We start from the raw sequence: 51980 nt of genomic DNA, 5'->3' as shown, positions 1-51980 counted from the left end.
CCTCTCTACAACTGTTTCATCAGCGACGGCACTAGAACTACTTTCCTGACAGCCCTGTTTGATCATCGGTTGCAGGTTAAACTTGGCACTGGCGTTTGCTACAAGTGACAACCATTATCATCGTTATTTATAACTCGTATTGAGCACTTACTACGTGCCAGGCGCTGCTAAGGGCTCTTAATTCATTAACTAGTTTGTTTCTTACAACAGCTCTCTGAGGGAGGTTCTATTATTATTCCCATTTTACAGATGAGTAGATGTATAAGCGGCGCGCATCCCCCGGGGGTTTCGTGTGGGGTGCGGTCAGTGTGCCTGGGGGCATCCTGGGACTGGGGTCGGGGTGGGAGCGTGGAGGCTGCAGTTTCAGGGATGCCAGAAACCTGTGACAGCATTTTTAAAAGGTCGGGGATCCCGTCTGAATGCCGCGCGGGGGTGGGGAAAGGAAGTGAGCGCGCTCATGCTGCGCGCTCGCAGCCCCTCAGTTTAACCCTCACCCTCGGCTTGAACTCACCTTAGGACCTCAAACCCAGATAAACTTGCCGCTTCTCAGAGCTGCTTCCTCTGTTCTGGGAGAAGGAGGCGGCAGTGGGCTATCCTCTTGGCCCCCACCAGACCTAGGAAGCTGAGCTGGTTGGTCCTCAGTGCCCTCTGGCACGGGCCTGGGTTGGTGGTCTCACCCGCGGTGGGAAGTGACCTCCATTCCGACCCCAGGAGGGAGGCAGCCCGTTGTCCTCAGGGCACCCTTCCTTGATCCGCCCCCATCCCGCCCCCCACCTCCCAGCCCCCATTGCTTTAGGCCCCCAGTCTCGTTACCCCCTCGGTCTCACCTTCCCGACGGCGGGGATTCCGGGAGGGACTAATTCCCAGATTTAAAAGGAGAAACTAAAATCCGGGGCGGGGCTGCGGATAGAGCAGGCCTAGAAAGGGACCCCCGCAGTCCCTGCTGCCCAAAGGCCGGGGCGAGAGTGGCCACAACAAAGGCATCATCTTGGACAGGAAATCGGGGTTTTCCGAGTCTAGTTCCGAAGTTAAGCCTCTTAGAAACAATCTCCCCTTCACCTCCCGGGCGCTTCACCTCCCCGGCCTGGCTCTGTGCTGGGAGCCTCGGGGCACGTGGAGAGCCCTCAAGAGCCCCGCTCCACCAGCCCCGAAGCCTCGAGGTCAGCGTCCGAAGAAAGGATGGGTTCGGGCGGCCCGGAGAGGGGCTCCTCGCGCCGCCTGAACCTACGAGGCGCTGCCTAGTCCTTTTGGCGGGTGGGGTTGAGTTAACAGGACGCCCGGGGTCGGACGGTGGTGGTGATCGCTGAGAACCGAGGCAAAGCATCCTGGACGAAGCTCTGGATCCCGGCCGGACTGGGCCGCGGGGCGGAACTGTGTTCCCACAGGGCGCCGGTTAGCATTCTTTGTCCTGCCTATGAGGACAGGACCTCGGAGTCCAGGTCACTTGCTGCCGCCTAGGAGTTGGACGCACTGTGGATGTGCGGCCCGGATGGAGGAAAGGCGCACTCTTCCTCGCACTGTGGAGGCCCGTGCCTCTCGCTCAAATCTCTATGGCCAAAAACAGCTCGAAAAATCTGATTAACAGAGTCGACTTTGCTATGCTTGGTCAGTGGACATTGGGCACCCATGTCTCCCGCCACATGGTATGGGGGCCCCGGCCCAGCATTAGGACGACATGAGGCTGCTGGAGAGAAATCGTATGGAGCTTTGGGCGGAAACTTCAGGCGGGATCCCGGCCCTGAGGTCCGGATGCCCAAGGCTTCTCCCAAACGCTCTGTAGCTGAGTCCGCGCGCCCAGGGAGTGACCGGGGGAGGCAGACCGATTTCGGGGTCCCCTGCCCCCGACACAGCTAAATTTGCTTCTTTTCCTGGTAACACCCCTCCCTCCGAATCCCGTGGGCGTGTACGCTTTGTCTTCGAGTTCCCCACCGAGGCGGAGACCGAAGCTCGAAGCCCACGAAGGCGAGGAGTGGGACGGAGCCAGGCGAGTGGAGCCTACGCCGGCTCACTCTCCCACCAACCTCTCGGCGACAGCCTAGCCCCCGCGCGGGCGCAGCACGTCCGTCGGTGGGCAGGGGGCTGCCTCTCACCCTTCCCGCCTGCCGCATCGCGGACCACCCAGGCTCGGCTCGGGGTCCTCCCCTCCTCAGTGCCGGCTGCCCGGGACGCTCCAGCGGTACCCACTGCGCTCCGCACCTCCCGCAGCGCCCCCTAGCGGCCCGCCCAGCTCTGTGCCCGGGAACGGGGCAGCGAGAGGCCGGGGTGCCGGGGGCTGGCGTGTGCCTGGTGCCCAGCGCCCATTTTCCTTCGCAGGGAGAGAAGTGATAGTACACATTCATCCTTCATGGCCTACAGTGCGGGCCTTTCTTTGGCAGGGGTGGGTAAAGGATGGTGCAGATCCAGCTCTAGGAAGAAACAAGAGCTGGCTGCCCTTCCTTGCAGCGCTCGCTACTGGCTATTGCATTCGTAAATGCTTTCATGAACTTTCTCATTTAATCCTCCTAACAACTCCGTGCTATAGGCGCAGTTATGATCTCCATTCGACAGAAAACTGAGGCCCAGAGAGGTTAGGTTAACTCTTTCTGCCCTCCTGACTCCACCAGAGTTTGCAGGTTTTGCAGTCTAACTAGATGAGAACTCTTTAGGCCATTTATAAGGCAGAGAAGGATTGCCGGAACTTGCTAAGCCGGTGTCTCTCCCAGTCATTCATTCTGTTGTCGCATTTATTTAACAAACACATAGCCCCAACTGTGTGTGGGCACCGTTCTCAGTGTTGTACCTGTTTCCACTAATTTAATTTTCATAGCAACCCGAGGAAGTAGGTAGAATTATTATCCCCATTTTATAGATGAGGAAACTGAGGCACTGAGTGTTTCTGTAATCTGTCAAGGTCAAATGGCTACTAAGTCCCAGAGCTAGGCAGTTGATTCCCGATCATTGCTTTTGCCCCTATCCTACAGATCCCCCAAATGTCAATGTCAGTGTACCCACATCTCTCCTTTCCTCCTCACCCATATCCCTGGATTGTGGGGCAACCAGACTTTCTGCCAGGGTCTAACACGACCCTGGTTCCATGGCCCTCCTTCCCCGCCCCCTTGGCGCCTCCTGCCAGCCCCAGCGCCAAAGGAGGCCCGACCAAGGCAGGGATTGATGAGTTTGAGTGGACCTCGGAGGCCGCCTGTTTACTCCACCCCACCGGCCGGCACAGGCACACGCTGTGATTAACGGTGCACAATCGAGTTAGGGCCCGTAGCTCCAGGGCTGAGGCCAGGGTGGGGGAGGGGCCTGCTGGCTGGAGCTGCCTTTCCCTCGGGCACATCGGTGGTTTGCTTGAAGCTGGAGTCCCCTGGGGAGGTGGAGAAGGGTATGTGCCCAGCCAGCAGGGGTAGGGAGCACACAGCCCTCAGCGGTGGGGGACCAAACTTCCCCACCCTTCTTGCCCTTCTTCCCCTTCCCACAGAGGACCAGAGACTCAGAAAGGGAGGGCTTGGGTGCATATCAGAGGAAGGAAGCCCTTGTCTGAAGGGAGACCTCCCAACAGAAAATGGCGGCAGTGCAGGGAGGGAGGTAGGAAGCCGGGCTGGGTCTGGGTTTTCGATGGTGGGAAGCAGCCTTGCTTGGGCCTCAAGCTGCCTCACTTCTGGGGTGAGTATTTATCTCTGTGTTTTTCTCCCAGGGATGTGAACCTCTTCCTTGAGCACACGCTCAGCCTGCTCTAGCTGTCCTGCCGCCAACAGCCAGTGGGCTGACTCTGCAAACCACCTGGGGTGGGGGGAAGACAGGAATAAAAGCCCACTCCAGTTCAGCCCTCCTCCTGGGGATCTTTTGCTCCCTTGCCCTACATTCCAGGGATAGGCCTCCAGAGCTGTCAACCAGTAGTTCCTGTTTAAAAACCACACAGCGCAGCCTATAACATATCCTACTTCCTCCAGATGGATAATGCAGCCCCATCCTGAGGGAACAGTCTGGAATCTATGCCCAGCACTGTGTTCAACACTGGGTAGGGAACAGGAGAAACCAGGACCCAGAAGCCGTGGGGTTGGTGAATGAGCTGAGGAGATAAAATGATCCTGAGAAAGGTACCAGGACAGACCAGAGTCCATGAACTTCCTAAGAATAGGAAAAAAGGTGAAGAAAGGTCGAGGGACGGTCAGGGGGAGCTGGCCGTAGTGGGGCAAGTGTAGGCCTGGCTGGGGAGGATGATCTGGTTCCAGAGTTGTCAGGGCACCAGCCTGAGTCAAGTTGGGGGCCCAGTCTAGACCTTGTGGGAGAGAAATAGTCATGGCCCCTCTCCCAGCCTCAGTCTACCCATCCATAACTGGAACCGAGGGCAAAGGCAAAGAAGGACTAGATGCACTAGATGGTCCCAGAGGACTTTCCTAGCTCTGATGTTCTTTGAAAATGGGACACCTGGGGTTTTACTCAGCTCTGCCTCTCCTGGTCATGAAACCCTGGGCACATTACTCTCCTCCTCTGAGCTTTGGTTTCCTGGAAGTAAAATGGGAGGCTAGTCTACTGTTCCTCAAAGTCTATGTTGCAGGACATTAGTAGGTGTAAGTTATAAGAAAAAAGACTTCCATGATAAAATGGAAAATTCATTAGGCTTTCTTTACTGTAGGAACCTATCAGAACCTTTAAATGGCAAATGTACACTAAAAATCTCTGAGAGGCAGAGAGAACATGCAGTTTTCCAAACTGACTTCACCACAGAACCAGTTTTCTGTAGAGCATATTTTAGGGCTGGCATCTGAGGAACATACTTGACTCACTCTGGACTAGCTTATCTAGAAACCCTCCAGGTCCAGTATGTGATCATTTTAGGCATTCCCTCCATCTTTCAGCCCCCTGGACTCCTGCCCCTTTGAGGACTTGTCTCCTTGCCCCAGGCTTTCCTGGACACTTCCATCTCTGGGCCCTTGCTCTGCTCACCTTAGTGTGTCCTTTGTGCGTGGCCTTCTGTGACTTTCCCTGGCTCAGCCCTGGAGAGCTCAAACTCCATCCAGCTGCCCCTTCTCTCATCTTTTCTGGTCCCCAGAGGCCTGAGGGGTGCTGTCTGGGCCCTCCTGGCAGGGTTCAATGTGATGGCTTCCCATAGCCCCAGGTTGTGTTTCTCTGGTTCCCAATCCCATGCCCCAGCCTCAAGTTTCCCACACCCAGCCTCCAGCCTCTACTCCTCAGTCAAGAGACCTTATTCCCCAGCCCCCTATGAGGCCTCTGGCCCCAAGTCTCCTGGTTCCCAGCCCCAGACCCCTGCACCTTGAACCTCAGCTCCCGGCCCTTGTCCCACTTCCCACCCATGGCTCCCAGCCTTCCCCTCTGAAGCCACGTCTGAGATGTTGGGTTCTAGGCAGTTGAAGTTGAGGCAGTACTGTCTCTCTCCCTAGCTGCATCTCTTGAGTCTTTGGGCCCGAGCCAGGGTCAAAGGAGAGCCAGGGCCCAGAGGAGAGGTAGGATGGGAGGTGAACCCTACAGGTATTTAAAGTAATTACCCTCCTCGCCCCATCATAAGCCTGGTTCAAGATGAGGGAACACCTTGGAGGCAAAAATATAGATTATGAACTAGAACATTCTAGTGAGGCAAGTGGCAAGGGGTGGGGGGATGGTGGGAAGGTCAGTGCAGAGGGATGAGGGTGGTAAGCCTAACTCAGCAGGTGGCCCTGGGATGGGACTGGGCATAAGGACCAGTCAGCGGTGTAAAGATCCGTTTTCCAGATGTGGGAGCTGATGCCCTGTGACCTGTGGTGGGCTATGTAACCACTCAGTGGCTAGTGACTAACCCCAAATTGTCTCCTTGTATTGAGATCTCAATTTGCGCTTTCCAAAGTGCTTTCTCTTTCTTCATCACTTCTTCCTTCTAGAAATATTTTCTGTACAGAGCCTCTAAGGACACCCCCCCCATTTTTTCTCCTGCTACGTCCCTGGCTGTTGTTCCTCAAACTCCTTTGCTGATTTTCCTCATCCTCCCACTGCCTAAACTTTGGAGTATCTGGGCTCAGTCCTTGGACCTTCACACCCACTTCACAGGTGACTTATGCCACCCACACATTGATAGCTTACACATTCATGTCTCCAGCCCAGCCTCTCCTCTGAACACCAGACTCGTATATCCAATATTTCCTCATCTGTAAAATGGGGATCATAATAGCTCAACATCACAGGGTTGTTATGAGGATTAAATGAGTTAAGACATGTAAAGCATTGGAAGAGTGCCTGCCTCCGATTAGTACTACGGCTGGAGCTATGATTATTGTTATCGCTGTCATTATTGCTGCCTGCCAGCTCCACTTGGATATCTAGAATCATCTCAGACATGACTCATCCCTAACCCAAAACTGCTCTATCTTCAGCCTTGCTTATCTCAGTAGATGGCAACCGTCTCCTTCCAGTAGCTCAGGCCTCAAACCTTGCAGTCATTCTTGACTTTACTCTTTCTCTCACATCCTGAATCTAATTCATTAGAAAATCCTGTTGTCTCTTCCTTAAATATATCCAGGGTGCAGCCACTGTGGTCTCGGCCAGGGTCATCTCTCACCTGGATAACTGCCTCCACACTGGTCTTCCTGCTTCTATCCTGACTCATTGTACAGTCTGTCCTCAAGGTAACATTCAGAAGGTTCCCTTTGACATATAAGTCAAATCATATCCCTCCACCACTTGAGATGCTCTATCAACTTATCTTTTTCAGAGTAAAGCTCCAGGCCTTATAAGTACTTGCAAGGCCCCTGTGTGATCAGCTTCTTCTCCCTCCTTGATCTAATTTCCTTCCACTGCTTCCTTGCTACTCTGCTCCAACCACGTGGGCCTTGTTATTCCCAGAACATGCCAAGCACTTTCCTTACTAGATGACTTTGCACTACTGTTACCTTTGCCCGTTAATAGTAAAGAAACCATCAAGTTTCTGCAAGATAAAGATGATAATGAGATCATACAAAGGGCTAGGGCTTGGGGCAGTGGGCACAGAGAGAGGAACCCAGAGACCTTGGCAGGGGCCAGATCGTGAATGTCCCTGAATGCCTCCTGAGCAGTGGGCAGCCAAGGAAGGTGGTGTGTGCAGGGCAGGGCTGGACTCCCCTCAGGTGCAAAATCTCAGGGGTGCCAAAAAATTCAGTCATCAAAATATGTAATATTTTAACGTAATATTTAAAAGAATCAAAATTAATGCAAAAAAATCTATGATGAACAAAATGTCAAACTTGAAAAAAAATTTATTTATTTAGTTTTGGCTGCATCGGGTCTTCGTTGCTGCGCACAGGCTTTCTCTAGTTGCGGTGAGCGGGGGCTGCTCTTTGTTGCGGTGCGCGGGCTTCTCATTACGGTGGCTTCTCTTGTTGCGGAGCCCGGGCGCTAGGCGCGCGGGCTTCAGTAGTTGTGGCACGCAGTCTCAGTAGTTGTGGCTCACGGGCTCTAGAGTGCAGGCTCAGTAGTTGTGGTGCACGGGCTTAGTTGCTCCACAGCATGTGGGATCTTCCCGGACCAGGGCTCGAACCCATGTCCCCTGCATTGGCAGGCAGATTCTTAACCACTGTGCCACCGGGGAAGTCCCAAAATGTCAAACTTTGAAGGGAAGACAGGGGCAGGGTGAGGCAGGAGAGGTGACTCCAAGTGCCTTTCATCCTAGTCCCAGCCCTGGACTCAAAATCCTTCTGGGAGGATGAACTGGACATGGATACCACTGGGAAGGCCCAGGGAGAAAAAGAGGTGCAGAGACCCGGCCCAGGGACTGGACAGGACTTTCCTGGTTTGTAAAATGCGGGCAGCAGGTCTTGTCCCGCAGGAACCCCGGAGGATTAGTGAGATAATGGAGAGAAACCCTGCGTTGGTGGTGGTGCAGGTTGGGTTGGGAGGCAGGTAAAGGCCAGAGAGGGGTGGGGCATGGCACAGGGGCGGGGCTGCGAGGGGGAAGGGGCACTCACCTGGCTCACTCAGGTGAGGACGGTCCCGAACCAGTCATCCGGCCAGGAAGGGAGGAGTGCGGCAGGTGAAGGAGCTGAGAGGTGGGACCAGGTGATGAGGCCTCGAGCTCGAGCTCGAACCTGGGGCCAGGTCTCAGGGGCAGCGCCAAGGCCGAGAGGCGGGGCCAGGGCCGGAGACGCAGCTGAGGCTCTGAAGGCTGGGTTGGTAGGATGAGGGGGTGGGGCCAGAAGCCGGGGTCGGGGCAGGGCCAAGGCTAAGCGTCCGTAGAATCAGAGACCAGGACGAGTGGGATTCCGGCGGGTACCTGCGGTTCCGATGCGCGGTTGCACATTTGCGCCAGCAGCTTCAGAGCCAGGTACAGGTCGCACGGGCCCTCCTCCGCCCCTCCCTGGGGCTGGGGCAATAGGTGCCTGTCTGTGGATGCGGCAGGAGGCAGGCTTCCTGGGCCAGTGTAGAGTCCCATTAGCTCAGGAAGGAGCCAGAGCAGGCCTTGGGTAGGCAGCTGAGCATGGATGAACTGTTGGCTTTCCGGGCTGGGCAGCCACAGCTCGCGTCCACCCGCTCCTGCCTCTCTGCAGCCGCTGCCAGAGCCCCTCATCGCCTCCACCCCCAGCCCAGGATGGGTACAAGGACCAGGAATCCTGGGTTCTCTTCTGGACTGCAGATCATGCCATCCTCCATCCCTCTTTCACGTGGTCTTCCCAGTGCCATCAGTACTGGTTCCTGCCATCCCGGGAGAGGCAGGCAGAGGCTGAGGAGGAAGAAGGGCCTGAGGGATGGAGGGATGAGACCAGATCTCAGTGACTCCTCTTGCTGTCTTTTGCCTTCTTGGGCCTCATCAGTGCCAACCCGAGGCTCACTGGAGGCGAAGAAGAGGAGGAGAAGCACCTGGAGTCCAGCAGGAAAGCTTGGATGAGTTGGGAGGCTGAACTTCCTGGACAAGAGCCCAGGTGTAAGAGGCACACTGCTCCAGCAGCCAGGATCCGGCCTGGAGGGCTGCGACTAGCCTGCTTCAGCATTCTTCTTCCCTTTCTTCTTTTCTCCTTTGTTTTCAGATGTTAGCATCTGCCTCAGGGAGGGGGAAGAGTTTCACAGCCTCCTGATTGGCTGCGTTCATTTTAGTCCCTTCTCTGCTTCCAGGAAAGACTGAATAGGGAGGTGGGGGAAGCAAGATGCGTAAAGGTTTTCAGTGTAACTAAAAGAAAGCCGTGAAGGGAGCAGAGAAAACTGGCGAGAAACGTGGGAGCGCGGGGTGTGTGTGTGTGTGTGTGTGTGTGTGTGTGTACACATGATTTCTGCTGTCAAGTCAACTGAGTCCAAGTGGGGCCTCCGTTGTTTCTTAGCTGTGTCTCACGACCTTCCTCAGCCTAAGGATACTACTACTACTTACCTTGTAGCTTATCAAGCATTTTGGCACATATAGTGACATTATAGTGTCATATAGGATAGTTTTCCTGCCCTAAAAATCCCCCGTGTCCCTCCTATTCATCCTTCTTCCCTCCCTCTGAGCCTTGAGCAACCACTGATGTTTTTACTGTCTTCATAGATTTCACTTTTTTTTTTTTTTTTTTTTTTTTTTTTTGCGGTGCGCGGGCCTCTCACTGTTGCGGCCTCTCCCGTTGCGGAGCACAGGCTCCGGACGCGCAGGCTCAGCGGCCATGGCTCACGTGCCCAGCTGCTCCGCGGCATGTGGGATCTTCCCGGACCGGGGCACGAACCCGTGTCCCCTGCATCGGCAGGCAGACTCTCAACCACTGCGCCACCAGGGAAGCCCCATAGATTTCACATTTTTGATGCTACTGTAAATGGTATTCTTTTTAAAATTTCAAATTCCGGTTGTTTATTGCTAGTATATAGAAATACAATTCTTTTTTAAAAAAATGTATTTATTTATTTATTTATTTATGTTTGGCCGTGTTGGATCTTCGCTGCTGCGTGCAGGCTTTTCTCTAGTTGCGGCGAGCGGGGGCTACTCTGTTTCGGTGCGTGGGCTTCTCATTGCGGTGGTTTCTCTCTCACTGTTTTTTTTTTTTTTAAATAAATTTATTTATTTTATTTATTTATGTTTGGCTGTGTTGGGTCCTTGCTGCGCGCAGGCTTTTCTCTAGTTGCGGTGAGCGGGGGCTACTCTTCGTCGTGGTGCGTGGACTTCTCATTGCAGTGGCTTCTCTTGTTGCGGAGCACAGGCTCTAGGTGCACGGGCTTCAGTAGTTGTGGCACGTGAGCTCAGAAGTTGTGGCTCGTGGGCTCTAGAGCGCAGGCTCAGTAGTTGTGGTGCACGGGCTTAGGTGCTCCACGGCATGTGGGATCTTCCAGGGCCAAGGCTTGAACCCATGTCCCCTGCATTGGCAGGCGGATTCTTAACCATTGCGCCGCCAGGGAAATCCTAGAAATGCAATTCTTTAAAAATATTGATCTGACAACCCACAACCTTGCTAAATTTGTTTTCATTGTGGTAGCATTTGTGTAGAATTCCATTGGATTTTCTACATAGATGATCGCTGCATGAGTTTTTGGTCAGAGAGTTAGCTGAAGTGGAGCGGCCTCTGTGGAAACAGTGGGAGAAGTTGTGCATAGCTACTTTTAATGAAATGGTAGGGTGGATCTGGCTAGGAGTGGGGGGCCCAGGGGAAGTATTCCCTGGAACCACAGGTCCAGTAGAGGTCCCTCCCGTCTTCCCCTGGCTGCCATTTCTCCATTCCTCCACTTGGTGTGGACGTACAGGAGATGCAGGGGCTCTGGCCACTCTCTGCCCCTTCTCACTTCTCAGGAGGACTGGAGTGGGACCATCTGCTGCTCTGCTGCATGTGCCCCGATTTCTCTTTCCACCTACGGGGGAAGGAGAAGCAGGGTGTGGGAGTAGAGATGGGGGATCCTTTTTAGATGTTTGTGCTCAGCTGTCCCATTTTATGCCCAAATCTCCCACTATTTCCAAGAGTCCCAGAAAGGATTCTAGGGGACTCAGCCTATCTGTGAGAACAGGACCAGGAGCCAAAGGAAGCAGGAAGCCTGGATTCTGGCTGTGGCTTCACCAGAGTCCAGCTGAATGACCCCAGGTAAGTCCCTGCTCTCCCCTGGGTCTGGCCTTTTTTTGTTTAATGGGGCTGGATCAAGGATTTGTGAGGGCCTTATAGCTCTGAGTGTAGGGAGGGGAGGGGAGCGGGCAGCGTACCTTCTCTCCACGTCCTGCAGTGTGTTGGGCAGTGGCAGCCCCAGAGTCTCTGGCAGGAGAACAGGGATGGGGCAGGCAGCCACAAGGACCGCTCCATAGATGAAGAGAGGCAGGGAAGGGTAGAGCTCAGAGGTCATGCCCACCAGTGGGCTCAGAATGCTGCGTATGTTGGCCAAGGTGGTTGTCACACCCGGACCTCTCTGCCTGTGGAGAGGAAGAGCACCTTGGTGAGGCCGGTGGGGCTTGGGGGTGCCCTGACTCTGCCTGCCAATGGTGTTTTCTTTTTCACATTCCGTACACGGCCCAATGCTTGCACTTACCTTGGCTAAAAGGAAAGTTGGAAGCCAATGGTTTCGGAACCATGAAGCCTGGGTTCCAGTCCCAGTTTGAACCTGCTGTATAACTGAACATGTCCCCAACCAACCTCTCCCCCAAGCTCCAGATGCTATATCTAGCTTCCTACTCAACACCTTAATTTGGATGTCCAGAGGGCCCCTCAAATTGTAGATGGCCAAGGACTTTTCGTTTCTACCTCCAAGTCGTTGCTCAGATTTCCCCATCCTAGCACAGGGCACTTCTAACCACTCAGTTACTCAAGCTCAAGTATCTGTAATTATCCCCGATACCTCCTGTTCCCTTATTTCCCCACATCCAAAATATGAATTTGGTTGGCTCTTCTTCCAGAACACATTCAGAATCAGTTCCTCTTCTCCATCTCTACAACCACTGCCCTCTAGTTCATGCGAAGCCATTTTCACCTCTATTTATTGTTTTAAAGTTTTTTTTGGATGTGGATCATTTTTTTAAAAAATTTATTTATTTTATTTTTATTTATTTTTGGCTGCGTTGGGTCTTTGTTGCTGGGCGTGGGCTTTCTCTAGTTGCGGTGAGCGGGACCTATTCTTCGTCGCAGTGCGCGGGCTTCTCGTTGCGGTGGCTTCTCGTCGCGGAGCATGGGCTCTAGGCGCGCGGGCTTCAGTAGTCGTGGCTTGTGGGCTCCAGAGCCCAGGCTCAGTAGTTGTAGCGCACGGGCTTAGTTGATCCGCGACATGTACGATCTTCCCAGACCAGGGCTCGAACCCGTGTCCCCTGCGTTGGCAGGCGGATTCTTAACCACTGTGCCACCAGGGACGCCCGGATGTGGACCCTTTTAAAAGTCTTTTATTGAATTTGTTACAATATTGTTTCTGGTTTATGTTTTGTTTTGTTTTTGGCCACGAGGCATGTGGGATCTTAGCTCCCCGATTAGGGATTGAACCCGCACTCCCTGCATTGGAAGGCAAAGTCTTAACCATTGGACTGCCAGGGAAGTCCCCATTTTCACCTCTTGACAGTACTATTGCAGTAGCCTCCTGACTGGTTTTCCCATTTTCACTCTTGGCCCTTCTATCCCCAGCCTATTCTCCATGAGGAAGCCAAAGTGATCTTTAAAACTGTAACTCAGATATTTTCACCCTCTGCTTAAAAACATCCTGTGATATCTCATCATGCTAGAATAAAATCTGACCTCCTTCTAAATCCCTACATGATTGCTCCTTGCCTACCAAGTTCTTATCTTGTGCCCTATCCCTTTGTTTCCTCATTTATTCTTTAGTGTTTGCCTTTGATCTTTACCAAGGAGACCTACCCTGATCATCTTATCTAAAGCTACCCAGTCACTCTCTTTTTCTACTTTTTTTTTGGATCTCAGAGGCAGAGGGTTGAGTTACTCATAACCCTCAGTTCATGACCCTCACCCTCTATTATCATTTGTCCTTGAAAGGCTCCCTTATTCCCCCCCCTTAATTGTTTACTCCTTTTATTATCATTACCCACTCCTAATCCCCTCCTTGCCAAAGTCAACCATTCTATTGCGTTTGGTGTGCATTTTTTTTTTTAAGGTTTATTTATTTATTTATTTAGCTGTATTGGGTCTTTGCTGCTGCATGTGGGCTTTCTCTAGTTGTGGCGAGCGGGGTCTACTCTTGGTTGTGGTGCACGGGCTTCTCATTGCGGTGGCTTCTCTTGTTGCGGAGCACGGGCTCTAAGCACGTGGACTTCAGTAGTTGCGGCACACGGGTTCAGTAGCTGTGGTGCACGGGCTTAGTTGCTCCAAGGCATGTGGGATCTTCCCGGACCAGGGCTCAAACCCGTGTCCCCTGCACTGGCAGGCGGATTCTTAATCATTGCTCCACCAGGGAAATCCCTGCATTTTTTATTTGTATATGTTCTTGTAAAATGTGTATTGTTTTGTGTGCAAATATTTTAACTTACCTAAATGGTAGAGGTAATAGATCATTCTATTTCTCATTTCACTCAGCACTCTGTTTCCTGACCAGGGATTGAATCTGGAACCTGGCAGTGAAAGCGCCGAGTCCTAACCACTGGACCGCCAGGGAATTCCGCTCTGTCTTTTAAATTTGTCCATTGTGTCCTTCACTAAGCAGAAGTCCTTTTTGATATAATGAAATTGATATAGCTACCATGTTTCTCTCTTCCTCTTCCTCCCTCTCCCTTTCTTTCCCCCTCCTTTCCCCGCTCCCTGCTCCCCTCCATCTCCATCATCTCCATCTGCGTCTGCATCTCCATCTCTGTCTGTCTGTCTCCAAGCCCTCTCTTCAATTCTGCTTGTCTCTTCTTGCGCCAAGAAAGCCATGGCTTTGTTGTAGGTCTTAATAGATGCTAGAGTGAGACTCTCTTCTTTGCTTTTCTGTTTCAGAATTGACTAGCAATTGTGGTCTTTTTTCTTCCATATAAATTTTAGAGTAAGTTTTTGGAGTTCCTAAAAAATGATCTAATTGAAATTCTGATTAGATTCTGTTGAATTTCTATAAATTTCTAAGAGTTAACTTCGAGAGGATGGACATCTTTATTATGTCATTCTAAACAAGAGTGTGGAATGTCTCTCCACTTACTAAAATAATCTTTGTGATCTTAAAAATGTTTCAGAAATTTTCTCCATGGAAGTCTTGGCTGTCCTCTGTTAATTTCCTAATAATATCTAGCTTTTGGTGTTATCCTGAATGGTGTCTTCATTTTCAAAGATTTTCTATGTTATTTTCTGGATTATTTCTCTAGATTATTGCTTCTAGGTTATTGCTATTGACATTTTGGTAATTTGATTTTGTATCCAGCATCCTGCTGAACTCTTTTATTAGTTTTAATTGCTTATTGATTTTATTGGTTTATCTAGGTCAATGATCATATACTCTCTAAATAATGATGTTTTAAACGCTTGTCTTTTAAATTGCTTATTTCCTTCCCAGTAGAGCTGTGCTGTCCAGGACCCCCAGTACTGTGTTAAACAGTTGAGTCTAAGATCAAAGCGAATGCACATGACTTTCTTCATTATGTATAGTGTTTGTTCAGGTGCTCTGCTTAACTCTCTGGGCTCCCAATTTCCCTTAGATGGTTGGCCTAGTTTTCCCTGACTTTTATTCCAGCTCTTTGGTGGACATTTAAAAATACTTTAAGGATATTTAAAAATACTTTATACTTTTGGGGGGTTATTGTCAATGTTATTTTTTTATTTTAATGGAAATAGAAGTCCTTTTTTACTAATAGATTTCCAGAAGTTCTTTATAAATGCTGCATACAAATCCCTGTAAATGCCTTCTTTTTCTCTTTTCACCTTGTTTATAGTGAAACAAATGACCAGGATTAAAAAAAAATCCAACATAGAAAACTTTATCAATGTGCCTTTTTTGGTTAGCCTTTTTTTCTTTATGTCTTCAGAAATCCTCCCCTCTTCAGCAGAAATTAACTTTTCTTTAAGGTTGAAATATGATTGCATTTTATTTATTTCCCAAATGGGTTAGTAGATGTCCTGGTACTATTTGTTAAATAGGCCACGTTTTATCCTATCATCTGCAGTGCTTCCTCTGCAAGTTTTCCTACGTGTGTGTCTGTTTTGGAGCTTACTATTCTTTTCCATTGGACAATTTGTTCTTTCCTGCTCCAGCATCCACTATCTTAATTACTACAATTTTATAATAAGAGTTTATAATATGCCTTGATTTCTGGTAGGGCAAGTCCTTCCCCTCTGTCCTTTTTAAAAAAATACCTTGGTTATACTTGGTCCACAGCACTTTTATATACATTTTAGAATTTGCTTGCTAGTTTCTTGAAAATATCTATCGGGATTTTTTTTTTTTTTTTCGGTACGCTGGCCTCTCACTGTTGTGGCCTCTCCCGTTGCGGACCACAGGCTCCGGATGCGCAGGCTCAGCAGCCATGGCTCACGGGCCCAGCCGCTCCGCGGCATGTGGGATCTTCCCGGACCGGGGCACGAACCCGTGTCCCCTGCATCGGCAGGCGGACTCTTAACCACTGCGCCACCAGGGAAGTCCTATCTATTGGGATTTTGATCAAAATTGCATTGAATTTATAAATCAATCTTGGAATCACTAACATTTTAATATCATCTTATGTCAATTATGAGTTGACATATTATGAGATTTCCTCTCCATGCACATAATACATTTATTTACATTTTCTTTAATACCTTTTAATATAATTTAAAAATTTTCTTGAAAAAAGTCTAATTTTTAGAAGAGTAGAGAATGCAGTTGATCTTTTGTTTATTGACCTTGTATCTAGCCACCTTGCCAAACTTTACTATTTCTAATAATTTTAGATTTTTATATAGATTTTTAAAATTAATTTTTATTGGAGTGCAGTTGATTTACAATGTTGTGTTAGTTTCTGCTGTACAGCAAAGCGAATCAGTAAAGTTATACCTATATATAGATCCACTCTTTTTTGGATTCTTTTCCCACATAGGTCATTACAGAGTATTGAGTAGAGCTCCCTGTGCTACACAGTAGGTCCTTATTAGTTATCTATTTTATATACAGACAGTTGTATCCTCTCTAAATAGTGGTAGTTTTGATTTTTCCTCTCCAGTCCTATTTCTGTTATTTGTTATTCTTATCCTAGGCATTGACCACACTCTCCAGGATAATGTTGAATAGAGGAGGAGACAGCAGGCACATTGGTCTTATTCCCAAGTTTAAAGAGAATGTTTCTAGGGCTTCCCTGGTGGTGCAGTGGTTAGGAATCCACCTGCCAATGCAGGGGACACGGGTTCGAGCCTTGGCCCTGGAAGATCCCACATGCCGCGGAGCAACTAAGCCCGTGCACCACAACTACTGAGCCTGCGCTCTAGAGCCTGCGAACCACAACTACTGAGCCCGTGTGCCACAACTACTGAAGCCCACGCACCCTAGAGCCTGTGCTCTGCAACAAGAGAAGCCACTGCAATGAGAGGCCCATGCACCGCAACGAAGAGTAATCCCCGCTCTCCGCAACTAGAGAAAGCCCGCGCGCAGCAACGAAGACCCAACGCAGCCAAAAATAAATAAAATAAATTTAAAAAAATACAAAAAAAAGAGACAGTGCTTCTAATGTTTCACCATCAAGAAATAATATTTGCTGTGGATTTTTGGTAGATGTTCCATATCAACTTAAATTTCCTTCTATTGTTGTTTTACTAAGACTATTCTTAATGGATGCTAATTTTTATTAAATATTTTTTGTTTTTATTGGGATGATAATCTATTAATATAGATTAATAGATCTATATTAATATATTTTAATTTTTGTGATATTAATATATTTTCTAAAGTAAAACTACCTTTGCTTTCCTGAGTCAGCTCTCCTTGGTCATAATGTATTATCATTTTTTATACATCACTGGATTCATTTTTCTAATATTTTGTTTAAGATTTTTGTATCTGTTTATGAGTAATACTGGCTTGTAATTTTATTTCACAACTATCCTCTTTTGGTTTCAGGATCACCTGACCTCACAGAATGTATTTGGCATAATTTCCCTTTTTCTCTTTTTTGGGGAAGCGTTTATATAACATTGGAAGATTTGTTCCTTAAAAGTGTGGTGGAACTCACCTGTATTAATATCTGGGTCTGGTGTTTTCTTTGAGGCAAGATTTTAAAGTTTACTCTTCAGAATTTTTTTTCTTTTTCTTTTTTTTTTTTTTTGCGGTACGCGGGCCTCTCACTGTTGTGGCCTCTCCCGTCGCGGAGCACAGGCTCCGGACACGCAGGCTCAGTGCCCATGGCTCACGGGCCCAGCCGCTCCGTGGCATGTGGGATCTTCCTGGACCGGGGCACGAACCTGTGTCCCCTGCATCAGCAGGTGGACTCTCAACCACTGTGCCACCAGGGAAGCCCCCAGAATTTTTATTTATTCTAGAATCAGTTTTCCTATATTATTTTTTTTAGGAATTTGTCAATTTCATCTAAATTTAAAGTTTATCAGGACTTCCCTGGTGGTCCAGTGGTAAAGAATCTGCTTTCCAATGCAAGGAAAGCGGGTTCCATCCTTGGTTGGGGAACTAGAATCCCACATGCCATGGGGCAACTAAGCCCACAGCCTCAACTACTGAGCTAACGTGCCTCAGTGAGGGAGCCCGCATGCTGCAAACTGCAGAGCCCACATGCTCTGGAGCCTGTGTGGCCCAACCAGAGAGAGAAAACCCACACGCCACAACTAGAGAGAAGCCTGAGCCACAACGAGGACCCCGATGCAGCCAAAAAAAAAAAAAAAATTTATCAGTATAGACTGGTTTATAGTTTTTTGCATCTTTAATTACTTAATTAAATTTTTGCATCTTAATTTCTCTAGATCTATAGTTCAGTTTTTTTAATTCCTAATATTTATTCGTGTCCAGTTTTAATTTTTTTTATTATTATTACTAGGCATTTGTCCATTTCACTGATATTTTCAAAGATTGACTTTTTGTTTTGTTGACCTCTTTTTTATACATTTGTTTTCTATTTAATCTGTTTCTGGTACTATTATTATTGTGTTTTATAGATAAGATGACTGAGCATTTGGACTAGTTACCTTTTATACCAGAGCCATATTCTTTTTTTTTTTTTGGCCATGCCCTGCGGCTTGTGGGATCTTAGTTCCCCAACCAGGGATTGAACCTGGGCCCCAGCAGTGAAAGCGCCGAGTCCTATCCACTGGACTGCTGGGGAATTCTGAGCCATATTCTTAACCATTGTACTTTTTTTGGTCTTAAAGTCTATTTCGGCTTCTATATCTACCTAACTTTCTTCTGGTTAACATTTGTCTAGTATAACATTTTCTATTTCTCCACATTTAAGATTTTCATGGTCTAACATTTTAAATGGGTCTCTTGTAAACTTCATGAACTAGACTTAAATAAAATCAACTTGGACAATCTCTGCCTCTTAACTGGTAGGTTTAATCTATTTATATCTATTGTTGTGACATATATTTTGAGTTATTGATACCACCTTACTTTTGTCTTTAATTTGTTCTAATTTCTGTATGTTTTTGTTCTCCTTTGTTGCCTTAAAAAATAATTGATTGACCTTTGTGTCCTTTCTGGCTGGAAACCTTTTGGCTCTAGGACCTCATTGTTCCATTCCAGGACTCCTCCCCAACACCCCTAGGAGAAAACAGTGTTTTTACCTTGCAATAGGTCCTCTTCCCCTCCTTCCAATTCCCTGCCCTAAGGGACCTGCTTTTGATAGGCGCATACTTTGATTAGTTGTTTGCACTGGGAGAGGGTGTTTTGGAGAGACCCCTCCTCATGGGGAGGCTTAAGTAACAATTGATGAATTATAAGAAAGAAGCATTCATTAATGCCAAGAGTTTTGCTTTGCTGAGTGATGTATCCAGATATACGGCCAGAGATGAATTCCTAGGAGGAGATTTTAGCAGTTATGTGGAGGAAGTATCAGGAGAGAGAAAGAGGAGAAGAATAAGTGACTGTTAGCCAAGAATGGATTTTTTTTTTTTTTTTGCGGTACACGGGCCTCTCACTGTTACGGCCTCTCCCATTGTGGAGCACAGGCTCCAGACGCGCAGGCTCAGCGGCCATGGCTCATGGGCCCAGCCGCTCCGCGGCATGTGGGATCCTCCCGGACTGGGGCACGAACCCATGTCCTCTGCATCGGCAGGCTGACTCTCAAACACTGCGCCACCAGGGAAGCCCCCAAGAATGGATTTGAGGGACAACAGAAACGCCTATTAAGTGCTTTGGCTGTGTGGTATGTGATATAAGCATCTCTTCCATCCCCCAAGGAGTCTTCATAAAATCAACAATGTTTAGTGACACTTTTTAGGGCATTTTTCTCCTTAGAGATGTGCTGAAGTACAGTGTCCTGTCTCAAGGTTGGTAAAGGGCACAGTGAGAAGCTGTCCATAGAAGACAATCTTATATGAGCTACACTGAAATTAATTAAGAATTAAACAATATTATTGGCACCAGAATAGACAGACAAGTCCATGGAACTGAATAGTCCAGAAACAGTATAAGATAAGGGTGCCAGGCAGGAAAGTTTGGGTTACTCCTAGTGGGGGAAGGTAGTGGGTGTTCTAGGTGTTCTAGGAGATGCTATGCCCATCTGTGACTTATTTTGAACCCTCTACCCTACCCTGAGGTCCCACGCACCTGGAGTAGTTGAGGATGACAAAGAGGGGCAGAGAGACCAACAGCTGCAGGTGGCACCAGTGGGGCACAGCATAAGCCATGCCAGCCAGGAAGAGCTGGCCTACAGTGGGGACAAATCCAAATAAGAGGCCCAGACCTGGCCGGGCATGGGTGGGCAGCCACTCCAGATCTGGGGAGAAGAGCAGAGCTTAGGTTGAAGTCAGGGCTGTGTGAGTACGTGTGTATTTGGGGGTGGTTGTCACTTCCAGAAGGAGGACGCTCCTCACATTGGAGTAGAAGGGCTCTTCTCTTGAGCGCAGCCCTACTCTGCACCCCTAGGTCCCTCACAGGGTAAAGCAAGGGTGGTTTGATCTCTGGTTAGGTTCCGTGTGTGTGGAGAAAGGAATGGGCTAGAAGACTCTGAATTCCCAGGCATGCTCCTATTCAGTGTCCCCAACCCCAACATTCATGTTTCCTCACTTCTCCCAAACCTCTTTTGAATGGCCTACAGCCACTCCCTCTGCACCTCCTTCAACTCATTTTAATGCAGCAGTTATTTAGAGGTGACGACTCTGTGCCATGTCCTTTGCTTGACGTGGGAAATAGAGATGGATGAGCCTTACCCTCAGGCCATTCTGCACCACTGTCGTTTCTTCCAATGGGTCACTCTCTGGCCTCTGGGCCTTGTATATTCTTTTTAAAAATAATTAATTAATTTATTTGGCCGCTCTGCTTGGCTTGTGGGATCTTAGTTCCCTGACCAGGGATCAAACCCAGGCCCCCTGCAATGGAAGCTTGGACTCCTAACCACTGGAATGCCAGGGAATTCCCTATTCTTTTTGTCTAGAACTCTGTCCCAGAACCTTACTCCTTTCTTTCTGTCTCACTTTTCGTTCAGTTCTGAGCTTAGCTGTCACCACTTCTGGGGAGAGTTCCTGGTTCCCCAAGTCCTGATCGAACACTCCACTTCTGAACTCCCACATCACCCAGGATGGCCCTGATCCTAGCCTTTAGTAAACCAATTTGTAACTGCTTGGCACTCTCTCCAGTCAACTATTAACTCTTTGAGGTCATGGGTAGTGTCCTCTTGTTCACTTGTGTATTCCCAGTGCAGGATGTTACACAAATTAAATGCCTTTCAAAATTGTATTGAATAAAGAAATGTTGAATTAAAGACTCCCTGTGTGACTGGCTTCTCTAAGCAACCCCACTCCAATCTCTGAGCCTTTATTTAGTTTATCCTTACAATGATCCCTAAATATCTAGGATGAATTCCAGCCCCCAGTAATCAGAGCTACCAAAGAGGTCATGATCTTATCTTTTTTTTCTGCCCGGGGCACTGCCCACTCCAGGAGAGGCCCAGATAGGTCAGGATCGGCTGGAACAGGTAGACTCCACTTTGTACTCAGGGAAGGAACTGAGGTTTGACTTTGTCAGGTCTGCTGGTTCACTGGATCCCTGTGATTGAGGAGTCCCCACGAGCCTGGCCCTCCCGGGTTCCCTCTCACTCAAAGTCATGGAAGTGCTGCTGGCACCCGACAGCCATGCCTGAGAGGAAATGGAACGCGCAGTAGGTTGGGAAGTTGAGTGCGAAGGCAGCACAGGTCCCTGAGACTAACTGCAGGTAGCTCCAGATCAGCACCTTCTGACAGCCCAGCCTGTGAAAGGAGGGGAAACCTGGGTCTGGAGAGCACATTGCTTGCTCCCCTGCCCCATGTCCCTGGCTGTCTCATCCTTGGTGCCCTGGGCAATCTAACAGCTGCTTGTAAGGCTGCCCACCTGTGCCCATCAGGTAGATGCTGAGATGGGAGATAGGGAATAATTGGGTGAGGGCTGGCATCTAGGGGACCTGGTGTTGGGAGGATCCTTGGGTTGCTGCTGTCCAGGGTCCTGACTCATCCCAGCATACCTGTGTGGAGAGAGCCACGCGCCTTCATCAGTATCATAGAGGGTGTGTTGAAAACAATCCACATACCAGAGCCCCACTTAAGGCCTGTTGGATATCTGGAAGGTAAGCTAGAAACCTGATTTTTTTTTTTTTTTTTTTTTTTGCGGTACGCGGGCCTCTCACTGTTGTGGCCTCTCCCGTCGCGGAGCACAGGCTCCGGACGCGCAGGCTCAGCGGCCATGGCTCACGGGCCCAGCTGCTCCGCGGCATGTGGGATCCTCCCGGACCGCGACACGAACCCGTATCCCCTGCATCGGCAGGCGGACTCTCAATCACTGCGCCACCAGGGAAGCCCTAGAAACCTGATTTTTTTTTTTTTTTTTTTTAGCGGTACGCGGGCCTTTCACTGCCGTGGCCTCTCCCGATGCGGAGCACAGGCTCCAGACGCGCAGGCTCACCGGCCATGGCTCACGGGCCCAGCCGCTCCGCAGCATGTGGGATCCTCCCGGACCGGAGCACGAACCCGCGTCCTCTGCATCGGCAGGCGGACTCTCAACCACTGCGCCACCAGGGAAGCCCTAGAAACCTGATTTTTAACAAGCTCCCAAGGTTTGGGAACTACTGCTCTGGGGTGTGGTTGATTGTTTGAATGTTGGTCGATGGTGACTCCGGTTAGGAGACAGCCTTTTGTGAGTTTTTTTAAAAACATTGAGGTATAATCAACATACCACAGTATAATAGTTTTAGGTCTATAACATAACGATTCTATATTTGTATACATTGTGAAATGATCACCACAATAAGTCTACTTAAAATACACCACCACATGTAGTTACAACAATTTGTGTGTGTGTGTGGTGAGAACACTTAAGATCTACTCTCTCAGCGACTTTCAAATACGCATTACAGTAAGAGTCACCATGCTGTACATTATATTCCCACGACTTATTTCGCTTATAACTGGAGTTTGGACTTTTTGACCCCTTTCATTCATTTTGCCCACCCCTGACTCCCTGCCTCTAGCAACTACCTATCTGTTCTCTATATCTATGAGCTTGGTTTATGTGATTTTTATTTCTGGGAAACCTATGCAAGGCTTATAATTTTGCAAAATGCATATGATGGTGGCTTGTATTTTATGAATAATAAAGCCGATTGTGTCTGCTGAAATGTCTGCTGTGACATTTATAATATTTTTAGATATTATTCTTTAGAAAATTGCCTCCTATTATTCATCCCATGATCTTTTTATGGTCTTGGAAGATAGTCAAGGTGCAGCTTGAGTTGCAGCTACTAATTTAACCCTCACCATAACCCCTATTTTATAGATGGAAAAACCAAGTCTAAGAGAGTTTGTATAACTCCTCATGGGCACACAGTTGTGGCTGACCTGAGACTTGTCTCTAGCTGTTATTGGTTCCTAGGTCTTTGTTTCTGTGACACTCACATGTCACATACAAGGCAGAGTGGTGGGAGGTGACTTCTTCAGGATGTTGGAAAATCCGGATTCTTGTCCTGCTTTGGCCACTTATTAGCTGTGTGACTGTACTTTTTAAAAAAGTAAACATTAACTATTTACGTTATGCAATTATAAAGGTAATGAATTATCATTAAAGTTCAAATAATATAGTAATGAAAAGTGAAAAGTTCTCTTCTTTTCAATTCCACTCCTCAGAATGAACAACATCATTTTCTTGGGTTCCTTCTAGGCAGTTTGGGCAAGTTATCCAACATCCCTGAACCTAAGCGTCCTCATTGGTAAAATGCAGTTAATAGTACCATTCATGCTGGCTTCACAAGGGTATTGTGAGGAGGAATTGAAATGAGGCAAGACATGGAAAGTGCTGATGGACGGTTGTGTGATTCCTACAGACTTTCCAGACGTGGTCAGGCTTGGGTGGATCAGTCCTGTGTCCCTCTCTGGATTCTCAGGGATGCCAGTCTCCCCTCTGTGTCCAGCCTAGAGGGCTTATGCCTTTGCTCCTTGAGCCAGCTTTGTTCACCACTGACCTGTCTGCCATGATCCCCAACGTCAAGTTTCCGACCAGTACTCCTGCCATGATGATGGACTGACTCAGCTGTGGCAAGGTCTTGTGTGTGCACAAGAGGTCCCACTGTGAGGAAGGAAGAACTGGGGTCAAGGAGAGATGGGCCAGCCCCACAGCAGCTCATGCCCTCTCTCCTGGTGGGCTGAGGGTCTTGGATTAGGACAGGCACATAAGGAGGGCTTGCCTCCCTAAGTCACACACTCTTTCTCATCATCTTCTCCTAGTGAGAATGATTCAAGTTATTTCAAAACATGTAAGAGGTATCTTTTGGGATGACAGCTCAGACTACTCGCCCTTTTCTGAACACTAACCCCTCACCCTCTTTCAGGGCTCTTTAACCTGTCCCTCCCCGGGTGCAGCTGAAGAAAACTGACCCTGGAGCTGGACAGAGCTAATTAGTGTTTTTTTTTTTTTTTTTTTTTTTTTTTATTTAGCTGTGCCGGGTCTTAGTTGAGGCATGTGGGATCTAGTTCCCTGACCAGGGATTGAACCCGGGGCCCCCAGCATTGGGAGCACTGCGCCTTAGCCACAGGACCACCAGGGAAATCCCCAGGTTCGTTTTCTTACAAATTTGGAAAAGCGACTCAGAGAAGCAAGCTTGGTTAAGGACACCCAAAGTTGGGGTGGGAGGACCAAGTTTGGAATGACGCGGAAGGGGAGCTGAGAAATCATGAGACAGAGAGTGGGAAAGGGAGAGGGAGAGGGAGAGGGAGAAAAAGATGAGGGAGGGGGAGAAGGAGGGAGGGGGGAAGGGGAGGGAAGGAGGGGCAGAGGGGAAAAGAATGCAGTAATTTAGTCAGAGGGAAGTGGAGGTGAGATCTTAGTGCCCAAGAGGTGAAGATAGAGAGTTCAGCTCTCCTGGTTTTCCTCAACCACCTGATCCCAGTCTTTCATAAGGCTGGGCTCAAGTTCTTGACCTTGGGTTCTGTGAAATACCTTTGCATCCTTCCGTTAACTTTCCATAAGCAAATTTGAGAGGGGTGTAGTTATTTGCAATCCTGAATAAGTGGCAATTGGATACCTCAACTAATAGTTTAACTTTTGTTGCTCTTTTTAATGAATATAAGAAAAAAAATTCTCCTTTTAAAAGTACTTCCTTTCTAGGTGGAGTAAAACAGCTCCACAGCCTGCAGGAAAATCATACTAAAATCAAAAGTCACACTGACGGATGTGACTTAAAGGATGTGACTTAAATCAAAATGACAAATAGGTGTGGTATTTCCTTTACATAAAAGCGAATTTTTGTATACTTTTGAGTGGATTTTAAAACTCATTTCTTTTGTTAACAGAAGAAAAAGGAAAGGGGGCAGGGATGACCAGGACGTTTAGGGAATGCTCCCTAAGATGTGTTAATATATATCCAAATGAATTCATCCTTCAAGTGTAATTACTTGATAATCTTGATTTGATTGGAGAGAAATCCTTATTTGTGAATTTAATTATTACAGTGAGACTTTTAATACCCTGTGCACACACCATATGATGTAAAATTTGGGTGGTTGGCATTTGAACACTTTCTCCGAAGAGCAATGGACTTTATTGCTGTTTTATTCAAATAACTGCTATTCTGTAGTTCTCTGTGTTATCTGATATAATTTTTATTTAAAAAAGATTTTGGGGCTGTGTCAGACTGGGAATTCATTTTTTTTTTTTTTTTTTGCGGTACGCGGGCCTCTCACTGTTGTGGCCTCTCCCGTTGCGGAGCACAGGCTCCGGACGCGCAGGCTCAGCGGCCATGGCTCATGGGCCTAGCCGCTCTGCGGCATGTGGGATCTTCCCAGACCGGGACACGAACCCATGTCCCCTGCATCGGCAGGTGGACTCTCAACCACTGCGCCACCCGGGAAGCCCTGGGAATTCATTTTTAACAGTACTTTAATGGAAACTTGTGAATGAAATACTACCGTGGAGATGCATGTGGGACACACTGTAGTGCGGAGTTAGGGATATGATAGACCAGAACTGAGGAATGGAAAGATGAGAAGCAAGAGGTGTAGGAAAGAGGTAAGAGGTCAGAGGAGCACTGGAGGAGGGACGGACTGGGAGTGTGGGATTGGCAGATGCAAACTATTGTATAGAGGACAGATGAACAACAAGGTCCTACTGTGTAGCACAGGGAACGATATTCAATAACCTGTGATAAACCATCATGGAAAAGAATATGAAAAGGAATATACACACGTGTAACTGAATCACTCTGCCGTATGGCAGAGGTTAACACAACATTGTATATCAACTATACATCAATAAAATTAAAAAAAATAGGTGTATCGATTTTAGAGAAAATGGAAAAATAAGGATTTGTTAAAAAAAAAAAAAAAAGAACCAAGGCGTGCAAAGAGAACAAAATCTGAAAAAAAAAAAAAAAAAAAAAAGAGAACAAAATCTGTATGCAGTCTGGTGATGAAATCTGGGTGTAGTCCAGAATAGGAATTGATAAATGAGTATACAATATGTACTCAGAAAGAATTTTTCTGCCTCTGTTCTGCCCTAAGGTGCTTGTCATCTGTAAAAGCAACAATTGGGTGGGGCTTACATCACCTTAGGTTTCGCACTGGCTTTTACTATATATATTCTCTTCACGTGCACCTGAGACTTGAGGATTGTATAGTTGTGTGCTCCTGGGCCTCATGTATATAGAATTACTTTCTCAGTAACAGGAACCAAAGTCTAGGAATAGGCAGTGGTGGATTTGAGGGAGACTCAGAGAACTGCTGCCTAGGAAAGCTCTGCACTGCTAACTTGATAAAGGCTGTGATAAATGACAGATGCTGTGAGACTGGCCTCAGGGGAAAGAAAAAGAGGAAACGAATGACAGTGGCACCAGGAATCAGAGCAGTGAAACGGTAACTGTTGTTCATCTGCAAAACAGAAGTGAACGGGAGACCCAGGCCGGTCATTCAAAACAACTCACGCCCTCCCTGCCCTACAGTCATTGGACCCAGGGCTGGGCACCTGACCCAGGCCAGCAAATAAGTCTTTCCTAGAATTTTTCAAAGTTGAAGCGGAGAGACAGTTATTAGGAGTGAGCCCAGAATGGTCAATGGCCACATTGTGAAGGATCCGTGGCAGAGTCACATGCCCAACATGCAAAGGAAAGTAAAGATGAGAGCCAGCAAGGGTCCTGCTCGCATGGCCCTGGTTCCCACAGCTCCTAGAGCAAGCCCTGCCTCTGCTCATCTCGTGGTTTGGTTATGGGAGCCTTTATACACTCTCTTCATGCTCAGATTAGCTTGAGTTGAATTGCAGCCACTTGCAAACAAGAGTCTTGACTAATATAGTTCAGATAGAAGCTGCTGGTTACTACTTAGGATACCTTAATTCAGAAGAAAAGAAGAAGAGCTCAGACAGAGTTTTTATCGGAACCCAGAGATAGCACCTTTTTCTTATTATATGTATTTATTTTTTGCTTTGCATTTAGAGTGCAGAAGTATCCCTTTGGGATACTGGGCCATTTGGGAGTTCTTTCCAAGAGGCAGGCTGAGACTTATGTTTCTCAGGTGACCTGTGCCATTGTGCCTACCAGATACAGCCCTGTGGTCTGGGTGGAGTATCTTCACTGCGACTAAGCTTCTTGCTTATGCGACCCCTGATAACTTGCGAGCCGTTTCATTTGCTTCACAACTCAGAAGGCCCAGCTTCACATTAGGTTATGCATGTAAGCTGCCTATTATCCTAATGAAATGGTCTCTGGTGCAGCCTTTGGCATTATTGGCCCAAGGAAGAAGTATCCCGGTTGTGTTTATGAAATAGACTTTTAGTGCCCTGTGTCCATGTGTGGTGGTGGAGAATGGCCCCATTCACAGTGCCTGTTGGAAGAGGATTGGGTTATCCTTGGCATCTCCCCACAACTCAGGAAGACTGTGTGCATCTGGCTTTGTCAGTCATTGAAACCAAACATGATGAGGTTACTACCAAGCCTCCATCTAGAAGGAAAGCTAAGGTGCACACTTACCCGGATTCTTTGTTCCACAGGGCAAGAAATTTGAGCTTTGGATCAAACTGCCTGCTGTTTTGAACAGAAGAACAGCAGCCAGGTTGATAGTTCCCGGAGTATTGTCAGACTTGGAAAGCAGAGTGTAGAGTTCTAAGAAGGGAAATGGAAAAGCAGAATTGGAAGCCGTGATAACATACACGTTAAGGTGGGTGGAGGGGAATGTCGCAGGATTTGGGTTGAGGCTGGAGAATAATGAAGAAGGTTCTTCCCCAACTCTGCAGGGATGGGATGGCCTATGATGCCTGCACGCCCAGAGGGAGGACTAGCCATCCTTTGTCACCTTCTCCTTCTGCAGCTTGGGTCTGTCTAGTGGGAAGTGTGGCTTAACTTTTATCACTTTCAGACGGATGCTGCGTCAGGCGAGTTTGGGGGCTCTGCTCGACCACAGCCTCTTCTCAAGGCATCTTTTCCGCAGAGCCCTGACTAAAGGACAAGGGACCACGTAATCCCACTGTATTGTCCGTTGGCATGGTGATTAGATGAAGTGTGGACACCTGAGCCAGCTGCTGGGCTGGGGATGGGCTGCTCCCCAGTGTGTTGAGCTGGGCCAGTTGAAGCCTTTTCTGAATTAAGATTCACAGACATGTTCTGGTTGGTGGTAGGCCCTAAATCTGAGGGGTAATGGATCAGAGCTGGGACCAGTGGTTGTCTTGCAAATGGGCACACAGACGAAATGGGGTGAGGAGAGAGTTACAGAGTAAGTGTATAGGGATGTCTCTGGTGCTCCCATCCCTGGTTCCAGATTCCATGAGGCCTGGACACACTTCGTTTCCTGCCCTTGCGTTCCCTGAAATCCCTTTTCTCGTGAGCTGACTTGAGAGAGCTTCTCTTCCTTGCAACCAAAAGATCATTGACAAGCACAGATGTTAAGAGCACGATCCATGTGACAGCTACGAAGTGCAGAATTCAGCCGGATGAACCACTTAGCAGGCCAGGGAGACGCTACAGTCGACTGTGTGTGTGTTTCGGGGGAGGGGTGTTAAATCACTAGAGATGAAAGGACCCTCCCATAACCCTGTTCTCTTTCCCGTCTTAGTTCCTTGGCTGCTCTCCATCTCCTGGCCCCAGCTGCCGAGAGCTATTTCTAGATGAAGTCAGGAAATTGTTTTTGTCTCTAGGACTCTGAGCCCAGAATCCCCTGCTCAGGAACACCCTCCTTGCCCTCCACTATCTGCATGCCTCCTTTCTAGCTTCCTCTGAACCACCGCCCCACCTCCCTACCCCGTGGAATTGCAACCTCTCAGGGAAACCAAAGTAGAATATCAAACTCCAGTAATAGTATCTCTCTCTCTGGTGGAGGTGGAGGGGCAGGGAGCAGCTTTCTGCAAGGAGTTCCATAACCTCCTCTACCAGGAAGACCTCAACTCCAACCCCTGTTCTCTTACCTGCATTTAGGCAGAGCTCTTCATAGCTCCAGGGTCTTCAGACAAACTCAGGTCAGGTTCACACAGTCTGTGTGTGTGTGTGTGTGTGGGGATGGTAAGATGGGGACACAGGGGTTGGAAGGAGGAGGTCCAGGTCTCCTCACGTCAGTCACGATGGTGGAAGGGAAGGTGCTATTGTCATAGATCCAGCCGTGGGTGCAGGGCTCTGTGGCCCCCGTGCCGTTGGTCTCTGTGCCATTGGGAAAGGATGGTCCCTGCTGAGGGGGAGGTGAAGAGGAGGCAGATCTTGGGCCGCCCCTGCCCATCCCGGGGCAGCCAGGCGTCCAGCTCCCCGTCCTTGCTGCGGTTGGTGTCGGCAGGTGAGCGGCAGTGGTGGGTGGGGATGGCAGTGGTGAAGTTCTGCAGGGTGTTGTGCAAAACCGTTAGGAGCAGGGGCACAATCAAGAGTGGTCTGGATCTGCTGGAAGCGGCCGATGTCCCCCAACCTGCAGGAGGAAGTCATTGAAAGCCATGGGGCAGGATCTCGCAGGGGCACTGGAGCTGAGGCCTCTCCCTCCCACAGCCTGTTTCCTGTCTTTCGGTGCAGGGGGAGGAGACAGACTGCCCTTTGCCTCCTCAGCTCATCAGTTCCTGGGTCTGCTGTGGCCCTAAGTCACCTGAGCTAAAGACTCGTGTTTATAACTTCTTTTGAGGCACCAAGTTAAACTGTGACTTGAAAGTAAGACGTTCAAGTATTAAGACTCATCGGGTCAGTGATTTGTTCAAGGGGATCTAAAGGGCAGGTAAAGTTGGATGGGGTGGAAGAAACCACCTTCTTGTGAAGGAGGGATATGCGTGATGCCCCAAAGTTTGGTGGTTTGACTCTCCCCACCCCAGGCCAGAGCAAGCGACCTCCTTCTTGGAGGAGACAGGAAAGAGCAGAGGGAGGCCCAGGCTGGTTTGAGCGCAAAGCCCCAGCTGAATTCCCTTTTCTCAAGGCCGCTTGGGCCACATGGAGTTGGGTGAAAGCTCTGAAGGGCTCACACAGAAATGCCATTGTGCTGCGGTTGTCAGCACGCCCCAACCTGTGAGCACTGCCTCTGTGTTAATCCCAGAACCTGGGCCTTCAGCTAAGCCACCGCTTAACCTCCACTCAAAGAGTGAAGCCTGGGAATTCTCTGGTGGTCCAGTGGTTAGGACTCGGCACTTTCACTGTCGGGGGCCAGGTTCAATCCCTGGTGTGGGGAACTAAGGTCCAACAAGCATGACATGCGGCCAAACAAAACAAACAAAAAAAAAGTGAACCCTCCTCAGAGGTAAATACCCACAGGGCCTCTTTTCTCATTATAATACAATCCACTCCCAATTTTTCTCTTTCCCTCAATTGTAATAGCTAAAACCAAGGAAATGTCCACCATCGTCTATCCCATTAGCTGCTTAACCATCCTCAAAACTGGGAAAAAAAAATCTTTATTGAGATTTAGTATATACAATAAAATGCTTCAATTTGGGGGCTCATTTCGACAAGTTTTGACAAATTTATACACCCATGTAACCACTATATAGAACATTTTTATCACCTCCAAATTTCCTGGTACCATACTCCAGATAGCTCTACCTAGTCCTAGGCAATAGATTTGTCTTTTCTAGAGTTTCAAATGAATATCATACAGTGTATACTCTTGCGTCTGGCTTCTTTTATTTATTTTTTATTTTTTGCGGTACGTGGGCCTCTCACTGTTGTGGCCTCTCCCGTTGCGGAGCGCAGGCTCAGGACGCGCAGGCTCAGCGGCCATGGCTCACGGGCCCAGCCGCTCCGCGGCATGTGGGATCTTCCCGGACCGGGGCACGAACCCGTGTCCCCTGTATCGGCAGGCGGACTCTCAACCACTGCGCCACCAGGGAAGTCCGCATCTGGCTTCTTTTATTGAGCCCAATGTTTCTGAGATCCGTCCATGTTGCAGTGTACCAACAGTTCATTCTTTTTAGTGCTGAGTAGTGGTTCAGCCTATGGACATACCACCATTTGTTTATTCATTCACCTGTTGACGAACATTTGTGTTGTTTCCAGCTTTGGGCTGCTGCAAATAAAGCTGCTTTGATCATTTGTGTACAATGTGTGGACACACGTTTTAATTTCTCTTGCGTAAATGTCTAGAGGTAGAATTGCTGGGTCATATGGTAAGTGTATATTTAAGTTCATCAGAAACTGTCAAATTGTTTTCCAAAGAGTTTCCACATTATATATTTCCATCTGCAATGTGTGAAAGTTCCAGTTACTTCATGTTCTTTCCAACCCTTTGTATGGTCCATCTTTTGAATTTTAGCCATTTTTAGTAGGATGTGTAGTAATATCTCATGGCCTAGTTTGCATTTGCTGCATGACTAATGATGGTGAACTTCTTTTCATTTGCTTATTGGCCATTCCATTTATTTTCGGTGGTAAAGCGTATGTTCAGGGACTTCCCTGGTGGCACAGTTGTTGAGAATCTGCCTGCCAATGCAGGGGACATGGGTTTGATCCCTGGTCCAGGAAGATCCCACATGCCACAGAGCAACTAAGCCCGTGCACCACAACTCCTGAGCTTACACTCTAGAGCCCGCGAGCCACAACTACTGGGCCCGTAGGCCACAAGTACTGAAGCCTGCACGCCTAGAGCCCATGCTCCACAACAAGAGAAGCCACCACAATGAGAAGCCCTTGCTCGACACAACTAGAGAAAGCCTGTGCACAGCAACGAAGACACAATACAGCCAAAGATGAATAAATAAAATTAAAAAAAAAAAAAGTGCACGTTCAAATTTTTTTTTTGCCCATTTTTGAATTGGAGCACTTGACTACTTGTTATTGAGTTGTGGACTTCTTTATATATGCTACAGATTTGTGGAACTATGTTTGCATAGCTCTCTCCTCTCCAGAAGTTTGTCCTGCAAATTCTAGCTGCCTTGGCCACTCAACTTTTTTGTCCTCCTCAACTCAATGAGATTGCCAGGCTTCTTTGAAGTCCACTTCTCTTCACTGAAGTCTGGAAACTGCTTCCAGGAAGAAAGCCTGGGTGATGATAGGTAGGTCTCACATCATTTGTTTCTATTATCAAAGAAATTACAAATCTCCATAGCCTGTTGTTCAAAGGCTGACTATAGTTTCCCACGTTTCCTTCAGTTTTCTTTTTTCTTTTTTTTTTGCGGTATGCGGGCCTCACTGTTGTGGCCTCTCCCGTTGCGGAGCACAGGCTCCGGATGCGCAGGCTCAGCGGCCATGGCTCACGGGCCCAGCCGCTCCACGGCATGTGGGATCTTCCCGGACCGGGGCACGAACCCGCGTCCCCTGCATCGGCAGGTGGGCTCTCAACCACTGCACCACCAGGGAAGCCCAAAATTTCAGTAGTTTTTCAGGTAAAAATTTACAAGTTGATTTAAAAATTTATATGGAAATGCATACGATCTAGAGTAGCCAAAGCAACTTTGAAAAAGTTAAAATTAAAGGATCTACACTGAGTTCAAGACTAGTTATGAAGTTATAGTTATTAAGACAGTGTGATATTCATGTAAAGACACATAAACAGATCAATGGTATAGAAGAGTCCAGAAATAGAGCCACACACATAGGCAGTTTACCTTTGACCAAGATACCTAGGCAATTCAATGAGGAAAAGAAAAATTCTCAACAAATAGTGCTGGAATAATTGGTTACCATATGCAAAAAACAATGAACCACAACCCTCTTTACAAAACTAACTCAAAATGGATCATAGACCTGAATATGAGTTAAAACTATAAACTTTCAATAAGAAAACATAAGAGAAAATGTTAGTGTCCTTGGGTTTGGCAAAGATTTAAAAAATAAGACACAAATTATAAATAAAAAATTAAAGAATTTTATTTAAAAGAATTATAAAAGAAAAAAAAATTGGCCTTCATTAAAATTTTAAAACTTTTGCTATTCAAAAGACATTCAGAAAAATGAAGAGACAAGCTACAAACTTAGAGAAAATATTTGTAAAACACATAACTGGCAAAAGATTTTAAAATTTATGTGGAAATACAAAGTATCTAAACTAGCCAAAACAACTTTGAAACATTTAAAAAGAAAGGAGTAGGGCTTCCCTGGTGGCGCAGTGGTTGAGAGTCCGCCTGCCGATGCAGGGGACATGGGTTCGTGCCCCGGTCTGGGAGGATCCCACATGCCGCGGAGCGGCTGGGCCCGTGAGCCATGGCCGCTGAGCCTGCGCGTCCAGAGCCTGTGCTCCGCAACGGGAGAGGCCACAACAGTGAGAGGCCCGCATACCACAAAAAAAAAAAAAAAAGAAAGGAGTATATTCTTGTTTCTAGAATACACTAGAAAACAGCTTCCAACTCAATCATAAAAAGTCAACCGAATTAAAAATGTGCAGAAAGTTTTGACCGTATACAAAAGAAGAGATCTAGATGGAAATAAGCACATAAAATTTTCTTAACATCATTAGTCATTAGGGAAATGTAAATTAAGACTACAGTAAGATACCACTACACATTCCCTCCAATGGCTAACATTTAAAATATCTATCATACCAAGAGTTGGCAAAGATGTGGAGCAACTGGAACTCTCACATACTTGGTGGGAATGTGAATTGTTACAACCACTTTGGAAAATTGTCTATTTCTTAAAAACTTAAACGTACATCTTGCATACTACTCAGCCATTCCACTCCTTAATGTTTGCTCAAGAAAAATGGAAGCCATGTCCACACAAAAAGGGGCATGAAGAAACTTTGGTGGCAATGGCTATGTTCATTGTCTTGATTTTGGTGATGGTTTCATGGGTATATGCATCTGTCAAAACTCATCGAATTTAACACTGTAAATATGGGCAACTAATTGTCTATTATATTTCAAAAAAGCTGTAAAAATATATTAGTTAACATGTCTTTGGCTGCAAATCACAGAAAAACCAACTAACAATGGCTTAAAGAATCAAGAGGCTAAGGAGAACTTAAATTTAAATTCTTACCTTCTACCATTAGAGGAGATGTAGGTGGCTCCAGGATTGGTTAAATCAGCGGCTCAGTGACACCATCAACCCCCTAGGTGAGTTCCATCTTTCCACTTGGTTACTCTTAGTTGCTGCCTTCCTCTTTGCTCTTGTTTCCCTCTTGGGTGACAAGAAGGCTGCCACGGTTCCAGACATCCCATCCAGACTCAGCATTGTCTGTCAGCTAAATCTAATCTAGCCCGAACAGGCTATTTGGTTTCTTCTCTGGGTGTGGCTTACATGGAACTTGCTGCTGGGGTGTGGGTTTCTCTTGGGGGAGACATTTAGGAGAAGCAGGAGCAGAACTTACTAGAGCTGGTCAGGGAAACCGAGGCTCAAGGTCATCTAGCTTATTACTCCAGCTTTTTGCAGTGGAGTCAGCTACTGTTCCACGATTACAGCATGAACTACATGGAGACGGTCACATCTCAGAGAATAACATTAAGTGGTTTTCTTGAAAGAGGAGGAACAATGGGGCAATGGGGCCCACCCAGTGTTTTTCTTTGGCTCTCTATACCTATAACAAAAATCTTTCCTTCAACAATTTAAAAAATGTGAAGGTAAGGTAGGGGTTAAACAGAGAGGGGTCTAGGAGTCCTAAACTTAACTGGCTACAAGGGTCAGAGGGCAACATAAATATGTGAATCTGTCAGATAATAGGCAGTGGTGAGGCCTATGGTGATTTGGACAGTACAGCCCTATCCCCACCAAAAACATAATGCATGGGAAAATAAAAGCTCTATGGGCCAGTTTGAGACTCCTGGAGGAGTCTGAGAATAAGGGGTGTGTATTCGTTTCCTACTGCTGTTGTAACACATTGCCACAAACTTAGTGACTTAAAACAGCGCACATTAATTTTCTTAGAGTTCTGGAGGTCAGAAGTCTAAAATCAATGTGTTGGCATGGCTACATTCCTTCTCGAGGCTTCGGAGGAGAATTCATTTCTTTGCCTTTTTCATCTTCTAGAGGCTGCTTGCGTTTCTTGCCTTGTGGTCCCTTCCTGTATCACTAGGACCTCTTGTTTCTGTTGTCACATCTCCCACTACCCACTCTGATCTCCTGCCTCTCTCTTAAAAAGACTATTGTGTTGGGACTTCCCTGGTGGCGCAGTGGTTAAGAATCTGCCTGCCAATGCAGGGGACATGGGTTCGAGCCCTGGTCCGGGAAGATCCCACATGCCGCGGAGCAACTAAGCCTGTGCGCCACAGCTACTGAGCCTGCGCTCTAGAGCCCGCGAGCCACAACTGTTGAGCCCATGTGACACAACTACTGAAGCCTGCACGCCTAGAGCCCGTGCTCCACAAGAAGAGAAGCCTGCGCACTGCAACGAAGAGTAACCCCCGTGTGCCGCAACTAGAGAAAGCCCGTGCACAGCAACAAAGACCCAAAGCAGCCAAAAAATAAAATAAATAAATTTATTAAAAAAAAATCACTATTGTGGTCACACCAGGCCCACCCAGGTAATCCAAGATAATCTCTCCATCTCAAGATCCTTAACTTATTCACATCTGCAAAGTCCCTTTTACCATGTAAGGTAACATATTCACAGGTTCCAGGATCAGCATGTGGACATCTTTGGGGGGCATTATTCAGCCTACCACACGAAATGAAAGCTTAACTGGCTGGGCATCTGCTCTCCAAGGGGCCAAGTAACTCCTGGGAAGTGGGGAGAAGAGCCTGATGGAGGAGCTTGGTGTGGGTGTGGACTGAAGCTTGAGTTGTTGAGGTGGGATCTGGGATGCAAGGGTGGGGCCCTGGGAAGGTGGCTTCCCGTGAGCCCTCTACCAGTGTCATGCAGGTGAAGAACCTCTTGAATGTGCCTTCCTGTCCAGGAAGTGCTCAAGGCTGTAGGCAGAGAAATTGAGGGTGGCCTCAAAGGCTCTACCTACCCTGGCTGAAGATGGGACCTTGTGTTCAAAACTGGGGACAGCATCTGTGGCCACTGGGGTGGTGCATGACTGTATTAGAACTTGGCCCTCCAAGGCAAGAGGATGAGATGTGAGCCAGTGTTTGGGGGCTGACTCCTTGGGGAGACCCGGTCAGAAGTCACTTACTGGTGACTTAAGAGTGGGAGGAAGGTAGAATTCCATTTGGTCAAGGGCATGGGGTGAGTGCAGGAAGTCTCAGGCCAGGAGCTGGGGAAACGGAGTCCGTGCAGATGGTGCAAGCCACCTGAGTCAGCACCAGGTCTTTACCAGTTGGGGGTGTATGCAGCTGGGACAGGCCAGGGACTGGCTCTGGTTGAGACAGATGCAGGTACCAGGTGATCTAAGCACAGAGATGACAGACCTACAGGAATCAGAACATGTCAGAGCTGCTAGCAGGGTTTTGAGGCAGGGGTAGGGCAAATCACTGGTCCCCAAACCCCTACATCTGCAGAAGCAGAAGATGTCATCCTAGGTGCCCCTCATCAGCCACGAGGGCAACACTGCCTGAGAAACAGCAGCAGGGGTGGGGCTGGTGGTGCTCCGGCATCTACTGGGTCCTACAATGGCCAAGAAATTCTTGGGGAGCATGGGAATGTCAGCACCATCGGGGAACACCGAGGTTTCAGATGTTCCAGGATGTGGGGTGGGTTACGGTGATTTCAGCTCTGCCCAGTCTGTCCTCTGGCTTTCTGAGCTGCCTTGAGCTCTCCCAGGGCTTTGTGGCTTTTTCAGGGGAGCTCCAGGCCACCTTCCCTCTCCAGGTTGCCCTGACTCAGCTCGAGCCCTCGGGTCCCACCTGGAAGGCAATGTGTACAGCTTGAGAGTGTGAACTTTCTCCAGGGGACGAGGGTCTGGGCGGCTGGGTCGCTTGCAGGGGAAAGAGTAAGGGGCAGTGTGTCAGCAGACAAGCATGACTAAGCAAGTACACGTACTAGAGGGCACGGCTGGCCCCCTCCTTCCTGCCACCTGTGGGTGTTAAGAGGACTATCTTTTCCCATGGCCTCCCCACTCTAACCCCCCACCCCCAGCCTCCCTGAAGGGAGCTCCCTTGCTGATGCAGGTGACTGGATATTCCTCTTTTCCTGGCTGTGATCCCTAAACTGCCTTCTATCCCTCCTTTCACATGGTTCCTACCATGTGATCCGGTCTCCCCCACCCCCCACCCCCCGCTTCTCGGTCTCTTTTCAGCTCAGGAGGGAGGAGTAGAAGCACAGCCCTGGGGGTGGAAGAGGTCAAAGTCTCAGCGCCTCACAGCCCCCGGGGCATTTGGTGGGGAGGGGGGGATGTCCTGGCACACACATTCCACGTGGTCTGCTTCTAACCCTGACTCTGCAATTTAATAGCTGTGTGAATTTGGGCAAGTTACTTAACCACTCTGTGCCTTGATCTCCTTCCCTGTAAAATGGGGATAATACCAGCACTTATCTCTAGAAGGCTCCTGGGAGGACTGAATGCGTTAATACATGCAAAGTGCTTAGGACCGTGCCTGGCACCAAATTAGCACTCAGAGGTGGCTCTCTGGCTGGGTTCCACCCTCCCTTTTCCTCCTCCTTCCCCTCCACCAACCCAGGGCCCGCTGGAGGCAGAGCAGCCAAGAAAGGCCGGGAAGTGCAGTGCGGAGGGTTAGGACAGCTAGCAGGCTGAATCTCCAGGTGCACAGCTGGAAGTGGCAAACTGGTTTTGAGTCCAGACCCTGCTGGAATCCAGAGGAGCAGGGATCAGCATCCTGACGTCACAGCTGCTCTCTTTTTTCTCCTCCTTTGCTGCCAGAAGTTCCCAGGAGCTTTCACAGAGAGGGAGGATCCTGAAACAAAGCCTCCGATTGGCTGCTTTCATTTTAGTCCCTTGTCAGTTTCCAGCCTGATAGGGAAGGGGTGGAGTGTAAGGGATTTAAAACTCAGAAATAGCAATAATTAGATAGGTTAGAGAAGGAAGGAGGGAAGAGGGAGGAAAGCAGGGCCAGGGGAGGGGGCCGAGGTAAGAGGTTCTTCTCCAGTTGCCTGGGATGGTTTGTAAAGTCCTGGGGATTGAGGGTGGGGGGACCGGATTGTATGCTCTTTTGGACTGGAAGCTGGCTGAAGCGGAGTGGCTGTTACTTTTGAGACAGGAGAGACAAAGGGAGGTGCTGCACACAAACCTTTTAATATGCGGTCTTCGTGGTGTCTGTTCAGAGAGGGGGACCCCTGGGGAGTGCTCCCTGAACCATAGCCCCAGCACTTGGGCCACCATTCCCCCTTCCCCCTTCTCCTGCGAGTGGCCCAGGACCTGTAGGATCCTGTCTTCCTTTAGGGCTCTGTAAGACTCCTTTTCAGCGCTCAGAGTCCGTCCTTCGCTTGTGCTGAGGCCTGGAGCGGGACCATCTGCTTTCGCTCCTGTCGCTGCTGCCTCCTCTTCCCTCTCCTCCTGTGGCAGGTCGGGGTGGGTGGGTGGGCAGGAGAGTGGTACCCTCGGTATGCAGCCCCCAGGCCAGCCTGGGGCTCCCAGGGGGCTCTCCATTCAGCTGTGCCCAGCTACCAGCTCTCTGCCCCAAGCATCTACCACTCCCTGGAGCCGCGAGCCCCAGGAAGGACTCCAGGAGACTCTCAGCCTATTGGGGACCCAGGGACAAAGAGCCCTGGCCTGGAAGAGGAGGCCTGGATTTGAGTCTTAATGTCACCCCAGCCTGGATGTGTGACCCGGGGAGAGTCCCTGCTGTCTCTGGGTGGAGGCCCACCTGTCTTCCACGTCCTGCACCGTGTCTGGCAGGGGCTGGCCCAGGGTCTCCGGCAGGAAGGCAGTGGCAGCGCTGGCGGCCACGGGGACAGCGCCGTAGATAAAGAGAGGCACGGAGGGGTAGATCTCGGCGGTCATGCTCACCAGTGGACTCACAATGCTGCCCACTCGGGCCAGAGTGCTGCCCATTCCCAAGCCTGTCTGCCTGCGGGACCCAGGGGGACGGGTGCCGGTTAGAGTTCTGGCATGAATGCTGCGGTTCTGGCTGAATTTGGGGCCAGGGCAGCTCGGGCCCAGCCCCGGGAGACCCACTGGTGCCTGCTCTGTTCCCCATTTGATTAGCTAACCAATTTGGCATTTACTTTGGAGATTAAAAAAAAAAAACCAAAACAGGTTGGGAAAGGCTCTGGGCAGAGAATCAGGGGATTGAATTTTGCCTCTGCCTTTAACTTGCTCTGTGACCTTGGGCAAGTCTCTTGCCCTCTCTGGACAGTTTCCTGAACTGTTGAGTTAGCTTAGTGCGGCCAGTTGTTCTCAGATCACCTGAGGGATTTGATTTACAGTTGCCCCAGCTCCACACAGACCTGTTGGATTAGAATCCCCAGGGGAAGGGACCTGGACTCTGCACGTTAAGAACATTCTCTATGAGAGCAGAGGTTAAAAACTTTGACTAGGGAGATAAACTGCTTGCTTTCAAATCTAAGCTTCCTGACTTATAAGCTGTGTGACCTTGGGCAAGGCACTTAACCTCTCTGTGGCTCAGTTTTCTCATTTGGAAAATGGGAATTATCATAGTACCTACCTCATAAGCTTGTTATGAGGACCAAAAGAGTTGATATTTGTAAGCAGTTTGACAGTGCCTGGCACATAGTACTACTTTATACTATTGTTCTTTCAGCTGAAATCCTTTGAAGGTACAGGACAGTAACCATGACCCCTTGCGGTTCTCATTCCAAGTAGCCTAGGGAAGCCCGGCATTTCTTTGACATCTCATATGAATTTTGCACCCCATTCTATTTTTTGTTGTTGTTGTGCATCCCATTCTTAAAATAGATATGTGTTTCTGGTGTCTTAATGCAAAAATACCCCCTCCCTGAAACCTTGGCACTCAAAAAAGCAGTGCTGTGTTTATCCATACAACTCCCAGAACCACCGTTATTAAGTGGTTGCTCTGTGATAAAAAATTACTTTCATGTTTGTGGTCTTTGGTTTTAGACATACTACTTGGTTAAAGATGGAATGTAGATTTTGTGGCAGCTTCTAACTTGTGCTTTGGAGATCAAGGAGGGGACTTCAATTAACTGCCTCTGAGATGTGTCTTCTTGGCCTCCAACCCTGTCCCAGTTGGTGGCTCAAATCTTCCCCTTATGTCAGGTAAGAGGTTAGTGGGCAGCCTAGGTGTGTACTGAGCGGCTGATATAGACCTTTCACTGTTAGGTGCTGGGAGGGGGCCTTGGGCTGGGGCGTACTGGACTGTGCTCTGGGTCTGACCTGTGTGCGGGGGAATGTCTTGTCCCCAAGCCCCTCCCATTAAGCTCCCACTCACCGGATCACTGTGGGGTACAGCTCCCCAGTGTACAGGAAGATGCAGTTGAAGGAGGCGGCCAGGCAGCCCTTCCCCAGCACAGCAAGGGAGGTTCGGACAATGGACTGATCTAGAGAGAAGAGAGGGGGTCAGCAGATCTCGGGAGTGTGGGCTGAGAAGTTGGGTCATGTCTGGGGGTGTGGCCAAGGATGAGGGGCCAAGATGTTCACGGGTGCTCACCCTGGGGTACCACCCCATTGATCAGGATGCAGACGCCTGCCAGCAGCAGTGAGGCCATCTGGGCAGGCCGGCGGCCCATAGAGTTGATGACAAGGAAGCCCACAAGCTTGGCAGGCAGGTCCACAGCACCAAAGATCACCTGGATTAGGTAGATGCTGACCCCAAAACCCTGCAGGTCCATGACCAGCCCATAGTAGGCAAAGCTAGTGGCAAACCTGGTGGGGAGGGATAAGGGGTATGGAGTTTGTTAGGAAGATTAAAGACGGGGGAGTGCTCGTCCAGAACAGGGGTGAGCTGCACAGGTTACCCTGTTTAAGAACCTGGAATCTACCTTGCTTAATATTTCTTCTGTCATTTAGTATGCACTTTAAGTATTGGGGTAGTCCTCCGATACCCCAGATTTCTCAGTCTTCTGATCGTGTCCCCAGTGTATTAGGGAATTTTCACTTAGTTGCCATGTAGGATTTACACAGTTTTAGTCTTTATTTTATCTATTGATACTGGACTGAGGGAGGACAAGTGGATATCCAAAGCCATGTATTTAGGGCCAAGGTGTTGGGAGAGGCCAGAGTGTTCCAGGACCTGTCCGTGGTCCTGGGATGGTGGTTGTGCTTCTTAAGATGTCAAGAGCCCAGAATATAAAGCTCAGGTTGTTGGACAGAACCCACAACCTGGAGTAAAGCCCAAATTGGAAGCAAAGAATTCATTGGCAGGATTGTTCCTTCTGACCATGTTTCTCTTAATTGTCATGGGATTGCTATGATGATGGGGTTGGGAGAGTAGCACGTAAGACGGGTAATGGGTGATGTTGCAGTGGGAAAGGAAGATTTTTGGCTGGTCTCAACCCTGGCCAGAGTGTACTTTCAGAGACGAGTTTTGCCTGTGCCTGTGTTTCTGGCAGGCACCACAAGGCCAGTGATGTCTCTCAATGTTTTGCAAGCCATCCTTGTCTCTGCCTTTGTGATGTAATTCTGTTGACTCTGCGGGCCATCAGTACCGATGAAGTGTTTCCATATTGGAACAGAGCTGATAAAAGGAGAAGAATATGGAGAGATTGATGCCCAGTTTGGGGATTGGAGGCAAACTGAGGCTGGAGGTCATCTGGTTCTTTAAGACTCTCTCTGGTGGGAGATTCCTGCCTCTCATAGCTGGTCTGCAGACTTCCTCCCTCTTGTCTCCCTTCTTCCATCCCCTGCGTCCACTCTTTCCCCAACCAGTCTTTAGTCTCTTGGTTTGTCTGTCTGTCCATCAGTCTGTCTGTCTGGGCCTACCACAGCATGGAGAGGCAGAGGAAGAGGCGGCGAAGGGCAGGACAGCGCAGCAGCTCCACGGCCGAGGCCTGGCCCTTGCCCAGGGTCAGCTCCTTCTGCAGACTGGCCCGGAGCACCTGCCGGGATGGACCGGGCTCAGGGCTTGGACTTCCATAGGAGCTCCTCCCAGCCTAGCTCCTCACTCAGAGAAGCCCTGTGAGTCCTGGGTTTAGGGATGGAGCCCTGGTGCGGTGTCATGGGAGGTCTCAGGGGTCTCACCTCCATACTTAGATTGGCCCCCTCTTCCCGCTTCCCATTGATCCAGGCCACTCTTTGCAGGGCCTTCAGGGTGAGGTCCAGCCTCCCAGAGGAGGAGTACCAGCGGGCCGACTCGATGAAGAACCTGGGAGCAGGGGTGAGCGTGGGTGTTGGCATGGCTTCAGTTCCAGTCACTGGGGCTGGAGGTAGGGCATGGGCTTTCCAGAGGTCTGCAGTGGGACTTTATGTAAGATTGGGAACCCAGGACTTTGCCACACCCCAATCTCTAGGACCATAAGGCAGTGCCCAACTTGGTGATGACTTATTCCCCAACACGGGAGCTCAGCCCTTGGGTGCTGGGTATAGGGAGCAGGGCAGGTAGGCTGGAGAGCTGGAGGGAGCTGGGGAAGCCAGAGAACCAGACACCCTGGGGCAAGTCCTTCCCCCCAGAGCCTCAGTTTCCCCATTGGTCACAATGAGTCACTGGCCTGGGTTTGACCTTCTCTGATTCTGCGGGCGACACCTGGGGGAAGTCTTGTCCCTCGCATCCCTCTGGGCCCCACGCACCAGGAGTAGATGAAGAAGGCAAAAAAAGGCACGGAGACCAGCAGCTGCAGGTAGCGCCAGTGGGGCACAGCATAGGCCACACCAGCCAGGAGAAACTGGCCCAGGCTGTAGACATAGCCAATCAGGGTGCCCACGCAGGCCCGCGTGTGGATGGGCATCCACTCCACATCTGAAAAGAGGGTTAGAACAGAGTGGTGGAACTTACTGGGTGCCAGGTGGGTGGAGACCCGTGGAGCCCGCCAAGACCCCTCTCTCTGTTCAAACCTTGGTCTGTCCCAAAGCTCAGTGGAAGATACATCAAACGAGGTTGGGGGCCATGGGCGGGGGAGTGGGGGGCTTGTGATGGAGGTGGGGACGGGAGGGAGGTTTGGAATCCCCAGGACTTGTCCCCTCCACTCCCCTGCTGTGTGTTTTTGCTCCTCTCCAACCTACTGTCCTGGCCGGGGTCCTCTTTCCCTTCAGAGCATCTCTGACCATTCATTCCATCCTCAACAGCACCCGCCCCTCTGGTCCTTCTCAGTCTGGGCTGGATTTCAGCCTCAGTGGCCAGAGCAACGCAGAGGAGACAGTAGCTTTCCTCTACTCTGGAGAATTGAGGTGGGAGTGGGACCACCTCTCTGCTTCTGTCTGAAGAGGTCCAGTTTCGTTCCTTGTGGGCTCCTGATTTGGCAGCTGGGGCAGTGGCTTGAAGACTTAGATTGGCCTTTGGGACTGGATTCTCTAGGTGTCCTGCCCCAGCCCTAGTCTGGAGAATCCCAAATCCTTAGATTCCCCTCTGGGCTTGGGTAAATCCTTTCCCTTCTCCCCAGCCTCAGGTTCCTCATCTGAGAAACAGGGAGAAGGCGGGTGACTTATCCAAGGAGGCACACTGATGACTCATGGAGAGGCCATGCTCAGTCCATAAATGTGTTTGGTCTATATGATGCTGGCTTGCCCTATGTTAAAAATATGAGAATTAATTACAAATGTTAAAAAAAATTGGGATATTTTACACTGATAAAAAAGGGTGGGGGAAGATCTGACAGCCCCGAGACTTCTTGGCTGGAGGAGCTGAGTGGCTGTGGCCCCTCTGGAGGGATGTGACTATCTTTCAGAGACGGTCCTCACCGCTGCCTAGGGCCTGTTGTCTGCTTCAGTCATTGATGGGAATTACCTGGCCCTAACAATGGACTTTGCAATCACATGTTTAAATGAGAGGTCAGGAAGGTGTGAGCCCCGGGAAAAAGGCTGTTATGTTGGCTGGAAGGGCAGGACAGGCTGAGTGCAGGAGGGGTGGGCTGGGAGAGGAGGCTGGAAAGGGGCTGCAGGGCTGGGTGGTCGGAAGGGAGTGGGTAGGGGCCTGCCCTGCCCTTCCGGCCTCCCTCACTCAGTGTCATGCAGTTGAGGGAAATGCCAGCCAGCGACATGCCCGAGAGGAGCCGGAAGGCGCAGTAGACGGGGAAGTTGGGAGCAAAGGCGGCGCAGGTTCCTGACACAGCCGTCTGCAGGTAGTTCAAGATGAGCACCTTCCGGCGGCCCAGCCTGTCGGGGGAAGGAAGACCTGCAACACGGGTCCTGAGGACCAGCAGGGCCAGGCTAAGCTGGAAGAGGGGCGCTTGCCCTGGGTGAGTCCCTGGGGTGGGGGTCTTTGCAGGACCTCTGACTGATCATGAGGCTGTGCTATAGGTCCTCAGATGAGCCCCAGCTGGTGATGCCAACCTCCCACCTAGGCCCCCCAAGCCCAGCTGAGGAGCCCCCAGTCCCAGCCCGGCTCCTTGGCCCTGCCCAGGACTGACCTGTCTGCCAGGTGCCCGAATATCATGGCTCCGAGAAGCACCCCTACCATGTACAAGGACTGAGCCAGCTGGCGTAAGGCCCTACGAGAACACACGAGGTCCCACTGTGGGGAGAGGGGGCAAGGGTCAGGCCAAGGCGAGCCTGGGCTGCAGGGCAGCCCCTTGCCCTCCTTCCGGCTGGTCCTCTGAGGCCTGTGTCACCCTCTTCCCCTGACTCTTCTCTTTGGCCCCAGGAGCTGAGAGACTTTTCTTGACCCCTACAACTCCCACCTCCCCCTTTCCTACAAAGACCCCCATCTTGAACCCCTTTCTCCATTTTCCCATCTTGGCCTCTGGAGAATTTGAGACTGTGTGTGTGTGTGTGTGTGTGTGTGTGTCAGAGGGGAAAGCACACTCTGGATGGTGTACAGAGGGGCCCAGGTCTCCTCACCTCCATCACGATGGTGGAAGGGAAGGTGCTATTGTCATAGATCCAGCCGTGGGTGCAGGGCTCTGTGGCCCCCGTGCCGTTGGTCTCTGTGCCGTTGGGAAAGGGCAGCCCCCGCTGGGGGGAGGTGAAGCGGAGGCAGGACTCAGGCCGCCCCTGCCTGTCCCGGGGCAGCCAGGCGTCCAGCTCCCCGTCCTTGCTGAGGTTGGTGTCGGCAGGCGGGCGGCAGTGGTGGGTGGGGACAGCGGCGGTGAAGTTCTGCAGAGTGTTGTGGGAGGCCATCAGGAGCAGGGGGAGGACCACCAGAGTGACCTGGATCTGCTGGAAGCGGCCGGCGCCCCCCACCTGCAGCAGGAGGTCATTGAAGGCCATGGGGCCAGGCCTGGCCGAGAGGCTGGGGGCTGAGGACTTCCAGTCCCAGGCCCTCCGTCTGTGTGCCGGTCCGCCCGCTGCCCTTCCCTGGTGGAGAGGGACTGCCGTTGCTTCCGCAGCCAAGCTGCTCCTGGAACTGAATCTGAGCTGGCTCTGTAGGGGGGACAGCAGCCCGGCCAGGCAGCCCCTCCTTTCTTCTCTCTCCTTGTTCCGTCCCTCCCTTTCCTTGGCAGCCTCTCCTCACTTGGTGTGAGTGTGTGGGGTGTTTCTCAGCTTTCAGGGTCTGCTGTAGCCCTGACCCCTACAGGGGCAGTATTTAATCCTTGGCCTGGAGGGAATGAGTTAAAGTGTGACTTGGTATCAGAAGGATTAACCCTCCAAGTATCCTTGTATCAGTGGAATTTCTCCACGTGGGTATAAAGGGCAGGAGAGGGTGGACTGAAGTGGGGGTGATGGGAGCAGATTGTACTGGGCACCTGGGGCAGGAGGGGAAAGTGTGGGACCTTTTGTCTTCCTTTTAGTGAGGGGACTGGGCTCTGGGAAGTGTGCTGGCCTCTTGTGCGGCTTCTGTCCCTTTTAGTGGGCAGGATCCAAAGGGACCGTCTTGGGGAGGGGTTGCCAGAGAAAATACAGGTTGCCCAGTTAGTTTGAATTTCAGATCATCAAATAAATTTTTTTCTTTAGTGTTAAGAATGTCCCTAATATTTACATGGGACATACTTCTACTAAAAAAGTATTCATTGATCTGAAATTCAAATTTAACTGGGTTTCCTGTATTCTTTTTTTTTTTTCTTAACATCTTTATTGGAGTATAATTGCTTTACAGTGTTGTGTTAGTTTCTGCTGTATCACACAGTGAATTAGCTATATGTATACATATATCCCCATAAACCCTCCCTCTTGCATCTCCCTCCCACCCTCCCTACCCCACCCCTCCAGGCGGTCACAGAGCACCGAGCTGATCTCCCTGTGCTATGCGGCTACTTCCCACTATCCTGTACTATTTGCTAAAATTGGCAACCCCGGTCTTTGGTCTTCTGGGGACAGCTTACATCTTATAGGACCACGGCTTTGTTCAATTGGAAGACACAGTAGAGGTCAGAGGCTGCTTTTGAAGCAGTGGGACCTAAGACCAACATCTTATGTGATGTAGACTGAGTCTTCCAGTATCTCAGCTTTTACTCTCTTCCTCATCCCCATTCAAAATTTCCCTTTGTCTTGTCTTCTGTCTATAGCTTCTCCTCCCCCTCCTCCCCTCCCCCTCCCCTCCTCCTTTTTCCTCTTCTTCTCCTTCTCCTTCTCCTTTTCCTTCTTCTTCTTCTTCTCCTTCTCCTTTTTCTTCTTCTCCCTCTCCTCCTTCTCCTCCCCTCCTCCCCCTCCCCTCCCCTCCCCTCCCCCTCCCCCTCCTCCTCCTCCTCCTCCTCCTCCTTCTTCTCCTCCTCCTCCTTCTCCTCCTTCTTCCCAATGACCATGAACTTATTTTACTTTTAGCCACAACTCTAAGACATTTGCTTGATTTCCCCAATGGTTTGGTTCCTGTGTCCAGTTCACTCCTGCTCAGGGCAGTACCAAGCTCTGATTGGATGGGTTTCTGTGGGATCCGATTGGTTGGATCATGGGTTGGGGAGGTCAACAGAGTGGATTACAGCTTCTTGCTTTTACTTTGCATAGTGTATATTATATAAACCATGGACTCTGGAGTCAGCTTACTTGGATCCAAATCCTCACTCCACACTTGCTGGCCATGGGCAAGTTGCTAAACTTTCTGTATCTCAGTGTTCTTGTTTGCAAGATGGGGATAACGGTTGTGTATGCCTCATTGGATTGTTGGAGGGTTAAATGAACAAATACAGGTAAAGATCTTAAGGTGGTTCCTGCCCTGTGGCTCAGTGATCATGAGCTGTTCTTATTATTTGTTTCTGGTAAAAGGGTGACACTATCACACTGATTTTTAGAGAGAAAATGTGCCTAGGCACATCTTACCCTCAGAACTGTGATTCCCGATTGGGGGAGATTTTTCCCCAGGGGACATCTGGAGACATTTTTAGTTGTCACCACTGGGCGTGGTGGTACCACTGGCATCTAGTGGGTAGAGTCCCAGGGATGCTACTCAGCATCCTACAGTGCACAGGACAGGCCTCCATAACCAAGAATTTTCTGGAGCTAAAATGTCAATAGTGCTAAGAAACCCTACCCTAGAAGATGTCCTCAAACTTCTTCTGTATAGTGATCAATCCCACACCTACTTGGCAAAGGACGACGCAGTCAGACGGATGACTCCCACCAACATATTTCTAAGAATCCCCACATGCTTATGTGAATGGGCAGATGTTTGCAAGGTGAACATGAGAACTCCTCTGCCTCCCCAGAATAACAACAGACTTGCAGGCTCCAAAGTGCTGCAAGTCTTCCCCTAGCTGCGCCTACCCAGCCAGTTTTGCCACTGGAGTGGCTGAATCAAGACCCTGGCCTCCCTGTGTCCAGGCCAACACCCTTTCCCACCATGTTCTAACTCGATCGCTGGGCTTGGGTTACCGTATTAGACTCTTTTTTGCCCTTCGTGGTGTGTTTCCATTTGCGGTCTCTGGTTGTCCCTCTCTGTAATCTGCCACCCATCGATTGCTCCTCCGGCCCACTTCAGAGATGTTGGCATATGTCTGAACACAATGGATTATTAGGGTTCCATAGTTTTACAGGAGGTATGCCAGGCCCTGTACAAATTAGCTGATGCCAAGGGCTGTGAAGGGAAGGGGCATTTCTCAATTCTTCTGGGCACAAATCTCCAAGTCTTATTGAGAGGAAGCAGTTTGACTTCTGACTTCTGTTGTAAGGAGTCAAGATGCTCTGTTAGCATCGCACAGTTTACACAAACTACACTTTTGTGTATGAAGTTGGGGGAGTATATATTGTCTATCGAAGTCCTGGGTACATAAAGTCTTACGCTAGTTCAAACCTATTCTGTCTAACTTCAAAGCCAACCAAGTTCTTAACTGGTACTCTGGAGGTGTGGACTGCCCAGCTAAAGAGCTCTTGGTGACCATGTGACCTCATATGTACAGAAGAGAATAGGGGAGGCCCAGAGAGGTATGAGACTCAGCCCAGCTTCCCTCCTCCCACCTTGTGTTGGTTCTGGGCTGGGACCCCATGGGTGTCCAGATGCCTGACAACATTTTCCAGGCCAAGGTATATAAGAAACTTGTGGCCTGGGGATGTGAGGACAGCTGGACAAACAGCTTGGGGGTTCTGGGGCCAGTCTCCTGCCAGGACTTGGTGCCCTTATGGGGGAGTGGGTGGAGTGCCAAGTGCAGTGGGGGAGATTGTGGGCCCCTACAAGCACCCTTCTTCTCTGAGCCTGTGTCCAGTCCTGCCCAGGAGAAGAGCTCCCTCCCTAGTGTCTGACCAGCTCCAAGCCAGCCTAAGTCTGGAAAAGGCTCAACTGGAAACTCTAGGGACTGAACTGTGGTTGGCTCCTGGAATTAGCTGGTTAGCGAGGGGATTCCCCACCAGCCTCTCAGCTCATGGAGAGTTTCTGGATGGAATTGCTCCCTTGGCAAATGATTTGTAGAGCCAGGAACTATCCTTTAGGGACATTCTGGGTCATTAAACACCCAGAGTTGGACTCCCCTGTGCTCACTGGAATGTGGACTTAAGTTCTGGCCACGCTCCCCGAGAAGGGGTCAAATCTGAGGGCTTCCGACTGGCCAAGAGCCACAGAACCACGTGCCATTAGTGATGAGCCCCATCACACAGGTGAAAACTTCTATTGTGCAGATGAGGAGACCGAGGCCCAGAGTAGGCAAGGGATTTGTCTAGGATCACACAGCAAGCAAATCTAGAACTCAGGCCTCTTGATTCCATTGCTTCTTCTACTGTGTTAGCAGCCATCACATATCCCAGATTTTCTGAGACATCCAGATTTTGTATAATTTTATGCCATTAAATAAGTGGGATTTAAGGTGTGTGACTACCTGTGATTTTGGTGTTGATTATTTTGTGAGACTTTTCAAATAAAATAATTTACAGATAAAGAAAACACTCTTGCTCAGATCACAGGCCCTAAGTGTGAGTTGAAATGATTGACCTGGAGAGAGGTCTGGCAGACTCCAAGCGCCCGCCAGGTCTACAACATTCGGAGCAAGGAGCCAGACTGTGAGCTTTATGCCTTGTGGCTTGGCTATTCCGGCCAATGGGTAGTATATACGTTAGAAATGAATCCAAAGACTGCCATTTAAAGGCTGGATATGAGTCTAGCAACCCATGAAGTGGCTCAGTATGAGGACGCCCCCCAAGTGAGGTGCTCCACATTGGGTGGCAATTCACTGAGCCAGTTCAGGGACAGAGAGAAGTGAATAGGGAAAGCGGGAGGAGCTGGAGTTGTGGAGGAACAAGCAGACAAGGAGAGAGGGTGGAATCCAGATGGGGAGTTGGGAATGGCCAGAGGAATGGCATATATGGGGGGGGCGGTCAGTACAACCTGACACCAGCATCCCAGGTCACCAGGAGTCCTGAACATGTGACTAGGAACTGCTTTCCTGGGCATCTTCCCTTACCTTCCTGTGTGTCTTTGCAGTAAACCCCCGGATACAGCACAGGAACAGCTAGGACATCCTGGGAGCCACCCTGGATTCTGGACAACTGAAAGATGGGGATGGGGTGAGAGAGCCAGTGTTCTTCACTGAACCCAATTCTTCTCCCTGCAGGTTGAGACCCACTCAAGCCAAGGGGAGACATTGGTGGTCCCATTGTCAGCTGACCCTAAGTCAAATGTTGTGGAGGTGGGATGGAGAGAAGTCAGGTGCCGGGCAGGGATGAGGGGCAGGCATAAGAGGAGCTGTTGCAGTCTAGGAACCGAAAGAAGTGAAATGAGGCTAGATTTCAGGGTGCAAGGTAGAGGGTATTAAAAACTGAAGCCATTGGGGCAGGTTGGGCCCTGATCATGATGGGCCTTGTAACAGAGTTTAGACTTCATCCCGATGGGACGTTACCAAAAAATTGAAGCGTGGGGGCAATATGATTTAGTTCACGTTTATTAAGCACTCTCTCACAAATATCTAAATACAGACTTGAGAGTAATTAGCTCCGTGGCTGATAACTGAAGCCCTGCTGTGTGTCTGAATTGTCCAGTATGGTAGCCACTAGCTACTACTGGGTGCCTGAATTGAGCTAATCCTAATGGAGATATGCTGTTAGGGTAAAATACATATGGATTTTGAAGACTCAGTATGAATTAAAGGCTATAAAATATCTCATTGATAACTTTTCTATTGATTACATGTTGAAATGGTAATATATACATATATTGGGTTAAATAAAAATATTACTATAGTATTAAAATTAATTTCATCTTTTTAATAGTTACTAGGAATTTTAAAATTACACAAGTGGCTTGCATTATATTTTCACTGGACAGTGCTGGTAAAGAATCCTAGAGGAAGAGGTCCTAGGAAGAGTTTTGAGAGATGATCATTAAGAGCTGATAAAGGAATTGCTTTTGGAATTGTTTGGTTATAAGGAACAGAAACACTTGAGTTTATCTTTGAAAAAAAGGAGTTTATTCAGAGAAGTCAAAATAGTTGATAGAACCCAGGGGCAGAAAGTGCATCCAGGGCTGAGAGGGAATTGGGACCTGGAATCCATTAAGAATCAACGCAGGGACTTCCCTGGTGGCGCAGTGGTTAAGAATCTGCCTGCCAATGCAGGGGACATGGGTTCGAGCCCTGGTCGGGGAAGATCCCACATGCTGCAGAGCAACTAAGCCCGTGCACCACAACTACTGAGCCTGAATGCTGCAACTACTGAAGCCCGCATGCCTAGAGCCCATGCTCCGCAACAAGAGAAGCTACCGCAATGGGAAGCCCGCGCATCGCAAAGATGAGTATTCCCTGCTTGCCACAACTAGAGAAAGCCCGCACGCAGCAACAAAGACCCAAAGCAGCCAAAAATAAATTAAAAAAAAAGAATAAATGCAAATGGTCTCACCATTTGTTTATCTGTTTATGTCTTTTTTTTTCCCCCCTCTGTGCACCTGCTTCATTCTTTCTCTGCAACTGATTTTCTCTGCTCTACTTTTACCTGGGCCAGCCCACCTTCATGCTAACTTGCCTTCTCAGGACAAGAAACCAGAGACGGACTAGAACCTCCATGACCCAGATTCCAGCCCGGAGGGAACACGTGATTAACGAGGTTTGGATCTGAAGTGCCCTCTGGTCCAGTCAGTCATGACCAGAGGCGCAGGGTCATGTTAGCTGTTCAGTTAGCAGGTTCTGGGCGATGTAGACCCTTGAGGAAGGTGTGGGTGCAGGACAAAGCGATCACCATAGCATTTTACAGGAAACCCCAAAGGATACTGAGAAGGAGAAGCCAGAGTGTGGGATGGAGCTGTAAGCACGTGGCATCTCAGAAACCAAGGGAGGAGGCCATGACCAATAGAACGAAATCTGCTGTGAGGTCAAGTAAGACAAGGGATGACCAGTGACCTATGGATTTGGCACAGGGGCTGATGAGTGTTGTTGGTGAAAACAATTTCAGAGACGGGTGGGAGCCAGAGTGCAGTTTGGATGAGGTTAGAGAGTGGAGACAGGGGAGGCAGACAGGAGCTTTGTGAAGTTTGGCTGTGAAGTGGAGAAAGAGACAGTGTGGCCCTGGAGGGAGACATGGCCTCCAAGGAAGGTTGGTTGGTTGGTTTGAGTTAAGATAGGAGAGACTTGGGTTTATTTAACTGGTGATGGGAAGGAGCCAGGAGAGAGGGAAAGGGCAGAGACCCAAGGAGAAGGCAGATGGCTGCTGGTGGGAGAGGCTGGATGCAGAGCCCCAATGGGAGGACTGGACTTTCTGTTGTGATTGGGGGAAACTTGGGAAACATGGTGGCAGACGTTGACAATGTTCAGTTATGGTTGCAGTTTTCTCAGTTAAATAGGAGACAAAGCTGCCTGGCGGGCGTAGGGTTGGGACATGGATCAGAGACTCAGGGTGAGCAGGGAGAAGGAGGTCGGGATTGGAGGAGCCCTGGCTTCTGTCTGCAGCCACTCTGGGCTTATCTAGTCAAGTGCTCACACACATGATGGGACATATAGATACACATGTGGTATTTCCAAGGACAGGACTTGCTATAGACTGCATTGTAA

General features: G+C 49.2%; 1 protein-coding gene and 1 pseudogene across 4 annotated transcripts; both read right to left on the bottom strand.

Moving 5' to 3' along the window:
- Window positions 1-7918: 7918 nt before the first annotated feature.
- LOC101276565 (solute carrier family 22 member 6-like) lies at window positions 7919-29324 on the bottom strand (annotated as a pseudogene).
- A 5908-nt stretch (window positions 29325-35232) lies between these two features.
- SLC22A6 (solute carrier family 22 member 6) lies at window positions 35233-45163 on the bottom strand. Of its 4 annotated transcripts, none has more exons than XR_004479617.2 (11): window positions 44488-45161; window positions 44058-44161; window positions 43649-43803; window positions 42283-42451; window positions 41737-41860; window positions 41479-41594; window positions 40208-40422; window positions 39989-40097; window positions 38444-38647; window positions 37996-38133; window positions 35233-37590 (listed from the first exon to the last, which is right to left on the bottom strand). XR_004479617.2 is itself a non-coding variant. In XM_012537377.3 (10 exons), the coding sequence occupies exons 1-10, from the start codon at window positions 44854-44856 to the stop codon at window positions 38046-38048; spliced, it is 1653 nt and encodes a 550-aa protein (XP_012392831.1). In that variant the 5' UTR covers window positions 44857-45160; the 3' UTR covers window positions 37862-38045. The 4 variants fall into 4 exon arrangements, 2 of the variants coding, with proteins under 2 accessions (XP_012392831.1, XP_049569479.1); XR_007478788.1 differs by having other exon boundaries at window positions 35233-37534; XM_012537377.3 differs by lacking the exon at window positions 35233-37590 and having other exon boundaries at window positions 37862-38133; window positions 44488-45160.
- Between the last annotated feature and the right edge of the window lie 6817 nt (window positions 45164-51980).

Source organism: Orcinus orca, chromosome 8 (assembly GCF_937001465.1).
Source record: "Orcinus orca chromosome 8, mOrcOrc1.1, whole genome shotgun sequence".
Lineage (NCBI taxonomy): Eukaryota > Metazoa > Chordata > Mammalia > Artiodactyla > Delphinidae > Orcinus > Orcinus orca.
The sequence above is the reverse complement of the archived record's forward strand: the minus strand, read 5'-3'. Positions and strand labels throughout refer to the sequence as shown.

Coding starts and splice junctions, on each gene's coding strand:
- SLC22A6 (XM_012537377.3), bottom strand. CDS start 44,856: ATGGCCTTCAATGACCTCCTGCTGCAGGTGGGGGGCGCCGGCCGCTTC. Junction 40,423..41,478: donor CTCTGCCTCTCCATGCTGTG/GTAGGCCCAGAC, acceptor CCTCCCCACCAG/GTTTGCCACTAGCTTTGCCT. Junction 38,134..38,443: donor GTGCAGGACGTGGAAGACAG/GTGGGCCTCCAC, acceptor GACCTGCCACAG/GAGGAGAGGGAAGAGGAGGC.